Raw genomic sequence first — 64,150 nt, 5'->3', positions numbered from 1 at the left:
GTCTTGGCAAGAAATACTTTTGGAACATTAAAAACGTTAAAATACTACTAAAAAGATTGCAAGACCGCCAGTATTGGTATTGATAAAGGATGGTAGTTGTGCAAACTATAGTCTCCCTATCGAACGTTAGCCATTCTGAGTCTCTAACAACCGTTTTTCAAAATATTTGACCCTGACAGTTTTAAGTTTTTTTTTGTTACGCAAGTGGTCGGATGGGGTAAAAAAGTACCCCAGACCCCCTAACTTCCTTTCTGGATGGACGTAGTAGGTCGACTGACTCGCCAAAGATTCTCCGTGAGGTATTTGAAGATTACACGGAACCACGATGGCGTAGCCCCAGGGGCAATTGAGAAATCTCCAAAAACAAAAGTACGTGGGGTAATTTTTTACCCCATCTGACCAGTTAAAGGTCAAAGAAAACTGACCTGTTTCTCCGGATGCTTGAATTATTCAGGCTTATCTTAGTTTTGACAATATTTTTTTTGCAAAAATTCTTTTTAGCTGAGGGGTGGGGAGCGGGGTCTGAAGGGGGTAGTTGCTCCCCCCCCTTCGATAATCTACTGTATCAAGTATTGACATGTCTTAAGCTTAAGATGAAAAAATAGTGGTTTAATTTTAACTGTGAAGATCCACACCTGTTTCCAATATTTGTTTCTGTCTTATTTTATCTAGATATTTTTCAAGATATAGATCTAGATAGAGTATGTCTAGATATAGATTGACAATTAGTTCTAATGCTTTGGTTTAGTTTTGATTTATCCCGGTATTCTTTAAATACAATGGTCTAGATATCCTCCAACTAATGGTAAGGGTCATTGCTTCCTCTCCTAAATGCAAATTCTTAATTAAGTCATTATCGAATATCTGAGATAGCCTTGGACAGGAGTGCTATGAAATAAATTTATTTTAATTTGGTTACTTAATTTGTGATAACAGCAATCTGTCCGAGAGTTTTATCGTGAACAGAGCAACTAGAACACAAAAACATTATGTTGCAGCATGAAAAGTATTAATACCTCGGTGGGAATTCATGTTCTTATATGTTCCTGTTTCAGGGTCATAAGGTTCTGCCATTTTGCCAAATATTGGTCTAAAGAAATAGATTTTAGTCAACCAAACTGCACTGTTTTGCTCTGCTGTCAAATTTATGCTGTGAGGTTGTTACATGGGAAGAATGTTTGAAATAATCGTTCTGAATGTTTAGATTAATCCAAAAGAGGGTTTTGGAAAAGTTTTTCAAGGAAAAATTAAGAGCCATAATTTATGACCAGTGAAAATAATGTCTGATAATAACACCAACTTGAAACGAACATAAGCCTTTATCAATGAGAGGCCAGAACAACCAAAAATTAAAATAATCAATTCGATAAATCTCGATGATAACAGATAATGCTATGATAAAAAATAAATCCTATAACGAACAGGATGTATGTGGAATGACAAGGAAAGATGGTATACCAACAGACCAGAACCATTCTGAGAATGTTCTGCCATAATTACATTGCAATCACGTGCTTTTTATTTTTTAATCCTTTTAGTATTGTCATAAAAACATCCTCATAAAATAAATCTTCATTAACATCCATTCATTAACATCCAATTTTATCAATTACCTACACTTCAAAGCTCCTTAACTCTTATTTTAATGCTTTCCAATTTCCCAAAATTTCTCTTATTTTCAAATGGTATATCACTCAAATAATTCTTGTGCAAATTCCTCCTTTCTATCAAACCTAAAATATTTACACGAATATTCCTACCTGTGTTTCCAACTTTCCTCTTTCTAAATTTGTTCTAAATTCATGAAAATCGCTTTTTAACTAGGCCAACGAGAAATTATTAGAATAAACGCACTTGTTAAAATAAATTTATCTAGAAAAGGCCGAGAGATCTGGCTGAGTTCCACCAGTAGTTTTTGCAGTCTTGAGAATCAAGAAAGTGTTTTTAGATGCTTTTCTGTCATGTTCCACTAGAAAATCACATGTCTAATTTACAATTACATTAAATCTAATTTAATGTCTAAATGTTGTTTTCGATTTTTTTGCTATTAAGTTATCTTTTTTCATTTTTGAAGTACCCATGTAATGAATATTTTTGTTCTTTATAATTTTAAATGACAGAAGGGTTACTTTTGTGAGGGTTTTAATGTTAATTGATTTTCAATTTTCTTTAGAAGTTGAAGAACCATTCCCAGATTTTAGTGAAGATATTTTTGGAAGGAAATATCCTATTTTATCACCCAAACAGGAAGATGTTCCTTTGGTGGTTTCTCCAGGCGTATCTGAACAGCTTAATCGAAATTTCAAGCCTTCTGAGCTTGAATCAAATATTCGTGAAAGTGAGTTTTCTAGCAATATTTTTTTCTTATTATTCAGTCCAGAGCCCATCTGACTTGCCCCGAAAACGCACCAGAAAATGGTGGAAATTTCTTATTTCCACTCTAAATGTATATTGCGAGGGTACTGTTGGGCATTTTCAAGGCAGAGAAATGTATAATTTGGGCACCATGGGCATCAAAACGAAATTGTATTTTCCCTCATCTTAGATTTATTCATTCCTAAAAAAGGTGATTTTTAATGATTATTATTTTAGTTTTTATTAAAGCATTAAGATCATTTTGATCATGCAAAATCTCTCCTTAATTGCCACACTGAATCTCAGAGTCAAAAATGCAAAAATTCTCCTTTTTACACTGAAAACTTTTCCTGAAAGTTCCAACTTAATGCTCTATCCTATTCTTGGGATATTGAATATATGCCATTCTGAGAGTATAAACTAACTTTCCTTTGATTTAGCTCAGTTTTAGAAGTAGTAGTATTCGTTAAATCCCTGAAAGTTTCACCTTAATACCGTAAACCATTGATGAGAGGACATTGCTGCATTCCTACGTAATACCATTGACTTTACCTTGGATATTACGCGGATGCCCTTTTTACGAAGTGGATGATTCTAAACTCTTTTGATTTAGCTCAATAGTAGTAGCAATATTAGTAGTTGTTTCCTTGAAAGTTTCAATTTAATATCATATGCTGTTTCTAAAATATTGCTGATGCGCCCATTTTATCAATTTGCATGCACATATTGATTCTTTATTCTTTTTTTATTGTTCTAAGCTTTTACTTATATACCCATAGCCTTTTTCAAAACCGAGGATAAAACACGCCTCCTTTCGAAATAATAAATTTAAAAAAACTCCCCGAAAAAGAAATTTTTCAAAGAAAAGTAAAGGCCATTTTAAACTTAACATCAGCAGATACAAATACCTGTTAAAATCCAAACTTAAAACGACCAGAAATTACTATTAAAGAATAAATGAACCGCAAAAAGAACAGAAATTAAATAAAGAATCAATGCAAACAAACAAACAATAGATACTAATATAAACGAATAAATAAATCTTAAAACGACCAAAACGTAAATTGAATATGCAAATCAAGCTTGAAACAAACAAAAATCACTACAAACAAGAGTTTGGGTATTGCCTCCATCTCTCGCTGTAGAAGTCTAAAAACCTACTGTGTCATGGCGCTTTACTGAAAACGAATTGTATTACAAATATTTTCTTTTGTACTTGATATTAAAAATAAACATTAAAATTACAGTAAACTTTGAACTGATGATCTTTCAGCAATTAATATCATTATACATCAAATATTCAGTTTAATTTATTAGTCCTTTCTAAAATTGTCCAAGACCCCTAAAGTTGTCCCCTTCCTTAACTTTAAAAACCTAAAGACTACTGTGTCATTGGCGCTTTACTGAAAATGAATTATATTCCAAATATTTTTCTTTTCCAGTTCTTACAGCATTGAAAACGAAAATAAGATTACAGTGAAATAAAATTTCGAACTGATGGATCTTTAAACAATTTAATATCATTATATATCAAATATTCAATTTGATTTCGTTTAGACTTTCCAAGAGTCTTCAAGACACATAGTTTTCAGTAAAGCGCCATGCCGCAGTAGGTTTCAGACTTTTACAGTGAGAGAAGGAGGCAATACCCAAACTCTTGTTTGTAGTGATTTTTGTTCGTTTCAAGCTTGATTTGCATATTCAATTTAAATATCACTCGTTTTAAGGTTTTTTTATTCATTTACATCAGTATCTATTATATGTTTGTTTGCATTGATTCTTTATTTAATTTTTATTCGTTTTGGGTTTCATTTATACTTCAATAGCAAAATATTTTTTTTCGTTTTAAGTTTGATTTGCATATTCAATTTAGGCATTACTCGCTTTAAGATCTATTTGTTCATTTATATTATTACTCGTTGTATGTTTTTCTTGCTATGATTGTTTATTTAATTTCTCTTCGTTTTGGGTTTCATTTATTCTTTAATAGTAATTTCTGGTCGTTTTGAGTTTGAATTTTAACAGGTATTTGTATCTGCTTGTCTTAAGTCTAAAATGACCTTTACTTTTCTTTAAAAAACTTCATTTTCGGAAAGTTTTTTTTTTAATTAACTTTTGTTCGTTTATTTATTGCAAAAAGTTTAAAGTTTTTCAAAATACCCTATTTCAAAATCAAACTTTATCTTTCAAAATCAAATGTTCATAAAAGTATCAAAGTAAAAAAATGTGTTTGTGTCCACCTCGGGAGTTTTTATGAGCTGATGTTTGAACTCTTTTTAACAAAATGGCTATCATCAAAATTTTTATCGGATGGTTTAGGGGAAAAAAGGACGTGGGGGGCTTATTGCCCTTCGATCTCTTTTGAATCTTTAATTGTGAACTAGAACTTTCCATTTTCAATCAAATGAGCTCTCTCTGAAGTTTATACGAGCATCCCTTCTATAAGAACCATGTATGAACCCAGGGAATAACTTACGCCTAACCATGGGCCCTTGGGGGTTTTGTCGACCCTGGAGTTTTAATTTCTGATGTTTGAAAATATTTTTGACAAAATGGCTGTCTCAAAATTTATATCGGATGGGTTTGGGGAAGAAAAGGGCGTGGACGGGGGAGGGGCTAGTTGCTCTCTGATCTCTTCTGACTCTGAGAAAGCGAACTAGAAATTTTAATTTCAAATCAAATGAGCCCTCTCTGAAGTTTTTACGAGCATCCTTTTCATAAGAACCATATACGGCCCCCGGACATTACTTACAACGCCTGCTCCCTGGGGGGTTTTGTTGACACCGGAGTTTTTGTTATCTGACCTTTGAACTATTTTAAAAAAAATGGCCATCTCAAAATTTGTATCGGATGGGTTTACGGAAAAAAGGACGTGGGGTGGGGCTAGCTGCCCCCCGATCTCTTTTGACTCATAAAAATTGAACTAGAACTTTCAATTTCCATTCAAATGAGTCCTTTATGAAGTTTATACGACCATCCCTTCAATAAGAACCATATATGCCACAAAGGCACAACTTGCAGCGCCTGCTCTTGGGCCCTGGGGGTTGTGTTGACACCGGAGTTTTGTTATCTTACCTTTGAACTATTTTAAAAAAAAATGGCTATATAAACATTTTTATTTGGTGTATTTGGGGGAAAAGATGTGTGGGGGGATAGTTGCCCTCTGATCTCTTTTGACTTTTAAAAACTAAACTAGAACTTTCAATTTCTAATCAAAGGAACCCTCTCTGAGATTTATACGAGCGTTTCTTCCATAACAGCTATATAGACCCGCCGGAAATAACTTACAGGACCTAACCCAGGCCCTGAAGAATTGTTTCGATCGTGGAGTTTTCATAATATGATCTTTCAACCATTTGGAAAAAAAGGTTCTCACAAAGTTCTTATCGGATGGGTTTGAGGAAAATAGAGGTGGGGGGGGGGGGCTAGTTGCCCTATTCGACTCTTAAAAACAGGGTTTTGACTCGCCTATAAATTCCAATAAGTTCCTATATTTTAATGCACTCCTGTAAAATGCCTATATTTTGGCTAAAATCCTATTATTTCTATATTTTCGGCTGAAGAGCACCAAGAATATTGCTCATGATTTGCAATTTTCACTCCTCGTTAAGTAAGCCAAGATGTGCTTTTCTTTGCTTTTGACTCTGCTTGTAGACTGGGCTGTCTTTCGGTGAAGATCAATAATTAATTACAACTGTTGAGCTGTTTGAACTTAACTAATGCTTTGGGTTGGGATTAGTAAGCTGCTTCTGCCTGGGCTATGCTGTTGTGTTGACTTAGTAGCCTATGTTTTGTTTTTTTGTTATGTTGGGCCTGTCCGAAATGAGCGAAGATCAGTATATAGGCTAGCTGTCTCTGCTTAATGAGACTGTGAGTTCTTGTGACTTATGTATTTCCTGGCTGAACGGTATAAAAAGCTGATGCGAATACGGCCCAGTTTCGGACATATCCACATTTTTTCTTTTTATGGCCTTTTAATCGCGGGATGCAATTTTGTAGGTGATGCTTGGTAATTAAATATGGAGCCCACCAAGTTCAATAGTTCATGGCTTGTTAAGACGGACTGCAGCGGTAGAAAGATTGGCGAATGGTGTAAGACTTGAAACGACCAGTACTCGTTCTTTTGCAAACTCTGCTTGAAAAATTTTGGTTGCACAGCTGGGGTTGCTCAGCTAAACCAACATGTGCGATCTGCAGAACACAAAGCCGCAGTTACTGCTCAACTACATCCACTTCAGCTTCAGTTCCATGTCTGCTAACTCTTCAGACCATATTGTCGCAACCTTCCATGTGATGTTCCTCGTTAAGATCCCCGACGGAATGTCCCTGTGTGCGAAGAAACTCACGTATCGGATCACCGGTGCGCTGCATCCTTACTGTAAGCAAATGCTTGTGAAGGACATTCAGTCATATTTTGTACTAGAATATGATGAGACAACCAACAACGCTGGTATGAAAGAGTTACAGATACGTGTTCGACATTGGTCCTCGTACGGAAACGAAATCCAGAGCAGACATTTATGCAAAAGTTTTATGGGCCACGTGACAAGTGATGACCTGTATAGGAAGATTATGTCAGCCATTGAGCAGAATCAGCTGCCACTTGAAAAACTGATCACGCTTGGAAGTGATGGGCCAAACGTCAACAAAAGTGTTTGGAACAAGTTCAATGCAAAAAAAAAAGAAAGTGACTGGAAAGGGAATGTTGAACATTGGTACTTGCAGCATCCATATAATTCATAACGCTTTCTTGAAAGGTCTTCAGGTGTTCGGAGAAGAAAGTTCCGACTTTGTTATTCTTGTGCATTCATTTTTGACGGCTGGCCTGCACGTTGTGAAGACTATCGAAAGTGCCAAAAGAAAGTGGGAGTGCCAGAGAATGCTTTCATGAAGCATGTCCCAAGCCGCTGGCTGACGATCGGACGTGCCCTCGCTAGAATCATACAGCAGTGGCCGGCAATCTTAGAATACTTCCTGAACTTCTTGCCGAGAGAGAAAAAACTGAAGAATCTTCTGTCCACTCCCAAGATTCTGAATATTGTTGTTTATAACAAAGGTGTAATGATGAAGGCACAGCTCGAGTGGGGCCTAGCTTCAGCAGAACTGATCATGAGTTTCACCCAACTATTCACGAACCAAGAACCTTACGTTCATGTTCTGCACTTCAAGATCAATAGACGAGTTTTGATGCTTTGTAGACGGGTCTTTACTCCAGATTTCGTGACCGAGACTGCAAATATCTCACCTGAAATATTGGACCTTGCTGAAAAATTAGCAGAAAAGCCCATAGTTTCCGAAAATGTGGAACGAGCTTTCGGTGAGAAAGCAACACTGAAAGACAAGGCCATTTTCTATGTCATTTTGCAAAAACATTTTATTGCGGGTTCGCCATATTTTGAACAAATATCCTCTGGAAAATGATGGTTTTCTAGAGGCTTTACGCTGTTTGAGTCCGATCAACATGAAAAATTCAAGAAGCATTACAGACATAGCGGTTGTGGCACGCGAGATTGTGATTGGAGTAAGCTCAGACGTCGCCCAGGCTGAGTGGCTGCTTTTGCGAACGGAAACTGGACCCCGTGAGGACATTACTCGGATCAATCATTTTTGGAGCCATTATTTGGGACTGGTGAATGAGCGCGGGGACAGCAAGTACCCGGAACTTACCAAGCTTATCAAAGCGGTGCTGACGCTGTCGCATGGCAGCGCAGATGTTGAGCGTGGGTTCTTGCGTTCTGGTAGGATTCTCGGTGAAGACCAGGCCTTGATGTCTGAACGCGTTCTGGATGCGAGACTCATGATATATGACCTGTTGAGGTTTTATGGAGGAAAACCAGAATGGTTTGTTATTACAAAAGATCTGTTGAATCTTGCACGTCCCGCAAGGTCTCGGTATCAACAATATCTGGATGAAAAGAAAAAAGAAGAGCTATCCGAGAAGGAGAAAGCAGCTTTCGAAGAGGACAGCAAGAGGAAGTTGAAGGAGGTCCACGACAAAAAGAAAGAAATAGAAGACCTGGAAAGCAAAATGAAAAAACTTAGAGCATCAGAGCAAGAAAAGAGAACAGTAGCGGATATTCTACTTCAGGAAGCAACCGACAGAATGAAGAAGGCTGCTGAGTCCAAGAGTTCCATAGACATTGCCCTAGCTGTTTCTTTGCTCGAAGGAGCTGTGAAGTCCAGAACAAGTGAAAGAGAGCAGATGGTGGAATCTGCAAGAATGGAGCAGTCTCTTGCAAAGAGAAAAACTGACCTCATATCGAAATTGATGCCCAAGAAGCAGCAAGAGTGATTCCAAATACTTTACCTGTATCAGTTAATCGTTGACACAGTATGTGTATCTGATTTTTTACTGTTTTTTACTATTTGTACAGTTTGTATTTGAAATAAAAAAAATAAAATAAATAAATAAATAAATGCAAAAACTCGGGAAATGACGAATTTATGTGACCAGGCATCCCACGCCATCTACCACAGATCTGATCCCGAGGACTTCCGAATCCTATATTTGGCCTATATTTGGGCCCGGGAAATCCTATAAAAATAGGACAGAGCCTATAATTTGAAACGAACTGACCTGTCCGAACCCTGAGATTGGTGAGAGGAATAGTGAGATCCAATCAGCGTGAAATTAGAAAATACGTCTTCTTTACGTTAAGAGCGAATTAATTCGTTAATAACGAATTATAGTTAAACAAAAAAACCTTATCTGATGAAGTTAAGAAATTATTAGCTGTGAACATTTATCCCACTTAGGCCTCTAAATGTCTTTGGCTGAAATATCCCGGAGAGAGGAGTCCTTCCCCTAGCTTAGGAAAATGTTCCCCTTAACCTTCCCAAGTCTGTAAGTATAGATAGCATTAGTGTTGAGAATGATTCAAATGCTTGGGTCGTAAGTAAAACGGGAGCGATATCTGTCTAGAGTAGACATCTCCCTTTTTGTTCATGATAATCTTTGCCTGTTTTAAGTTAAAATAGGTGGGCTTATTCGAAAAATATCTTCTTTTTTTACTTACGGTCACATATCATCTCTTTTCCCTACCTCTTGAAGATGCCGCTATAAGGTGGATGTTTATTTAAGACGTAATCATTTGCTAATAATACAGAGGAAGCAAAGAACCGACAGACTACTTTCTGACCATTTGCCATAAATTGAAAAATTGGTCACAACAAATTATTTGTACATGTTAGAGTAATAAATACTTAAAATCAATAAAAAAAAAACCAAACAAAACTAAAATAAGCCACCCTTTTACAACAAAATAAGCACTCTTTCGCTTCTGTTATTAAAGGAGGGCGCTGCCGCGTTTCATTTGTGTTTAGGACTTTTAGGTTTTCGATTGATTACCAAATTGGACATTAAAACAAGAAACTACGAAATGTAGAGGGTTGTCAGTGAACGAACATGTTAAAACAGGAGCAAAGTAGCTTCTCTGTGTCGTACCACTGGGAGTCTGTAATTCAAAGTATAGTGTTTGAAACCTACCAGTAAAGTAAGACCCAGTGTTTGCAAGAAATTCTGTCCATAAGAGGACTCGTAACCCTAAATGACCTTATAAAAAAATCCCTGCTTCACCAAGCAAAAGCTTGTTAGTGAGTCCATTTCATAAATCTATTAAGCAAAGACAAATTTTTATAACAACAAAGTATAATTCTCTCTTCCTAAACACAAACATTAATACTGTTTTTCTTCTTGCCTCCCTTTTCTTTCCCCCATCCAAAACCGACAAAATAAACACCATCCTATCAGTTAAGCTTAAAAACAAATCATAAGCTCGCCTCTATAATCTGAAGATTCATGATTTTCATGAAAGTTGTTAGAATTAGTGATTTCACACTAATTCTAACACTCGTACCGTTCATCACTCGCTCTCGATAACGGCCGGAACACTTTCCGGTTCCCACTTCCCTAGTTTAGTTCCTTATATCATATCCTTGTGAACTTCTATTCAAATAAAAATGAGAAATATTCCGGTATAGTACCAACTTTAGTCGATACGACTATGGGGTATAATTATTGAAGCTCATTAACAAACAAAGAAAATAAAGCTCTATCTATGCACTTGTCTTGTGGCACGGTACTATTAACCGGTAATTCAAAGAACAGGGTGATCTGAACTTTTAGTGGCTCAAGCTTACTGGTAAGGTAAGACTGGGATTCCCGTATTTTCCAACCAATTATGACTTACCTTGTTTCCTTGTAGTACTGAGAGATATCTCAAGTTGCTTTTCCTCTACTTTACTCGGCATTTGATGAAAACCCTTTACTTCTTATTTGATGTTAGATTTAATCTGTCACGTGGATTTATTTATAATTTTACTAGTGTTGATTCGATTGTATATGTGACTTACTTGCGGTTAGGTAAGGCATTTTGGTTAATAAAGCACGATTCACTGAGTGCACAACTAGGAGATTCAAAGTAAGCAGAATCGGGATGTAAATTTTACTGAATATCTTCGAGGAGTTTTAGATGCAGTTAGACATTCAACCTTGATCTGACAATGAAAATCACGCATTACTTATAACAGTAGAGTATTTTACGATATTCTTGATCTAAATACTGGTCTTTATAACGGTCATACCATAGATCGTTTGTTTCAAAGTAATCTTGATTTCAAATGATGAGTAGCTTATGCATAACCATATTAGAAAAGGGTGGATAACTATTTGGGTTTGGCGCCTTTTTGTATGGAGGTTTGTGACATCAGTAGAGGTAAGTTCCAGAAGCTTGGCATCAGCTCTACAAGGAATACAGCGGCTCAGTAAGGACAATTACTGTTTAATGAAATAGAGTGGCCCGGTTTTTTGGCAAATCCTTATACCAAGATTTTATATTTTGTGATAGAAAACGATTTTTTAAGAAAATTGGGGAGTTCTGATGTGCTCAGGCTGTGTTTTTTTTTATCAGAAAATCAAATCTGATTCTGCTCTGATCATTGATATAAGGGCTTAGGTAAGAATATCATCTAATCCGTCTGTTTAACATCCTATTTGGCATAAAACAATTGTATATAAGCATTTGTGACTGAACTAATGTCTTAGCAATGATTAGGCAAAACCAGAGCAGAAAATGTAAGATCAGAGAGGACCTTAGCAGCAAGATAACGGGCTTATTCTTGAAAAAACTTTCCGTATGTAACCCATCGTCTAGACTCATATACATAAACATCCTAATCATCAAATGTTGCTGTGGCAACTGTGAGTTCCTGTGAAAAGATCGGATCGCTTGAGATTGAAATGAAATGAAGCTGCAGAGAAAACAAGCGAGGATGCAGTAGCCTGCTCAGTATATCAGTCATTGTCCGAAAAGCCTGTGTCCCACGTGCTACATTGGTACGGTCTTTTGCTTCGCCTACTCATTCAAACACCTGCCTGACTTATCTTTGACTTTGAACCGACTGCAGACGGCTGGAAACACCCCAGAGGTAGACCACGTACGACATGGGCAGATATCATCAACGTTCGACTCACTGCGTGGTGCATCGACCCCCCCCCCCCGAAGCTCGTATCCTTGCCTAAAAGAGGCCACTCTGGAAATGACTAACGGTGCTGACGTCTGGATCCCTCTGCGCAGGTGACGGGCGGAGCAAGAGCTTTAAGTCAAAGTAAGTCAAGTCATATTTCTAGACATATTTAGGATAAATTCTAGTAGACTTGATTATCAATCGACTATCTTCCATAGCTTACATGTTTCTAGACATGTCCAGAATAGATTCTAATGGACAGGATTATCAAAATTCAAGGGTCTCTTCATGTAGAGAAAGATTTTTAGTAGTTCTATTCGAGCTGATGCACTGCTGACGCTGGCAATTTTTGGTCATATTGATAATATATGCCTTCCTGCTGAGCTGAAAATCTGTACTGCTTTGATAGTACCTTAATGATTTTCTTCATTTCATCACGTCTTGAGACCATTGGTCATAATTTAATTGACTCATTTTTTTATTGTTTGGTATTAGTTATGATAATTTCTATGTTAAAACTTGTAAGATTTGTTTATCCAAGGTATCAGGCACGTGCAAAAGACAAATGCTTTTGGACCTGGCCCGTCTTTTTGGCCCGCCTAACAGATCTCCGCGATATTTTCTTATATTTCTCATGTAATGTGCTTGTTTTTTGTGAGTTTGGCCCTTCTCCCCCTTCCCTCATTGAAAATGATTGCCTTCAGTGCATTTTTTGTATGTATGCATAGTTCATACTTGTTTTCCCACATTTACCATATTATTACCACAATGTATCTTTTCTTTTACTGTATTGACGAATTTTTTGCCTCAAATATTCACTAGAGGGTTTAGTGTTAAAGAAATATTATAATATATCAGGCAAGAATGGCCAACAGTTAAGATAATTATAATGAGATATAAACCCAGAAACGGAATAGGATACAGAATTACTGTCTTCTGATAGTACATGCAATCTTGAGCTTCTTAATGCTGATCGTATATGTCTTCGCGGAATAGGAGGCAGAATTACTGTCTTGTGATAGTACATGCAATCTTGAGCTTCTTAATGCTGATCTTATAAGTCTTATGTGTTTTCAGTAAAGCGTTGAATCCAATAATGCATACCAGCAAAATATTAGAGGATGAAAGTCTAGTTTTTACCTTGGGTAATTTTAAGTTAAACTTTGTTCATTATTTCAGTCAAGAAATAAAGTTTTTTTATATCTTTCTTTTGTGCGTTAGTCAAATGCTTCATTCTTGTCTACTTATTAAGAAAAAATCTTTCTTTGTGCCTTATTTTTCAGGTTTTCTTTCTTCTTTCTGATACTTGTTCTTCAAAATTTTATCACTGATTCCCGTTGATTTATTTATTTGTATTTGCCTTTTTTAAACAACATTCAGCTATCCATTATTGTCTCACGTGCTCATCATGCTGAATCATTTAATCTTTAATTGTTTCATTACACTTATCGAAAATGCTGTTTTGACAAAATAATCTTTTGCAAGAAATATCAATTAGCAAACAGAAACCACAGAAAAAAGTGTTTAGTTCTGGATTATGTTTGGACATATGTTAAGGAGTTTTACCATAAAAAATAATGCAATCATCAAAGGATTATAGAAATTAAGAAATTTTAATGCGTTGTTGTTTTAATTTCTTTTTTTCTTGAATGTAAATTTTGATTTTGTAAACGGATCGTCCCCAATAGTCTGTTAGTGTAGACGTGATTGTAAAACGATGACTTGGAGACAAATCCTTATGAATATAACGTACCACATTTTGGACCTATCATACCACATTTTGGACCTATCGTACCACAAACCTATCGTCCCCAATAGTCTGCTAGTGTAGACGTGACTGTAAAACGATGACTTGGAGACAAATCCTTATGAATATAACGTGCCATATTTTGGACCTATCATACCACATTTTGGACCTATCGTACCACAAACCTATCGTCCCCAATAGTCTGTTAGTGTAGACGTGACTGTAAAACGATGACTTGGAGACAAATACTTATGAATATAACGTTCAATATTTTGGACATATCGTACCACATTTTGGACCTATCGTACCACAAGCCTCTCGTCCCCAATAGTCTGTTAGTGTAGACGTTACTGAAAAACGATGACTTGGAGACACATACTTATGAAGATATCGTGCCATATTTTGGACCTATCGTACCACAAACCTATCGTCCCCAATAGTCTTGTAGTGTAGACGTGATTGTAAAACGATGACTTGTAGACAAATTCTTATGAATATAACATACCATATTTTGGACCTATCGTACCACAAACCTATCGTCCCCAATAGTCTGTTAGTGTAGACATGACTGTAAAACGATGACTTAGAGACACATCCTTATGACTATAACGTGCCATATTTTGGAGCTATCATACCATATTTTGGACCTATCGTACCACAAACCTCTCGTCCCCATTAGTCTGTTAGTGTAGACATGATTGTAAAACGATGACTTGGAGACACATTCTTATGAATATAACTTGCAACATTTTGGACCTATCGTACCACAAACCTCTCGTCCCCAATAGTCTGGTAGTGTAGACATGATTGTAAAACGATGACTTAGAGACAAATTCTTATGAATATAACGTACCATATTTTGGACCTATCGTACCACATTTTGGACCTATCGTACCACAAACCTATCGTCCCCAATAGTCTGTTAGTGTAGACGTGACTAAAACGATGACTTGGAGACAAATCCTTATAAATATAACTTACCACATTTTAGAAATATAAAAATGAGCATATTAGGAATCAATTTTTACTTCTGGCAAGAAAATACATTAGCCTTTCAAAATACTAAACACGTATGAGACTGCAATTACAATATAAGCGTCCTAAAAAAAAAAAATAAAAAAAATAAAAAATGATTCTTCAATTGGCTTCTTATTTTCAATACAGTATGTATTGAAGAATATGTTAACTTGTTGGTTAGTAATCCTAGGCTAATATCTAGGAGTCCAAAAACAAAACAAGGTGCGTAAATCATTCATAAGTGGTATTTCATTTCCACCAATTATGGTATTTAGTGGTTTTGGGAGTAGCTAATTACTAAATTGAGGCTTAAATTGCATTACATTCAACTAAATTTTAATTCACACTTAAATTCTGTTCATAGCAACATTCGTGCCTATATGTGTCAGACAAAGTTTGTATCAAGAAGTATTTCTAGACCAAGCAAGTTATATTGTACGAAACTGCTTAAACGGCCTAAAGGCCTAAGTATCATTTATGCTTTACTGAATACAAAATACAATTTGCAGTTTTGTTTTGAACATTCTGAAACTCGAAAAGGTAAAATACAGCTAAAAAACGATGAAAGTTTTTATTTTTATAACAGTTAGTATCGTAATTAAAGAGGCGTTAGCTTGACTAATCTTGGAATCAAATTACTTAGCATGATGATGCTTATTAGAATAAGAGATGCCGTAAACTAAATTTTAGTAGTGGAATAGTTTGGTTTTAGGAACAGGAGAGGAGAGTAACTAAATCTCTTAGAATAGGAATAAATGAGGGTGGAAAGTTGATATTAGAGAATAAGTTAATCGTTCAAGTTGATAAACTCACTTACCTTGGTAGTATTATTAACAAAGAAAATAGACGCAGTGAAGAAATAAAAAATGGAACAGTTGAGGTGCATGGTGTTTTTCTTCAGTTGAAAAATTTTCGAAGAACAAGACGATAAGTCTACTCGTTTGACTGATCGTATGTCAAACAATAAGCTGCAAGATAACGGTGTTTTGATCCGAATTCGTAGGACTACGATGAAAGAAAGGCTTGGAAAGGTTAATATGGCTAGGTCACATGTTACAAACGAAGGATGACAGATTGCCAGAGATTGTGCTTTTTAGCCATCCATCTGGGACTAAATGAAAAGGAGGTCGTCTCTGAATAGGGTGGGAAGAGGTCATAAGAAAAAACTTGAATGAAATTAGAGCTTCATGGGAGGGGTATAGAGTGAGGCTTTGAACAGATTGGGAAAGAGGAGGAGCGAGCACGTCTGTGCTGGGCTCCGGCGATTTTGTGCTGCAACCTTTTATAGTAATATAGCAACAGCAATAATAGTATAAAGGATTCAGACGTACTAGTACCTCAAACACGGCTTCCAAATCCACAACTGATCTGGGATGATCTGATAGATAGATAGATAGATTTATTTTCCATATATCAGTAAAATAATTACATAACAATCTACAAATCCGCACAAAGGCTCCATGGCCTGTAGGAGGGGGATTATGAAAAGATCAAATAAACATTAAACATTTCAACGCTTAAGATTTAAACAATATAAACATAAAATTAATATTTAAACATATAAACTTAAGCATTTGAACTTTTAACATGTAAAGCATTTGCTTCATAAAACGGAAAAAAAACAAAAAAAACAAACAAGGAGAGTTCAATAAATAAGCTTTATCAAACTACAGTGAATCACAAAATCTATATAAAAATAGAAAATATAAGTTAAATGAAAAAACTATTGGCAGCAGGCAAAAGTAAAGAAAATTAATCACATGAAAACAAATATTTTTTTTACTAGTCTTTTGAAGGTGCCAAACGAGTGGCATCCTCTAGCCGAATCGGGAAGGGTGTTCCATGTCAAAGGACACGTAATAAGAGGATCAAAATCGGATCTTATTGTTGGTGTATGGGGAATTTGGATATTTAGAGAACTACGGAGTTGATAATTTGACCGATCAGATACAAAAGAAGACATAAACCTTAGGGACCTAGGAAAATCACCATGGAGCTGAAGAAAAGCGAAAGACGCACGGGAAAGAATATAAAGTTTTTTAATATCAAGTAAAGGTTTAGTTGCCGAACGATTTACATCCTGGATAAGATTTTTAGCTTTATCGTAAGTATTCGAAAGCGGTTTGAGAAAAGAAGGGAAAGTAGACATCCATATGACTGGACAATAGGCAACATAAGAATGAATTAAGCTATGAAATAAGATTCTTAGAATTAGTCCTGGAAAGATATGTTTTAGTTTTCTTAGAATACCGAGGTTTCTGCATACCTTCATTTTAATCAAATCAATATGGTGTTTAAAAGATAAATTTTCATCTAGGAGGATACCTAGGAAATGGACATGGCCATTCTTTGGTTTACTAATAAAGCCTTTGGATATATGAATTTCTGAAAGTTGAAGGCAAGCTCGGAATATACGAGAAAAAACTAGTTTAGAAACACTTAAGGCACGAGAGTTAGCATCAAACCAAATTGAAACTCTCTCAAAGGGGTCCACTAACTTTGTACGAACCTCATCCTCTGTTCTCCCAGAAGTAATAAGGGTGGTATCATCGGCAAAAATAACAATAGAATCCGAGGTGTGCAAACTATAGTTATGGGTAAGGGAAACTGTTGGATGACATAGACGACAGCAATAAAGAGGATTTTTATTTCTTACTGCAAAAATTAGGTCATTTATATAAATTAAAAACAGTCCCGGCCCTAAAACTGACCCTTGAGGGACCCCCTGGTCAACACTTGATGGTGAGTGAAAAAGTGGATCAACAGAAATCATTCTACCAGACAAGAAAGACTTGAACCAATAAAACGCGCTTCCTCTTACGCCAAAATGATGAAGTTTATGGAGAATAACACTGCCTGTTTAAAAATCACTGGCTCTACGAAGATTGAGATACAAAGCAGCAGAAATCGCAAGGGAGCCTATGGCCGAATGACCAAAATTCAGTAAATCCGCAAACACATGCTTAGTTGAATGACTTGATCGAAAATCAAATTAAAAATCGTATCTTTAGAAGTAAGAAAATTATTAAGACGAAAAAGCATCGCCTTCTCAAATATTGTCCTAAACACAGACAACAAATAAATTGGCCGATCGTTGGCTGGATCATTTCGTGTCCCCCCCCCTTATATAATATGATGACTCGAGCATGCTTGAGACTACTCGGGAAAATACCATGCTGAAAGGAGAGGTTAATAAGTTTTGTTAAGGGATAAATAATGGAAGGAAGTATGAACTTAATTACTTTAGTAGGAATATTATCAGGGCCAGACGACGAACAATTTTTCAATCCCATAACAATTTTAGCAATTTCTTTCTACGTCGCTGGTTCCAAAAACATTGATTTCATACAAGGTGGCCCAAGATAAGACCTGAAGTTGGACCCTGAAGGAGAAGAACCAACAGCCGAAGCGGTCCTTTTACCAATATTCGCAAAATATGAAGTAAATGCATCTTGAACATTCAGTTCACCTTCGATGATTTTGCCATCGAGATCCAAAAAAGAAGGGGCTGATGGAGACTGAAAAGAGGGCCTAAACACAGAATTTATAACCTGCCGAGTTTTTCGTATATCTTTACCACAATCTGAAAAACAATTAAAATAATACGGGGACTTGGCCTTTCGACACACAGAATTATAAATATTCCTATAAATTTTAAATCGCTGAAAGCAAATAGCTTTCATTGAAGGGCTAGCAGACTTAAAGGCCCTCCGGAGATTATTTTTTCTCCTACAACTCCTAAGGAGACCAGGGGTCATCCAAGGATTTAGAGGAAAAGCATTCTTAGACTTACGATTAGAAGGTGAAACAGAGCAAATATCAAGAACAGCGTCTTTAATAGACTCATAAAAAGTATCAAATAAATTACAAAAATCAGAATCACTCTCAAAACCACCCCAAGAAATTTCTGCCAATCTTAACCTAAGAAGCATCAATTCCACTTCACTAAACCTAAAAGGCCTCTTACCAGACCCACAAGTCCTCCCAATAGTCAGTTTATCAAAACAGTATCTAGAGTAAACAGGGAAATGATCGGAAATGTCGCTCACTAAAATATAATTTTGGATCAATGTAGCCATACAGAAAATATTGTCAATCAGAGATGACGTACTCTCTGTTATGCGAGATGGGATACATGAAGAAGGTAAAGTACCTGCGGCAAGCATGGACGACAGAAAATCCAAAGATACAGAAGACTTTATATCCATCAAGTTTATATTAAAATCTCCCATAATAATTAATCCAGTCGACTGTTTTAGGATGGTATCCAGTAGATCATTAAGGGTGTGTAGAAACAGTGGAATAGAGCCGCTAGGAGATCGATAAATAATACCAACAATTAAGTCCTTACCTCCACATTTAATATCTACGAAAAGTGACTCAAAGACACCTTCGATATTTTTGGATAAATCCATTTTAAGAGAATATGGGAGATTATTAGAAATATACAAAGCAAGACCACCCTTCGCCATCTTTGGTCGATTCAGTCGTTCCATTATATAACCTTGCAAATCCAAAAGAATATCATTTTTAGAATCTAAAAAAGTCTCGCATAAACCAACAACGTCAGGTAGCCCATCAGAAAAAATCTGTTTTAGATGGTCAATTGAACAAAGACCCCGAATATTCAACTTGAGCACTGAAAAATATCCATCCCGCTTCACAGCCTCCCTTAGACTAGAAACATATTTACCTATTACTGCTTGGTTCACTGTGGTCAAATCACTGTTGACATGTCCGATAGAATTATTGATAATGTTTAAAACATCTAACGGGTTATTTTCAAGCTCAAAAAGTCGTCCTACAACTGGGGGCGTTTCTAATTTGCCAGTAAAAAAAGACAACAGATTTTAGATATGGCATTAAATCATAAAATATACATGCACAAAAAAAAAACCTATCTAAGCACAATTCGCGAATGATCGAATCTTTCGTATCATTGATTGACCAGGGGGTTTGGCCAAAATTTGCCCGCGGTCAGTCCATACATTAAATTTACCGAAGCAATCTCTTGCCACATTTAAAATTTCACGACGCTTTTTTGTTAGCGATTCTGATAAAAATATTCCACTCTTTGCTAGTTTAGTCTTTGCTTTGAAAACAACTCGAGCTAATCTACAACCAGATCTATAGCAGCTTCAAGGTCTATAACGTAAGATAAGATTTATTACTGAAAAACGGCTATCACAAGCCCAAATGGGCCGAATTCGCACTTTAGCGTCAATGAAACAAAGAAAACCGAAAACAAACAGCAACAAAAAATTATAAGAGGGTCAACGTCAAATAAGTAAAAATTTAAAAAAAATTAAAAATCAAAACTTAAAAGGCTAAGGCCGGATCGGCAAAATGTCAAAACAAAGAAAAACTCATACAGTTAAAAAGAGAGCAAAATAATTTAAACAAAAACTATTTAGTTATGCGACCATAAAATAGAAAGATCGAAACTTGCAAAATGAACACCAAAAGTATAAGGTGGAAAGGGATAAGGGGGGGGGAAGGGGAGCCATTGCTTGAATATGTAAACTATGTACGAGATAAAAGTTTTTCTGTATCTTTCATTGGAAACTTTTGTTGGGGCATGAGGGTGATTTTTGTTTAACCAGAACGTGGGAGACGGGGTAGAAGGGGTGAACATTGACTAGGCAAAAGGGTAGTTGTCCGAGGGTTGTGAAGGGTATTGTTAGCGAAAAGCAAGGAAATGTTTGCTCTCCTTTCCTTAAGGGTAACTAGAACGTAGTTGTAGATCCAGATCTACGACCACGTTGTCGTATATCTCGACTATTCCTACCATGACATTTTGCTTCTGCAACAAAAATTTCTACCACTATTACTTAAGCCCGACTGATCCTACCATTTCCGTTTCCATGTCTAATTTTCGACCAAGACTACTCCCACAGTAACTTCCCACCACGACCACTCCCAGTACAACTATTTGTGCCCAGAAATCTAATGCCACAATTCTACTTTTGATTAATACTAGTTGTTATTTATTAGCTACTAATGTGTTGTTGCTACTAGTGTGTTAGCTATTGCTAGCTGCTAATGTGTTGAAATACTATGATTGTCAAAACACGAGTAAAATCTAAATTTTAAAGCGCAGTTTTTCAGAAAAAGTAAAACTTAACGAATGCATACTTAACATTAATAAGAATTACACGATATAAGACATCAAAATTTAAGCGAAAAAAAAAAAATTAAACGAATCAAGAAACAAAACCTAAAATGTTCGGGATTTCCAACAATCAATTTTTAGGTTTTGACTCCCTCACACCTCCGAAAACGCTAGAGTATCGTAGAGTAGTTGAAGTTAAAAAAAACAACTTCTTTTTAAAAAGAGAAGTTTTTCTAATGGATTTCTGTTTATTTTTAATTGACGGACATTGCTGCTGACGAGGCCCTCCTCAGAGTAGCAGGTCTGTCGACCTGGAGGAGCGAAGTTACTACGCTGTCTACTCCACATATCCTGAGGTAGGAACTCAAGTCAGTTGTTTTTAATTGGCGTTTTCTTTTTATTGGCTGATAAAAGGATTGTTTAAAGTTTTTCCTTAAGTTTTTTATGCTTAAAAATTAGGATTTTGACTTGCTATTTACATTTTAGACCAATTTTTGCAACACATTTTAATAATAGTTTTACTATAGAATTTTGGGTGGGTGGTGTATGGGAATATTATCCAAATAGTAGGTAAATCTGTATCTGCTGTTGGTGTTCTATAAGGCTGAAATCCTTCTGACCTCCATCCTGTTAGAGAATCAAATTTATTTTCAAGTCAGATTAATTAGTTTCTATATTGACCTTTCAAGATTGATTTCCTTGAAATCTAGAAGAGATAAGATAAGATTTATTTCAAAAATGAACTATCAGTAGCCTTTTAAGGCCGAATTCGTATTCTGAATCAAATAATAAATAACAATTCTGAGACAATAACATTAAGAGACAAAAAAGAATACTGACAATAAGAGACAATAAAGCATTCGGAGATAATAATAATAAAAAAAAACATCCAAAGTCAAGTCAAATTAACAGATCAAAATTCTAAGGTCAGGTAAAAGATAAAAGATAAAATTCCAAAGCAAAACATAAGTTCGAACATAAAATTAAAATAAAAAGTTAGGGAACACTTGCTACACTGGCAATACAAGAAATTGGATATGTACGAATTAAAAACTATTTATTATGTCAGTAAAAAAAGGGATAAAAGATTTTTTGTATCGTAAGGTAGTACAAGGAATGGGAGATAAGGTGGGGATAGGCTGGGACACAGTTCGTGGAGGACGATTTCCTTCAGGTGCATGGTATTCAGGGAAAAGGTTCGCGGTACGGGGGTTCAGAAGTGCCGACTTACTAAAACGGAGGCACAAATTATTTCTTCTGTGCTCGAGGGTCTCTAGTTTTGTAATGTTTAACAAATGCAAATATTGTACCTTGGCCTCTTTGAAAATGATTCTTAGCGCTCTCTTTTGGACGTTTTCAATCTTTTGTGCTGCTTCATTTGAGAGGCCAGGGTGTCACACAGGACAAGCATACTCTACTATGGGACGTACAGAAGAAATGTATACTTGTGATAAATGTGATCGGGGGCAACTAAATTTGTTTAAGAGTTTAAGGAGGGAGAGCGAGGAGTTTGCTTGTCGTAGGATATTATTTATTTGGGCATCCCGTTTCAAATTGGAAGAAATTGTAACACCAAGGAGTTTAAGAGATGTGACAGAGGTTTCAGGAGGAATAGGAGCAAGAAAAGGGGAGGGGATTTAAGGAAACTTACTGAAACTATTGCGGATTTAGAAGTGTTAACTGTCATGTCAAGTGAAGAGACCTCACAGATAATATCTTGGAGTATGCTCATAAAAATATTTTTATGACATATCTCTAAAACTGTCAAGTCGTCGACAAATTTCCACCTATTGTCATAAAGGGTTGAAAGGGTGTATGTTATTATCGAAGCTCAACCAGTTTCATTTTGTTTCTTGTTTATATTATTTAGCAGGTTATAAAATTAATGGATATCTTGAAATCCCCCGAGGACTCCTCTCTAAATCTCCAATCGAGTATCTAGGATTTTTTTCAGGGGGGGGGGGGTACAAAAAAAAACTTAAAAAACCCATGAACAATTCTTTTCTATATATTTTTGTTACGTTTCTACGAGTTGGACAAAAGTGCTTGGGGGGGGGGGGAGAGTGAAACCTTGAGACCACTCTCTCCCTTGGATACAGCTCTGGCTATTGGCCACAGATAACCAAAACAGCTTTGAAAGCTGTTTGTTCCACAGCACAATAATAGAGTCAAACTTTAAACGAGCTGAAGTAACATCAAATACAAGTAAGGGTGCAACCCCCTCAAATTCTCCCGAAGGCTAAAATGTCCTTTGCGTTTTAATGAAAATGGGATAAAAAAGAAATTGAAAATAGTGATCAATTTTCCTGAAAAAATTCCTTAAGAAGAAATAGTTTTAATGATTAATTTAGCTTTAATATTTTATAATCCGTCATTATTTTCTTTCTATTAAGTCAATTTCTTTCAAAAGTATATTAAGATCAATTGGCGAAAATAATTTTCCAATTTAAGCAATATATATAGCTTTGACTAAATTGCAAACGATAATCGATATGGGACTTGATATGGGACGATATGGGACTTTGAGGGGGGGGTGCAATCCAATTTCAGATTGCCTGTTTAGCTTAATAATAATCAAAGTTAAAGTCCTATTCTTCGATTTAAAACAACTATATATTCATTAAAATTGTCCATGAAAATAACATGTGGTAGGAGATAAACAATTTCGTATCCAAATGTGAACAAAATCGTAAAAATTCGGATTTAACTTATTTGCTGAAAAATCATTAAACATTGTGTTTTCCTCTATAATAAATTTATCAATAGGCCTATAAGCCACCAATGAAGATTTTAGTTCTATGATTAATATTGGTGTTTGTCTCACTAACAGGCATAATAAAAGGTTATTATGTCGTAAGAACATAAAACTTGCAATGGATTTTATTAGTCTCCGATAATTTAGCGTAATTATTTACTGATGATTCTAACTAGAAATTACTAGTTGACTTTTTGTCATCAAGGGCTCCAGTTCAATGAATTTTGTTGGAGTGTAATAAACCTGACTTGATAATTGATTGCTTCTGAATTTTTTCAGTTTTCGCTTGGACTTTTGAATTGAATTTAATACAGAATGTCTTTAAAAAGACTATTTTTCAAAAATCCTCAAAAGGTTTTAATCCAGGTAGATACATTTTATTTTGTTACTGCAATCATCATTGGCGTAACTTCGTCAAGATCCTAGGGGGGGGGGAATTTGGAGTCGGTTTTCCCAAATCAAGTGAAGATGACACTAAAAAATAAAAAATGAGCCATATAGTACTATAAAGGCGAAGATATACTAAAGAAAACTGACCTGTTTCTCTGGGTGCTTGAATTATCCAGGCTTCTCTTAGTTTTGACAAGATTCTTCCAGAAACTAAATTTCAGTGGGGGGGACTAGGGTCTGGGGGAGGGGGAAAACTTGGATCTGGAAGAGGCAGTTCCTCCCTTCTTCATAGAAAATTACAACCCTGGTAACCATACCTGAATACAGGAATGGAGAGTTATGTTTTCCCTAGATTTGCCCGAAACATTCCTCTGAATGTTTGTAAAATGATGGGTTATACCTGAACATTATGGGTGTTTTAAATCTCCTCCCCACTCCCCAGAAAAGTCTTTTAACACTTCCCTTGGCTATTGAGCTATTGGCTATTGTTTTTTTTAGCAATGTACTATAAACAATATTTCAAATAATGTTTACAATTGTTTGTATTAACATAAACAATTTACGGGGGAAAATTCAACACTCTTTGATAAATCCTTGAATTTACAGGCCAACAAAAAAGCTGAAAACTTGTAAGGAATTTTCCACAACAACTACAAGAATTCTTAAATTTAAATTTGAACATGGGTTGTTGCTTTCGTTGATAAGTTTTCAATGAAACCTTGGGGTTTCTTAGAGGTTGCACCATTCAGATGCAGCTTGAAACACTGCATATTTAACTCAACTAAATTTGCCCGGTATGCCTAATAGAAACTGCGCATACTAGTACCGTGGGGTTTTCTCCACCCAGGTAGCGTAATTTCAAAATAATTCAACTCAATAAATTCAGAGGATATGCATAAAGATTATTACAGAATCTTGAAGGCCAAGGAGGAAATAATTTCATTCGTTAACAGTGTTGTTGCTCCTAGTAAAAGATGGCACTATTTTATTGTAAGTCCGAGCTTCCTACGATTATGATCTCTGCTATATTGCTAGTCGATCTACTCTCATTGCAAGAAATCTGACGAATTCTTTGGGCTAATCTCATGCAATGTGTTTCTGTACCAGCTTGTTTCTATTCTTTTTATACCAGCAGCTTCATTGCAGGCCCGCATATAATATTGCATTATTACCGTTAGACTTAGTAATAGTAGTATTAGCAGCAGCAGCATTAGTAGTAGTCCTACTACTAGAAATAGTAGTAGCAGTATGCACTTAATGCCTTTTTATTAGTTCAACATCCCCCTCAACATGCTCTGAAATTTTCAACAATTCTAATCTGTTTCAATCTACTCTCTTTAGATGGCAGCTGCTAGTGCCGCGTCATTTAGCTTCATGATTATGGGCTGTGTACGAGGATGGTCTTCGCCAGCCATGCCAAAGCTATTAGAATCTGGATCTCTTAACATTACCGAAGACGAAGCATCATGGATTAGTAAGTAAACAGAGCTGTTACTATAAGAAACTAAAACATCTTCCATTTGGGTCTTCTTGCTTGAAACTCTATGGAATTTCAAATGAAGACCCTTTGTGACCTAAGGAAACAGATATTCCTGACGAAAAGATAATAATTTTCTATCAGTTTATAGTAACCAAGCATAAATAAGGAGCGACTAGGGCTAATAGCTCCTCGAAACTAAAAAAAAATATTTTGATAACATTAAATACATCAAAGGGTTTGATTTTTGTATTCTGATTCTAAATATATAAAATTCATTAAGTTTAAAGTTACACATCAAAAGCTACGAGTCTGAGAAAATTTGCCGGATTTTCGAAAAAGAAAAAAATACCCCCAAAAAGGCAAGTGATCTTGGTGAAATCACACCATTGGGCTCAGCATATCAGTGAAATTTAATATAGAGGTTTCAAGCTCATATCTGGAAAAGAGTGGCATTTTGTATCTCTGTTTCTCAAAAGAAAGATGACGTGTTTATTAGTTTGTTATTTCCCCTAGGGGCTAGCTATCATATTAAACCAATTGTCCTTACGAATCGGAAGATGGCTCTTGAACGGAAATTAAATGTTTTAGCGCTCCTTTTAAGTAAACAAAAAGTTTTGATAAAAAAGTAACCGAAAAATTAAAATTTCTCCTAAATGTACAATATCAGTAAATCATGTACAGGGACCCGACAAAGATTGCATCTACTGTATTACTATTTGCAATTACACCACCTGGTCTTTCTTTTTATGCTCTTTCTAAATGTACTAATTGCTTCTTTCACAAGTTCCATTTTGAGCCCTTAAAGGAGACATCTTGCTCATTATTTATTAGTACAATGATTATAGAATAATTTAAAAATATGGTTATTGAATGGTAATAAAAGTATCTAAAAGAAACTACTTTGAAACAACCAAATAATTGATTATCTTTTTCCTAAAAGTAGATTGTTTCCCTCTACCCCCCTTTCCCCCATGGAGAAATAAATTGCTCACTATGTATATAGTGACATTATGTCTTTTTAGTGGGAAATAAAGTTAATTCATTAATATTGCTGCTAAATCATAGCATCTTGTAGCAATGAACTGTAAGCAAGGAACAGCCTGTGCAAATAGTAACAAAAACTGAAAAAAGAGTTTTAATAACAATATACACCATAAAGAATCTAATTTATATGTTGATTCCAAATACATAAAATTCGTCAAGTTTGAAGTTGAGCATCAAAAGCTACGAACCAGAGACAATTTTCTTGATTTTTGAGTAAGAGGGAAAACACTTCCAAGGAAGGTATAAGTTTTAACAAAAAATACACCACTAAATTTTGCATATCAGAGAATTCAGTTATAGAGGTTTCAAGCTCCCATCTACAAAAATATGGAATTTTATATTTTTTTTTCAAGAAAGGAGATCGCGGATTCATTTTTTTTTTTGTCCCAGAAAATCGAACCAATGCTATTTAAAAGATTAAAAAAATAAGAGCATCAAATTAAAAAAAGAGACGTGGAAAAAATCAGCAAAAGATAAGCTAAAAACACATGGTACCAAACAACTTAAGAAGTTGTACCTTACCTTTGAAGTTGTAATTGTCTTTGGGAATCACCAGACTGTTAATTTTTTAATTTTTATGACAGTATTCTCAAGTTTACATAATTAGATTTTTGGTTAAACGTGGCAACACTGATGATAATATGATACTGCCTTAATTCTTCATAATTTTGAAATACCCAAAAGAAAATTCTTAGAAAATTACAGTTTTCAAGTACGAATTGACCTAAGAAACGTCCAGGGGCCAGAAAATGATTTTATTTTTATGTCAACTACTACTACTACTAACAACTCACGGCAGCTCCAAGCCACTTGAGGCCAACACAGCTGCGCATGCTCCTCCTTCATGCTTATCTATTCAGAGATTCCCTATTTAGACCCTCCCAAGAAGTTCCAATTTCATTTAAATCCTTTCTTATAATCTCTTCCCACTCCATTCGGAGACAACTTACTTTTGTTTGGCCCTAGATGGATTACCGAAAAGGATAAGCTTTGGCAATCTGTCGTCTTTCGTCCGCAAGATGTGTCCTAGCCATCACAACCTTTCCCTCTTTATAGTCCTTGAAAGTGGTGTAGAACCAAATTTTACATACAGCTTACTGTTTGAAATAGAATCAGTCAAGCGGGCTCCCAAAACTATCCGTTTAAACCTAGAGAATTGGGAGAGGGTTTATTCGAACGAAAATTGGAAGTTCTAGTTCTCTTTTTAAGTAGCCAAGAAGATTGTGCCTCAGAAAGGTGGTGTGTTTTGCCATTTTGTGGCAGCAAACTACAATTTTAACCCAAAGATGGCAAAGTTGTTATCTATTTAACTATAGATTGAGCTTGCCAGTTTCAGAGACAATAATGCCATATGGCGGCACATTCTTTCCTGAAGAGTCAAATAGTCCATACAAATTAAACAGTTGGGGGGAAGGCTTCATACTTGGAACCAATAAATGACCCTTGATCCTTAGATGAACATAGAGTAAGTTACCTTAGGGATAACAGCGTAAATAAAATAGTAAATAAGAAAAACTCTAAAATACAATAATATGGGAAGGGACCTCTGGGCCTGCAAGATTAAAATAATAAGGGGTCATATAGGGGAAGGCTCCATACTTGGGACAATTTTTTGATTTGCTTCTTACTCCTTGACACTTTGTAGTGCAGAAACAAAAATTTCTCAGCATCATCTGCAGAAATCAAGGAAGATGTTGTCAAGTATTCAAGACGTGAAATTAATTTGTTTTTCAAGAAAATAGGTTTTTTGATAACTACCCATTTTGTCCCAAGTACAACACTGGGCAACATAGATGGGACAAGTGGAAACCATACTTGGGACAGACAATAAAACGTTTATTCAATGCAAATCTCAATTATGTAATAGAGATAACAATGTAGAACAACAAAGCACAGCTGTATAAAACAAGCTTAAACCACAAGTTGTTCACTTGTTCACAACACGTTAAATGGTGACAAATCAAAGTGAAAGACAAAATGTCCAGCTTTTCTTTTGGTCTGTCCAGAAGGCACAGGCTTTGGCAAGATCATCCAGTGGGAATGAATTTCAAGAATGGAGCAATCCTCTTGAAATGTAAATCCAGTGGATACCGATGGGATAATTACTTTCGAAAACTGTTTGCTATCAAAACATTGGACAGTAACATAAATAGACAGTAAAATATATAGTCAAAAAAATTTTGACTTAAATAATACCTCTACCCTCTTCCTCCAGAGCCAGAAATGTAAAACCATAAAAATAAAATATTAATGTCTGCTATAAAGTTTACGTCATTGACTGAGGAAGTTCAAAAGGAAAAATTTCACCCCAGTTCCCAAAACCAAATTCAAAAAGCTATAAGAACAGAAATTTAATTTATTGCATATCCTATGGTACCGAAATTATCAAGCTGCTATCCGAAGCTAAATGTCGTTTCAACCTTAAATTAGTAAACTGCCACCCTAAATTCAGATTCCTCGAGCACAGGGCTTCCGGTATTACTGAAAGGTACTCTTTTCTATGCTCAAAGAACCAGTTCAATCCTCAGAACAGTATGCTGTATAAAACGAGCTTAAACCAGAAGTCGTTCACTTGTTCACAACTCGTTAAATGGTGACAAATCAAAGGGAAAGACAAAATGTACAGCCTGTCTTTCGGTCTGCCCGGAAGGCTCAGGCTTTGGCAAGATCGTCACGATTTCGGTATAGTCAGTGATCCAAGGCTCGCTATCGTTCAAAAAAAGGGAAGGGGTGGGTCACATCAGCCGCAGTTGGTTTGAGGGTGGATTCTAGGGTAATTGGGGGCGCTTATTACGAATATATGGGTGCACAAGTTCGCACGCGTGTACAACATGGTCATTTTAGCCTATAAAGTCAAATTTGGCCTATAACGACGTCATACCGCTCTTAATTTTTTTTTTACATGATAAAATAACTGAAAACTTTATAAACTTGACATATTGTGAATTCTAAGAAAAAGTACTTTCACCTGGTATTTTTAGTTTTTCCCCGCAACCTTTATTTCTTTAGTTAACCCCTATTTAATTTTGAAAAAAAGTTTTTTTAATATACTTTTTCTTAGTTTTGTCGGTTTTTCTGAAATTTTTGCCTACATAAGTATATTTGTTTATGCTTTGTTTGAATTCTGCTCGGCATTACGAGTCAAACTTTGTGCCTCTTTTCCCAAAAATATTAATTCTTGAGCAACTATTTATTTTTCTAAATAGCGTCATAGCTTCCAGAAATTAGCCTACAATGACCAAGTTTTTTTAAGTTTTTTAGCTGTTAAAAAAAAATGTAAACGAATCAAACTGCACATTATTTGAACCGTTCGAATGTCCTTAACATGTTGTTAATAAAAACAAAGTCGAGACTTGAATCTGCAAGAATGTATAAGTGTTCGAACAAGAAAATCCCCTCCCCCCAAAAAATAGAAAATTTCCTGAATAGTGGCGTTTTACTCTAAATATTTCCAATACAACCTATAATTTTTATCTCACCAAACGATAGATTGCTCTTTTCTGAATCAAATCATGTATTTATATTCAGTACAACTAATATTTTTAACCAGGAAAAAAAACAACAACAGATGCCTCGTTCTGCGATCGCATGCGCAAATTTGGTTTCCACAGCAATAAAAAAAAAGCCGAGCATCTTACATATCTGATTTTAGTTGCATAACGTACTTAGCCATAAAAGGCTAATTTCTCCTTTATAGGCTAAAATAGTCAAGTTCTACATTAGTGCGAGCATGTGCACCCCAATATTCGTTTCAAGCACCGTAGATTACCCCGGCATCCGTACTCAAACCAACTGCGGCTGATGTGAGCCACCCCTCTCTTTTTTTGAACGATAGCGAGCCTTGGATCACTGACTATTGCATAAATTACTGAAAACTACGACATAAAAGGAAAGGATTTAGGATATTTATCTGATCTAGTTAAAGGTAAGGATTCCGGCAACAACGATTTTAGGGGTGTCAGGTGTCTTGCGTGAGGTACACCATGTTGGTACAACTAGTTCTGAAGCATACAAACAGATAAGAGATGCGTTGAACAGCACTGCTCCGCTTTTCTCGAAGTACAATGAGTCCATATCTACCATAAGGAATCATAGCCTCTGGATCAACTATTAGATCTTATCCGTACCGGAAACGACTATCTTTATGCTGAAAGAGCTGCGGACTAGGGATCACACATAAACGCCACAAAAGAGATGATCCCGATTTTCTTCGCACCCGGAAACGATAAATACGCCACAGCTTCACTTAACTACCTAGAAGAAATGCTACACCTGCCTGAAAAAGCGCCAGAATTTCACCGAGAGTTTGAAAGTGGCAATTTTGTTGTTGGGAAAACAACCATGCCTTTACGTAGCATTGCATGTGATCGAGCTTTATAGTCGACCATGAATCTGGATATCAAAGGTTATAGAAGAGTTTCTGGTATCGTTGGTGCGACAACAAATGAAAATGCCAGGGATCGATATCTGGCTACTCTCCCCTTTCTCACAGTAGTCACCAGAATGCTGAAAGCAAACCTGAATATGGATGACGAGGCAATGAAGCATTATCAAGATACCACTGCGTTTACGAATCTGATAATAAAAGGTGAGAATCGGGCTATGGACTTGGTAGAGTTGCTCGGAAACCCATTCATGACGACGAGAACAGAGTTATACAAATTTATGACAGAGGATAGAGCTCTAGAAACCGTAGAAAATAATCTGCTGAACTTCCGAGACATTGGCTTCGAAGCCATGTTCTCATATCTCGACGAGACATCCACGAAAGTAAAAGTTGGTATAGTACAAACTTTCGCCTCTTTCGAAGCCATGTGCTCATATCTCGACGAGACATCCACGAAAGTAAAAGCTGGTATTGTACAAACTTTCGCCTCTGTTGCCAAAAAAGGAAAAAAAGAAAGAACCACAAAAAAATATTTTGGGGACACTGAGCTGCTTAAACGAGCTTTGCGTCTTGCAAATTCAGCACAAACTTCGTCCCTCTGTGAGCTGCTGAAGTATGAGCTACAGCCATATCTGGCCTCACTTGCAGTATTATCATCAAGTCGTAGGGATCCTCAGCTACGTACGGGTACAAGGTCAACAGCTTTGAACTGCATTCTGCAACAGTCCGGCTTGCAGTCATGGCCAAAAATGAGTCCACATATGCTTTTTGAAGACTCTCCTCGATCTGACTATATAGTTGATGTAATGAGTGTCATAAGGTGTTATCAACCAGAACAAAATGAGACAGTTGCAGATTTTGGAATAAGATTTTACGATGGGATTCTTAGGAACATACCCGAAGCTTGTCAGTCTATCCATTTGGTTGATGACAGGTATGACGGTCTTAGTGACGATAGAACCCGTGATGACTACTCGTTCAACCTCAAAGAAGCATCTGGTTATCAAAAAAGAAGAGGAGATCCTAGAGGAAATATTTCCAGCCCGTTCACTTCCACCAGAAAAGTTGCAACATTCTGGGTTGGGATTCTCAGTAGTCGCTCAGCCAAAGGTTGACTCTTAAAAGTTCTTTTTGAGGTCTGGGAGTACAAAATTTTGATCCGTCTGATGGTTCATCTCGCTGGAAGTTTCAAGAGTCGACATAGTGCTGTTACCGTTACACCCCATGGAAGCTCTGTTGATGACGATATCTCGTCTTGCCATGAGAAAGAAGACACTAGGGTGTTATACCGTTATACCACACAGCAGTTGCCGCAAGACGAAAGAGCACACTTGTGATAATACAAGCCAACGATAGTGATATCGTCTTACTAGCTGCATACTACTTCCAGTATCTTGCTAGTCTCGGGCTCAAGCAGCTCTGGATTAAGTTTCCGTGATACTGCATACCTATTTACACAGCAGCACAAAAACTAGGAGTAACATTTTACAACGCCTTGCCGCTTGTCCACAGCTTGAGTGGATGTGACACCACAAGCTTTCTGTATGGAATCGGAAAGATCCACTTTTTTCGAGCTGGGAAGTCTTCAGAAACTTTGTTGGGGTCTTTAGGTGATGAAGTACAAGCCCTTGCAGAGAAGCAATCATCTGTGCAAAGTGATGGTTTAGTCAACGTCTGTAAGCAGCTTGTGGTTACAGTGTACGGCAGAACCACCAACTGATATCTCGTTTCTGCTTCATTTGAAAAGGTGCATGTTCCAGTCACTGATTTGGATCCAAAGCCACAAGCCCTTTATTGATTTACCTCGGGCTACCGATATGGGCTGGAGAATTGAAGATCATGTATTGAAGCCAGACCTAGTTTCTGCGATGCCGCATGGGCTAGCGTCGCTTTCTTTTTGCAACTGTGACAAGACGAGATGCGGCTCGCACTGCAAATGCTCCAAAATAGGTTTCTGTGAAAGCGCATCTAAGTGTGGAGCTGACCTTCATAAATGCCTACTTTCCAATGTGAATCAGAACAAGTCCGAAGACGAAGATGAAGAAGAAAAGTTATTTGAGCCACCGTTTCATGTTCAGCTTTAAATATTTGATTTTTTATTTGTTTTGATATTAATCTACTAATGCAGTCGTCTAAACCTTACTTTTAGCTGATCATGACAGTTACCGTCTACTACATCAGTGGCCGCTGACCCAATCTAACCGATTGGATCATTGACCCCTGCTATGCTGGGATATAAAGAAAATAGTATCTTAAATCAGCCTTAGTCACCTCTGCACTACACGTTCATACGGCTTCGCCACCTTGAGGCTTGTATATGAGTCAACGTAAGCCAGATTGTATCTACTACTACAGAAAAAAAATAGTTGCTCAAACATTAAGATTTTTCGGAAAAGAGGCACATGGTTTGACTCGTAATGACGAGCAGAATTCAAATAAGGCATACAAAATATACCAAATTCGCACATGCGATCGCATAATTAGGCATCTGTTTTTTTTCCTGGTTAAAAATATTAGTTGTATAGAATATAAATACATGATTTGATTAAAAAAAAAGAGCGATCTGTCGTTCGGTGAGATAACAATTATAGGTTGTCTTGAAAATATTTCGAGTAAAACCTCACTATTCAGAAAATTTTCTCTTTTTTTTTTTTGGGGGGGGGGATTTTCTTGTTCAAACGCTTATAATAAAAAAATATACTTATGTAAGGAAAAATTTCAGAAAAATAAAAAAAACTAAGAAAAAGTATATTTAGAAACCTTGTTATCAAAATTAAATAAAGGTTAACCAAAAAAATAAAGGTTGTGGGGAAAAACTAAAAAATATCAGGTGAAATTACTTGTTCTTAGGGCTCAGAACATGTCAAGTTTAGAAATTTTTCAGTTTATTTTACCGTGTAAATAAAATCAAGAACGGCATGACGTCGTTATAGGCAGAATTTTAATTTATAGGCTAAAATGGCCATGTTCTACACACGTGTTAACTTGTGCAACCCAATTTTCGTTATCAGCGCCCCCGATTACCCTATAATTCACCCTCAAACCAACTGCAGCGAATGTGAGCCACCCCTTGAAAGATAACGGTCCCTGGATCACTGACTAGTAGAACTATACCAGTATGAAGCATCAGTGGGAATGAATTTCAAGACTGGAGCAATCCTCTGGAAATACCGAACCTCTACTTCTTTTTCCTCTGCCATTTTCGAACAATTTTACCAACACTATGGCACTTTCCTTTTTTGGTGTCCTTTTCAAGTACTAAGACAAAGTCTCCAGTGTTCATAGCACCAAATTAAGGGTTTCTCTCAGCTGAAGGTCCTTCCTTAGCATTTGATTCGATGGGTTCAGTCAAGTCCAAAATATCTTCCGAGCTACTTCTGCTTTCAGTGACAAAGGAGAGAGAGAGAGAGAGAGAGAGAGAGAGAGAGAGAGAGAGAGAGAGAGAGAGAGAGAGAGAGAGAGAGAGAGAGAGAGAGAGAGAGAGAGGGAGAGAGAGAAAGAGGGGGGAGGGAGAGAGAGAGAGAGAAAATACATAATGCAAAATTTTTCAGGAAGAAAATTTTTCAGGAGGGGGAGGGGTCAAATGTCTCCTCTGTGCTTACGCCCATGCATGGGACATGTCCCAAGTACCAATACTTGGGACAGTCCTAAGTACGGAACCTCATATGTCACTGCAATCATGTAATTTTTTTTTCAACAATTATGACAAAGTCACATCAAAAACGCTGATTCTAGTTCATAAAGATACTAATCGACAAACTAGAGCCAGTAAATGATTACTGTAAACCTAACATTTCCCAAGACAGTTCATGGAACTCCACAAAAAAATTTTTATGTCTTACCTGAAATTTTTGATCCTTCCATAAAAGAACAAAATGGCTACTGTAAAATTCAAACTTCTGCAGATGCCACCTGACAGAGAGACATTTCCCTGCAATTACTTGGGGATTTTTGCTAGATGGTTTCACTGTATGTTAAGCCTGTCCCATGTATGGAGGTGTTGACAAAAAGAATTGAGACAAAAGTTCTTTAGTGTAAATAGTGGGGTATAGAGGAGGGGGAAGTCCTCATCATATACGGAATAATTTCTTCATTTTTTAAGTGTTAATGTTGCTCCTTACTTTCAGTAGAAAAAACCTGTTTTCTTATTTAATTTCTGATCGTTTTTCAAATAATCTCAAGAAATCTACCCCATTCCAATGAAAATCCCCCATGAAAAATTCCGCAGGAAAATTATCCCCGGATAGGTTCATCCACGCTGCGAATTCTCCCCCCTGAAAATGTCTTGATTACGGTTCTTCCGGAAAAATACTCATTAGCATACTTTCATTTGAAGAAAGACTTGTTTTTATTTAATTTCTGATCCTTTTTAAGGCCATTTGGGAACTTCCTTCATCTGAAAAAGATTTACAGAAATAAAACAAATTTCGGATTCGGATTCTGGAAACATCCCACCGTGTAAAAATTCCCCTGGGAAGTTCACCCACCGGAAAGCTCCCTCCCAATGGGAAATTTCCCCCGTAGAAAATCCATCCCCAGAAAATCTTCCCTCCCCTGAACAATGTCGATGTACTTCCCTATAACAGATACTATATGTAAACAATGGGCAAACTTCATAACTTGTGGTTCTTCCTCCAGTAGTTCTAGCGCGTCATGTCATCTCTAAAGACATAATTATTGTACCTTTCAATTACGTATACCGAACAAAATGGTTATCTCTTAATTTATATTAAATAAAAAAAACAAGTTTTTTTAACTGAAAGTAAGGAACGACGTTAAAACTTAAAACGAACAGAAATTATTCCGTATATGAAAGGGACTGTCCCCTCCTCAACGCCTCGCTCTTTACGCTAAAGTTTTTCATTGTTTAAACAAAATAGAGTCGTGAGAAAGTCAAACTTCAGCGTAAAGAGCGAGGCGTTGAGGAGAGGACAGCCCCTTTTATATACGGAATAATTTCTGTTTGTTTTAAGTTTTAACGTCGTTCCTTACTTTCACTTAAAAAAACTTGTTTTTTTTAAATTAATTTTTGAACATTTTTAAATTAATGCAGGTTTTGATTTTGGCTCACCGTACATGAATAATTAAAAAAAAAATTGAATATTAATTTTACTTTTATTTGGTTAAATGGCTTTCTTGAAACCTGTTTAATTTTATTTACGAGCGTTTTTATTAGTAATAAATATACGTAACTTACGAATTAACTTACGTAACGAACCTCTATATTCAAATATTTTCAATACGTATATTAGAGGGTTCTCCCCCTAGTCAATACCTTGCTCTTTAAGCTAAAGTTTGAATTTTGTTCCAATTCTTTAAAAATGGCCCTTAATCATAAATGCCGTTAATTAGAATAAATAGCTCTTATGAAAGTACTAGATAATCTTTGGCTTAAAGATCGAGGTATTGACTAGGGGGTGAACCCAATAATATATGTAATGTTTTCTGTCGTTTTAAGTTTTGTATGTTGCTCCTTACTTTCAGTTAAAAAACTTGTTTTTTTTATATATAATTTCTGATCTTTTTTTAAATAATGGTGGGAAATCCGGCGCCCCCTTCATAGCAATGTCCCTTCTCCCATGAAAACTTCCTTCGTGGTAAGATCCACCCGCATAACCCCTGACCCACTCCCCCCCCCACTACCAGAAAAAATCCCCTCTGAAAACGTCTGTATACTTCCCAATAGCCTAATATGTTAACATTGGGTAAAGTTCATAACTTTCCGCCCTCCCTCCGGGGACTTCGGTGGATTAAGTCATCCTAAAAGACATAGTTATCATATTTTTGACATTGCTGAACAAAATGGCTATCTCAAAATTTTGATCGGGTGACTTTGGGAAAAAATGAGTGTGGAAGGGGGCCTAGTTGCCCTCCATTTTTTTGGTCACTTAAAAAGGGCACTAGAACTTTTAATTTCCGTTCGAATGAGCCCTCCCACGATATTCTAGGACCACTGGGTCGATACGATCACCCCTGGGAAAAAAAACAAAGAAAAAACAAAAAAACAAATAAACACGCATCCGTGATCTTTCTTCTGGCAAAAAATGCAAAATTCCACATTTTTGTGGATAGGAGCTTGAAACCGCCGCAGTAGGGTTCTCTGATACGCTGAATATGATGGTGTGATTTTCATTAAGGTTCTATAGCTTTTAGGGGGTCTTTCCCCCTTTTTTCCAAAATCAGCCAACTTTTCTCAGGCGCGTAACTTTTGATAGGTAGGACTAAACTTGATGAAACTTATATATTTGAAATCAGCATTAAAATCTGATTCCTTTGATGTATCTATTGGTATCAAAATTCCGTTTTCTACAGTTTCGGTTACCATTGAGCTGGGTCGCACCTTACTTACAGTTGTTACCACGAACTGTTTGATCAGACGACTTTTGAGAAAAAATGGGGTTTGGGAGGGGGCTGGTACGTAAAATGGGGTTGCCAACGAGAAAGCAAAACAAATAAAACTAATTTTGGATACGAATTCTGGAAAATTCCCCCCGTGTAAAATTTTCCCTGAAAGTTCACCCCCCGGAAACTCACAATGGGAAATTCTCCTTTTAGAAAATTCATCCCCAAAAAATCTTCACTCCCCTGTAAAATGTCGGTTTGCTTCCCAATAACAAATACTATATGTAAACAATGGGCAAATTTCATTACTTATGGCCCTTCCTCCAGTGGTTTTGGCAGACATGTCATATCCAAAGACAAAGTTATTATGCCTTTCAACTATATCGAACAAAATAGTTATCTCAACATTTTGATCAGACGACTTTTGAGAAAAAAGGGCGTGGGAGGAGGGATAGCTGCCCTCTAATATTTTGTTCACTTAAAAAGGACACTAGAACTTTAAATTTTCGTTCGAATGAGCCCTCTCTCGATATTCTATGACCATTGGTTCGATCACCCCTGAAAAAACAGAAACAAAAAAACACGCATCCATGATCTTTCTTCTGACAAGAGCTTGAAACCTCAGCAGTATGATTTTCTGATACGCTAAATCCGATGGTGCGATTTTTATTAAGATTCTTTGACTATTAAGGGGATGTTTTTCCCCTTTTTCGAAAATCAGCCAAATTTTCTTCGGCTAGTAGCCTTTGATGGGTAACAATAAACTTAATAAATCTTCTATATTTGGAATCAGCTACGGTTTGTTACCACGAACTGTTTGATACCTCAGTGCCAACTTGGTTTCGCTTATTTCCACTCAGTCTCGAACGATTTTAGCTATTCGATGTTATCCTTATGATTAATTCGAGTTATTATTCTTTTAATATTATTATTTTAGTATCATTTTTTTATTATTTCAAAAACAAATGTTTCAAAAACAAATATGGGTGAGAAACCTTTTTCTTTCAGGCAGTGTACCTCCCTTAGCGTCTATTTTTGGAAGTTTGGCAGCTGGCCCCCTATTAGGAATCCTTGGACGCAAATGGACTTTAGCCCTTATCTCTGTTCCATATTCCGCTGGATTTTTACTGGTTGGTTTCGCGACTCATCCTACCATGATGTTAGTGGGAAGAATTTTAAGTGGACTTACCATTGGTGTTACGACTCCCTCTGCACAGATTTATGTAAGTACAGACCATACCCTACACTTAGCCTCAGCATTCTTGCAAATTAAACTTATATGGTCGCGGCATAATATAATTTGTAATGGAAGACCCAAGGGCCATATACAAAAGTCGTGATTACATCCGTCTAACTACAAACGCACTAAAATTGAAACCAAACAGTATGTACTTCTAATTTTTGCGTTTGTGCCTCACTTCCATTGCCTTCAACACAAAATTTCCCACCAATTTCCCACCAAATTTCCCACCAAACAGGCGCCAGTCGGGGAGGGGGGCAGTGGGGAGACACTTTCCCCTAGATTTATTTTGCTCCACCCCCTAGGTTTTGAAAAATACAATTTTGTTATGTTTTTTTTACGAATCGGACAAACATTTCAGGGGAGGGGGAAACCCCACACAACCCCAAACTACACACACACACATATATATATATATATATATATATATATATATATATATATATATATATATATATATATATATATATATATATATATATATATATATATATATATATATATATATATATATATATATATATATATATATATCGTTATGGAGTCATTGACGACTGCACCTCACCTGCATCGCCTTCAACACAATAATTTCCCACCATAACAATCGTTGTGGAGTCATTAATGTAAGAATGCCAAGAAGTAGCTCATTAAAATTTCCATCCAGCCAATTGACCCTATTCCGAGATAGCTTGTGAAACCTCGGGGCAAATAGCCCAATCCATCCCCCTCCACATCGTAGAGATTTTTCCTCGTTTCCGTACTTGTCCTAAATTTCCAAAAGTTGCTTCTATACAGTTTTCTAAATAAGTCAGTATAAGCCTTAATATAGAGAGCAGACGATTTCCAACGACCTCAACACAAAATCCACAAATATATTTTAGGTTGAAAAACTTTTAACAGAATCGTTAACTTTTTTTTTCTTTTGGCTTTTTTTGGCTCATTTCTTTGCTGAAACATTCACGGCGGCTGAAGGATCTGCAAAAAAAAACTTGACCAAAAATCACTAAGATTTTCATGCACGATTTGAGTATTAAACTTTCCTACAGAATGTTGGAGTTTTAATTGGTGAATCTTAGTAAAACTGGGTAAAGATATTTAAAGATAGTAAAGACGGTTAAAGATAGTTGAAACTATCTTTAACCTGAATATAATTGAAGCTAAATATTGTTAGATTTTCATGAGCTTACATTATTAAACATTGGAATTGACATCTCTTGTGACTAAATTTGCTACTTAGACGATCAATTTGTCCAAGAACACGCATTTCTTTCCAAATTTTGTCCTGTAAATTCTACTTGAAAAGAGAATCTTTGCATTCCAAAAATATGCCTGAGGAGAATTTGAAATATAAGCTGGCAACAGAGGGTCAGTAAATCTGAAATCCACAGTAGAACGGGTCAGCCTCTCATTACTGTTGTTCTAAGGAAGAAGAAGTGGGCATATACTCCGTATGAAAGAAGGACGCCTTCGTCGGACCGTCTAAAATTGGAAATTAGATGGCAGAAGAAGACGAATTCGTTCAAAGAACACCTTGTGTTGAAATTTTGAGAACGGCTGCCACCTTCTTTGTACATGAATGGGAAGACGAGTGGAGAGGCTTCGTTGATGCCCTTGAACTACCGATGGCTCTGGAGGAACTAAGGTTTAAGGTAAGGTATATTCTAATGATTTTTATTTATTCCCCTTTTTTCCACTATGAAATTTCTTTTTTGGTATTTTTCTCCTGCTACTGCTACTAGCAACTCATCATAACACTAAACAGCCACGCACGCTCCTCCACGACAGTCTGTTCGAACTTTTTCTATGCCCTTTTTTCGCCTCCACACGCCCTGATTTTTTTTTTTTTGCCCTATGAAGATTTCCAATAAGTACTATTTCTGAAAACCCGTGATCCATGAAATTTGAGCCATCTTCGTCATCCATAAGACCATTCAATCTTTATTTCACCAAAACCCTTGATATTGGATTCAAACCAGATTTTTGCACGGGTACGTTTTTGGGATTTTGTTATACAAACTAGCATCTAAGACTTCCCTTAGACAATTAATATTTGCCAGATATATACACTATAGTTCAGAGTCTTTGTGACAGCCCCTTACCTTGCCCTGAATGTACACATTTCCTTGTGTTCCCCTATATTTTTCATATACTTTTCTTACTCTTGTGGAGGCTTTAACAAGTTTTAAATGTGACCTCCCTCCCTCCAAAAATACAGGACGAAAGTCTTGGTTGTCGATATTTCGCTCAAAATGTTACCGTTACGGGGAAAGCCTCGTTGAAGATGGATGCATAATGGTGTTTTCTTCCATAGTGTGCCAATAAAAAAAAAGTTATAGCAAATCTACATACAAAAAAGTAATTCTAGTTGGGGTTCCTGGATGATTTATAATTATGGTGAAGACTTCATTGGTACTGAGAATACATTATTGACGGGAATTTCTACCTCACTAGGACTTGGACCCATTTAGTCGGGACAATAGGAATAATAGAAAAAAACACCAAAACGATAAATTCTTTAAACTGATGAATCCCACTATCTAAAAAAAAGTCGAGCAGTAAATTTAATTCTATAAATCCTTTATTTAATTTTTCAACTTCTACGTACTTCAACGTATAATTTGATTTGATTTAAATTTAAATTCAAATTTGATTTTAAATTAAATTTAAAATTAATTTTTAGTTATTAATTAATAAATTAATTTTATTAATTAATATTGTAAAATTTATTAATTTTATTAATAAAATTTATTAATTAATTTTAATTAATTAATTTTTAAAAATTAGATTTTAAATTTATTGATAATTTAAATTTGATTTTATTTTATAAATCATTCTATTTTATTTTATTTTTCAACTTCTACTTATGTCAACGTATGACTCTTTAAATCCGTATTTTTATGTCACTTTCTCCTCCATGTTTTTTCTTTTTTTTTTCTTTGCCAGTATTATTTTTATCGGGCGTGCTTATTTTAATTTATTTTTCCAGCCGTGTAGTCAAAGGAGTGGCGCTATTAGTGAATTGCTAAATAAAATTTTGGATCAGAGAATGTTTATCTCTAAGATTCCGTGGTTTTTTAGGAAGTTTTACTGCAATTTATCTGAATCTTGAGATTTTAATTATATATATTATTGGGGAATTTGTAGACTGGAATGACTTTGCTTGGATCCTTTATGTTTTATTAGTATATCTTTATTAGTTTTTATACTTTTGTGCCGGATACTCCTTCTTTCTTCTATCCAGAGGGAAAGTAGAGGATCTTATTACTGCTTCTTCTGGTTCTTCACCACTATTATTTTCATTGAATGTGCTTACTCAGTCTTACTACTCATTGAATGTTTGTCTGTCCAGTCTTGTTACTTTGAGAATAGCATGATCAATAAATTATTCAATACAATTTCAGATTGGAGAATGTTCATCTCCAAGGGTCCGTGGAGCTTTGGGAAGTTTTACTGCAATTTTTCTTGCTCTTGGAATCTTAATTACATACGTCATTGGAAAATTTGTAGACTGGGATGAGCTTGCCTGGATCCTATCCATCTTACCAGCTTCTTTACTCGTTTCCATGCTTTTTGTGCCAGAAACTCCTTCATTTCTTCTATCCAAAGGGAAAGAGGAGGAAGCTAGGAAGTCACTACAATTTTACAGAGGAAGGTGCGTCTTTAGTTTTGTAAACTGCCGCTACAGTTATTAAGACCAGAATTTAATTTTCTCTTTACTGAAAACAATCCTAATTTTGAGATAAGCTTTTATTTCTCATAGTATTAAAAAAAATCACCTTCACAACCAAAATGGCTGAAAAAAAATGACTGTGTTTTGACAGTTAATGAATATACTGGTATTCATTCCTGAAAGTCTCAATAATTTGGGATTTATTGAAGTCAGAAAAGAGAAAACGTTTGAAGTGTCTTTCGTTTTCAATAAAGTGCAAATGACGTTCTGGTCTTTCGAAGGCACGGAGGTCGTTAGCCTCACTCCTCTTTGTGGTAGTTTCCGCTCGTTTTGAGTTTGAATTGGTTATTTGTTGTATTCTTGGGTTTAATTTATTTATTGATGATGATTTGTGGTGGTTTCACGATGGTAATAGTGTTTGAATTTGTTCCTACTCATTTTTGGGTTAATTTAGCTCTTTACTTTTCTTTCAAAAACCTCTTTTGTGGAATTTTTTAATTGATTTCTCTTTGTTTTTAATTGTATAGTCTTTTTCATTGGTTAAGAAAACAGCGTGTCTTTTTGTTTAGTCTAACTTCTCCAAAAAGATACCTTGCAAACCTAAAACCCTGAGTTTTTCCTGGGGTATTGCACAGACAATCTTTAAGCAGCCTCGATACATATAGTTTGTTTTTATTTAGTTTTATATCCCCCTCTTCTTTCCCTAAAAGTTTCAACATAATATCCTATTCTATTCCTGAGATATTGCATTTCTGCGACAACCTGGATGCACCTAAATTCTTTTGATTTTGTTCAACAGTAGTAGTGGTTCAATAGCAGTAGTAGTAGTAGTAGTATTAGTATTAGTAGTAGTAGTAGTAGTAGTAGTAATATTAATAGTAGTAGTAGTAGTAGGAGTAGTAGTAGTAATAGTAGTAGTAGTAGTAGTAGTAGTAGTTGTAGTAATAGTAGCAGCTAGCGGTAGTGGTAGTAGTACTAGTAGTAGTAGTACTAGTAGTAGTAGTAGCAGTCATAAGTTGTTGCAGTCACTGTTTTAAGTATTAAATAAAAAAACAAGTTTTTTAAACTGAAAGTAAGGAGCGACATTAAAACTTAAAACGAACATAAATTATTCCGTATATGAAAGGGGCTGTCCCCTCCTCAACGCTTCGCTCTTTACGCTAAAGTTTTTTATTGTTTTAAAAAATAGAGTTGTGAGACAGAGTCAAACTTTAGCGTAAAGAGCGAGGCGTTGAGAGGGGACAGCCCCTTTCATATACGGAATAATTTCTGTTCGTTTTAAGTTTTAACGTTGTTCCTTACTTTCAGTTAAAAAAACTTGTTTTTTTATTTAATTTCTGATCGTTTTTTAGTTAATGCAGCTTTTATTTGCATAAAAATTTTACTTTTCTTTTGCTAAATGGATGTCTTTACAAATTAACTTACGTAACTAACTTCTATATTCGTATATTTTTCTTCTGGCAAAAAATACAAAGTTGCAGATTTTTGCAGATATGAGCTTGAAACCTATGTAATAGGGTTTTCTGATACGCTGAATCTAACGGTGTGATTTTCATTAAAATTCTTTCACTTGTAGGGGATGTTTCCCCCCTCTTTAAAAAATCGAGTAAATTTTCTCAGAATCGTAGCCTTTGATGAGTAATATTAAACTTAATAAAATTTATATATTTAGAATCAGCATTATAAACACATTCTTTTGATACATTTATTGACATCAAAATTCCGTTTTTAAAAGTTTCGATTACTAGTGAGCCGTATCGCTTGTTTTTTTATTGTTTTTTTTTATTACGTATATGTTATTACGTAAATGAGGGGGTTCTCCCCTTAGTCAATACCACGCTCTTTTCGTTAAAAGTTAGAAAAAATTTTGATTCACAAACCCCTGAATCACAAAGGACGTTTAATTAGAATAGATAGCTCTTTTGAAAGCACTAAAAAAAACTGTAGCGTAAAGAGCGAGGTATTGACTTGGGGGAGAACCTCCTCACATAAGTTATAATTTCTGTTCGTTTTAAGTTCTAATATTCCTTCTTACATTTCAGTTCAAAAAACTTGTTTTTTTTTTATTTAATTTCTGATCGTTTTTTAAATAATGCTTGGAAATCCAGGCCCCCTTCATAGAAATGTCCCTTACCCCAAAGACACATCCTCCCAGGAAATATTCTCCAGAGTAACCCCCTCCTCTAGCCCCCCCCTCCAGAAAAAATTCTTCCTGAAAATGGTTGTATACTTCCCAATAACCAATAAATAATGCTGGCAAGTCCGGCGCCCCCTTCATGGCAATTTCCCTTCCCCCAAGAAAACTTCCTTAATGAACAGATCCTCCAACATAACCCCCGACCCATCCTTCCCTCCGACTATCAGAAAAAAAACCTCCTGAAAACTTCTGTATACTTTCCAATAACCAATACTATATGTTAACATTGGGTAAAGTTCATAACTTTTAGCCCTTCATCTGGATACTTTGGGGGATTAAATCATCCTAAAAGACATATTTATTATATTTTTGACCATGCTGAACAAAATGGCTATCTCAAAATTTTGATCGGGTGACTTTGGAAAAAAAATAAGCGTGGGAGGGGGCCTAGTTGCCCTCCATTTTTTTGGTCACTTAAAAAGGGAAATAGAACTTTTAATTTCCGTTCCGATGAGCCCTTCCACAACATTCTAGGACCACTGGGTCGATACGATCATCCCTGGAAGAAAAAAAAAACAAAAAAAAAAACAAATAAACACGCATCCGTGATCTTTCTTCTGGCAAAACAATGCAAAATTCCACATTTTTGTATATAGGAGCTTGAAACCTCTGCAGGAGAGTTCTCTGATACGCTGAATGTGATGGTGTGATTTTCATTAAGGTTCTATAACTTTTAGGGGGTCTTTCCCCCATTTTTCGATAATCAGCCAAATTTTCTCAGGCGCTTAACATTTGATGGGTAGCACTAAACTTGATGAAAGTTATATATTTCAAATTAGCATTGAAATTTGATTCTTTTGATATATCTATTGGTATCAAAAACCTGTTTTCTAGAGTTTCGGTTACCATTGAGCCGGGTCGCTCCTTACTTACAGTTCGTTACCACGAACTGTTTGATTCACTGTCGCAATTAGTTACAATCACAGTCGTAGTTAGCTGCAGACACAAGTAGTTTTTGCATTCAGAGTCGCATGCAGTCGCAATAGCACCTCTAGGTAGTCATGGTCGCAGTTAGAAGCTGTTGGAGTCTCAGACACAAGTTTCCATAGTTGCAAGCAGTCACAAACGCGAGTAGTCATAGTCGTAAATAGTCACAGTGTCAGAAGTAGTAGTCGCAGAATTAGTAGTTTTAGTATTAGCAGTTGTATAAGTAGTAGTAGTAGCTGTAATAGCCCTGAAATGTTCAATTGAATAGCCTCAGATGTTCCTGGAATGCTGCTGATACGCTCTGTTGACAACCTTGATGCTTATAATGCTTTGATATTGGTCAACGTTCACCCCAGCATCCCTTGGAAGTTTCATTTTAATGCCCTTAGCCATTCCAGATATATTGCAGATACGCCCTTTCAACATCTGTATTCAATAAAATATCCCTCTCTACATGCCGTGAAAGGTTCAATCTAATACACTCAGCCATTTCAAAGATATTGAAAATGCGCCCTTATGACAAACTTAGACGGACATAGTGTCTTTTGATTTAGTTCAACTTTTCCAATAATATGCTCTGAAAATTCCAATGTAACACTCTTGGCTGTTACTGGAATAATGCAAATACACCCTTTAGACAATCTAGATACGCATATAATCTTTTGGTTTAGTTTTATACCCCCTCGAATTTTCCTGAAAATAAAACTTAATATCCAATTCTGTCCTAACGCATTGCATCTATGCTGCTTTAACTACCATGATGTTCAGCCTGTCAGATATAGCAGCATCAGTAGCACTGAAAGTTTGAATCTAATACCCTCAGCCGTTCCTGAGATATTGCTGATGCGTTTTATGGACTATGAGCATGCGTGTAGTGCCTTGATTTGATTTAGTTTCATGCCAACATGAACATAAAACCTAGTGAAAGCTGTGCCTTTGGCTTAGTTCAACATCCTCCTTAAGATATCCTGAAGGTTTCATCTTAATATTCTAAGGCGTTCCTGGGATACTGCTGATGTGTTTTATGGACTATGAGCATGCGTGTAGTGCCATTTGATTTAGTTTCATGCCAACATAAACATAAAACCTAGTGAAAGCTGTGCCTTTGGCTTAGTTCAATATCCTCCTTAAGATATCCTGAAGGTTTCATCTTAATATTCTAAGGCGTTCCTGGGATACTACTGATGTGTTTTATGGACTATGAGCATGCGTGTAGTGCCATTTGATTTAGTTTCATGCCAACATAAACATAAAACCTAGTGAAAGCTGTGCCTTTGGCTTAGTTCAACATCCTCCTTAAGATATCCTGAAGGTTTCATTATAATATTCTAAGGCGTTCCTGGGATACTACTGATGTGTTTTATGGACTATGAGCATGCGTGTAGTGCCATTTGATTTAGTTTCATGCCAACATAAACATAAAACCTAGTGAAAGCTGTGCCTTTGGCTTAGTTCAACATCCTCCTTAAGATATCCTGAAGGTTTCATCTTAATATTCTAAGGCGTTCCTGGGATACTGCTGATGTGTTTTATGGACTATGTGCATGCGTGTAGTGCCTTGATTTGATTTAGTTTCATGCCAACATGAACATAAAACCTAGTGAAAGCTGTGCCTTTGGCTTAGTTCAACATCCTCCTTAAGATATCCTGAAGGTTTCATCTTAATATTCTAAGGCGTTCCTGGGATACTGCTGATGTGTTTTATAGACTATGAGCATGCGTGTAGTGCCTTGATTTGATTTAGTTTCATGCCAACATGAACATAAAACCTAGTGAAAGCTGTGCCTTTGGCTTAGTTCAACATCCTCCTTAAGATATCCTGAAGGTTTCATCTTAATATTCTAAGGCGTTCCTGGGATACTGCTGATGTGTTTTATAGACTATGAGCATGCGTGTAGTGCCTTGATTTGATTTAGTTTCATGCCAACATGAACATAAAACCTAGTGAAAGCTGTGCCTTTGGCTTAGTTCAACATCCTCCTTAAGATATCCTGAAGGTTTCATCTTAATATTCTAAGGCGTTCCTGGGATACTGCTGATGTGTTTTATAGACTATGAGCATGCGTGTAGTGCCTTGATTTGATTTAGTTTCATGCCAACATGAACATAAAACCTAGTGAAAGCTGTGCCTTTGGCTTAGTTCAACATCCTCCTTAAGATATCCTGAAGGTTTCATCTTAATATTCTAAGGCGTTCCTGTGATACTGCTGATGTGTTTTATAGACTATGAGCATGCGTGTAGTTCCTTGATTTGATTTAGTTTCATGCCAACATGAACATAAAACCTAGTGAAAGCTGTGCCTTTGGCTTAGTTCAACATCCTCCTTAAGATATCCTGAAGGTTTCATCATAATATTCTAAGGCGTTCCTGGGATACTGCTGATGTGTTTTATGGACTATGAGCATGCGTGTAGTGCCTTGATTTGATTTAGTTTCATGCCAACATGAACATAAAACCTAGTGAAAGCTGTGCCTTTGGCTTAGTTCAACATCCTCCTTAAGATATCCTGAAGGTTTCATCTTAATATTCTAAGGCGTTCCTGGGATACTGCTGATGTGTTTTATAGACTATGAGCATGCGTGTAGTGCCTTGATTTGATTTAGTTTCATGCCAACATGAACATAAAACCTAGTGAAAGCTGTGCCTTTGGCTTAGTTCAACATCCTCCTTAAGATATCCTGAAGGTTTCATCTTAATATTCTAAGGCGTTCCTGGGATACTGCTGATGTGTTTTATGGACTATGACCTAGTGAAACCTAGTGAAACATAAAACCTAGTGAAAGCTGTGCCTTTGGCTTAGTTCAACATCCTCCTTAAGATATCCTGAAGGTTTCATCTTAACATCTAAGGCGTTCCCGGGATACTGCTGAACCACTCTTTTGACAGTCTGTATGCACATAGTGTGTTTTGATTTATTTCAACAGTATCCTAAACATTCACCGAAAGTTTGACCTTAATAGCCTTAGCCTTAGAAGTAGTGGTAGTCGTAGTAGCATTAGTAGCAGAAGTAGCAGCGGTAGTAGTAGAAATATTAAGCACTTAGTGCATTTAAGTTAGGTCGTAGTTAGCTGCAGACGCAAGTAGTTTTTGCATTCAGAATCGCCTGCAGTCGCAATAGCACCTCTTGGTAGTCATGGTCGCAGTTAGAAGCTGTTGGAGTCTCAGACACAAGTCATAGGTTAGGTCAGCGTAAATCTCAACATGTCCTGAAAGTTTCAGATTATTATTCCTAGCCGTTCTTAAGAAATTTGTGCATACGCTCTTTTGGCATCCGGCGTGCACATTGTGTGTTTGATTTAGTTCAACATTCCCCTAAATATTCAATTAATGTTTACCCTTAATGTTTTTAGCCTCAGTTGTAGCAGTAGTCGTAGCATTAGTAGTAGTAGGAATAGTGTTGGCATCAATATAGTGCGTTTTGGCTTGTTCCACATCCCCCTCAACATGCCCTCAAAGTTTCAATTCTCTGACCTGTTCCCAAGATGTTGCTTATATACCGTTTTTACATCCTGCATACACGTAGTGTGTTTTGATTTAATTTGACACCACCCTCAGCATTGCCTAAAATTTCTCCTTAATACCCTCAGCCGTAGTTGCAGCATTAATTTTAGCAGTTGAAGTACTAGTAGTAATATGTACATAGTACCTCGGATTGGGATGGTGTTAGCCCTCTTTGCATTTACGGAAACCATGGGTATGCTATAAGAACGAGCAGAAATTATTCTTTATATGAGTGGAGTCTCAAACCCCTGCTCTTTACGCCAAAAGTCTTATTGTGCGTTTGAGTAGTGTTTGAGTAGTCCCTATTAAAGCAACGGAACAAATTGTTTAACTTTTGCCTAAAGAGCAGGGATTAAGGAGGAGACAGCCCCCCTCATTTACAGAACATTTTCTGCTTGTTTTAATATCGCTTTTTACTTTCATTTGAGAAATTTTTTTTTTTTCATTTAATCCGGCCAAGAGCTACAGTTATAGTATCGAATGTTTGTGCTCAATCAAATCTTCTAATTCATATTGTACCTATTTTAGAGCACCAAGGACTCACTATTATTTGGTTTCTTATTTGCTTTAATTCTCCCAAGTCTAGATTATTTCTCTTGTTGTGGAATGAGTCCAGTTCTTTCTTAACTTTTTATTCTCTTTGTATTTACGCCATACGTTCTGTTTGCATTTATGTTCTTCCTGTAAATTGTTCTTTGTTGACAAAAAAAAGAGAGAAAAAAAGGAGGACACGTCAATGCTACTTGTGCAAAAAATGTTAGGTTTCTAGTTTTTCAAAATAGGTGGGAGGAGGGGCTTTAACTTTTCTATCTATGGTTGTAGACAATGATGATTCTAACGGTACAGTTTTTATTTCAATTAATTAAGAAAACTTTTCCCACAAAGTAAGTTTTTCAAAGAAAAGTAAAGAACTCCATTAAACAAAAAATGAGCAAAAATAAAATCAAATATTTTACCAAGCGATAAACTACCACAAATCAGCATCGATAAATAAATGAAACCCAAAACGAACAGAAATTACAATAAATAACTGAGTCAAACTCAAAACGAGCAGAAATTAACATAGGTTTGGCTCAAAACCCCTATGCCTTCCCAAGGCCAGAACAAAATTTGCGCTTTACTGAAAAAAATATAAATGTTTTTACTTTTAAAACTTTGATAAATCAAATAATATTAACATTTTGATTACTAAATATCATTATATGTATATTAAACTGACAATGCACATTCATTTGTATTTTTTCAGTAAAGTGCAAACTTTGTAAAGTGCTAAACACTTTCAATAAAAACCTTATATGCCCCCAGGGCATAACTTACAACCCTTGCCCTGAGGGGTGGGGGGTGTGTCATTCTCAGAGCTAATTTCCAGAACTTTGTACTACGTTGAACAAAATGGCTATCTGAAAATTTTGATGGGATATGTTTGGAGGAATTTTGGGCGTGAGAGGGGGGTTAGTTACCCTCAAATCACTTTCGACTATTAAAAAGGGCACTAGCCCACTTAATTTTCAATTGAATGAGCCCCTTTTCAAGGTTCACGACAACTCTATCTATAAAAACCTTAGATGCCCCCAGAGCATAACTTACAACCTTTGCCCTGGAGGCTGTGGGGGGCTTGTCATCCTTAAATTACATAATTTCCAGAACTTTCAGCTACGTTGAACAAAATGGCTATCTCTAAACTTTGATAAAATGTTTTTGGGGAAATCGTGGGCATGAGAGGGGGGTTAATTACTCTCCACTCACTTTTGACTAGTAAAAATGGCAATTTCAATTTCCAATCAAATGAGCCCTTTTTGAAAGTTCTGTTACAACTTTTTATACAAACTTAATATCCCGCCAGGGCATAACTTACAACCCTTTCACTGAGGGCTCTGAGGGGTTTATCATCCTAAAACACACAATGTCCAGAAATTTCGACTACGTTGAACAAATTAGATATCATAAAATTTTGATTGGATGTGTTTGGGAAAATGGTGGGCATGAGAGGGGCGTTAGTCGCTATCCAATCACTTTCAACTATTAAAAAAGGCACTAGCCCTTTGAATTTCAAATCGAATGAGCCCTTTTTCAAGTTTCTACGACAAAGATTTCAATAGAAACCTTATATGCCCCCAGGGCATAACTTATAACCCTTGCTCTGAAGACTATGGGGGGAGTGTCCTGCCCAAAGGTATAATTTCCTGGACTTTGAACTGCGTGGAACAAAATGGCTATCTCAAAATTTTTATTGGATGTGTTTGGGGAAATGGTGGGCGTGGAAGGGGTGGTAGTTGCCTTCCAATCACTTTCGATTATTAAAAGGGTAGTATCCTTTTGAATTTTCAATCAAATGAGCCCATTTTGAAGTTTCTACGATAACGCTTTCTATAAGAACCATATACACCCCAAGGGCATAACTTAAAACCCTAGCCCTGAGGGCTGTGGGGGGTTGTTGTCCTCAAAGACCTAATTTACAGAACTTAAAACTACGTTGAGTAAAATGGATATCTAAAAATTTTGATTGGATGTGTTTAGGGAAAAGGAATTTCCAATCGAATGAACCTTTTTTAAAGGTTCTACGACAACGCCTTCTATAAAGACCTTATATGCCCCCAGGGCATAACTTACAACACTTACCCTGAGGGCTTTGGGAGAGTGTCCTCCCCAGAAACATAATTTATATCTGGAAATCAACTATGCTGAACAAAATGGCTATCTCAAAATTTTGATTGGATGTGTTTCAAGAAATGGTGGGCGTGGAAGGGGTGTTAGTCGCCTTGCAGTCACTTTCGACTATTAAAAAAGGCATAAGCCACTCCAATTCCCAATTGAATGAGCCCTTTTCGAAGTTTCTACGACAACTTCTTCGATACGAAGTGCCCTGCTCTAAAGAAAAAAATTAATAAATAATACATTGGGCCAACATCGTTCTTATATGCCCCCAGGGCATAACTTAAAACCCTTGCCCTGAGGATTGTGGGGGAGTGTCCTCCTCAAAAAAATATTTTATATATGTAAATCAACTACGCTGAAAAAAATGGCTATCTCAAAATCTTGATTGGATGTGTTTGGGGGAATAATGGGCGTGGGGGGGGGCTAGTTGCTCTCCAATCACTTTCTATTATTAAAAGGGCAGTAGCCACTCCAATTTCCAATCGAATGAGCCGTTTTCAAAGTTTCTACGACAACTCCTTCGATACGAAATGCCCTGGTATGAAAAAAAAATAATACATTGTGCCAACTTCGGTCTTTACTTAGGCAGCGCAACTGCCTATGATTCGACACCATTTTTGAGGGTTTTCAGTCTATCTTTAGAATTTCCTATAACTTTGATTTCGCAATAAACCTTTACCATTACGATTCTCACTTGACAATTTTTTTTTTTTCAAAAAGTGTTTTTAAATTTCTGATTATGGTCGTGGTTCGTTGTTGCAGCTATCGATATAGCAATGATGATGTGCCAACTTCCGACTTTTTAGAACTTGTAAGAAGCTTTTCCAAAGTTCGATGGTCCTTAAAACGAAATGTAAGATATTTTGCCGCTTTCATAGCCATTTTTAGCCCTGTAGGCTAAATGCCCTGTGCCTCAAGAAGGCTCAAGCCCTGTGCAAATAAAATTGAAATCTGAAACCATACTAGTAAACAAATTGACAAGGTTGCGCTTTACTGCTTGTCTGTCAAGATTTACTGCTCTAAAATCCCTAGATAAAAATGATCACAAAGGTTTGATCCGATGTGATAAATCATTCCAGGCATCAATGGATGAGAACCTAATTACTAAATCTTTATCTTAATAATTTTTAGAAGACGCTATCTTTACAAATATCAAACATATATGCGTATAGGCTACGTGCAATAGGACAAACAGGACATTCTCCCTTTGTTTTGCAGAACCAAGTTACAAAATTTATAATATATAGCAAGGCTTGACAAATTTCTGGCAAACAAGCTTTCTAAATGCCCCCTTCCATTCTAAGGGTTTTTGCATACTTGACCCCTGGGGATATTTAACTGAACTTTTACGAATATTTGGGAATTATTTTTCAAGTTTTACTTTTTTTGTAAGAAGAAAATATTTTTTGTAAGAAGAAAACCCTACTAAAAACTCGAGCTGTCGCGGATTTTGGGTGTGTTTTCAGTATACAGCCGTGCAGAATGTTAAAAAAGATTTTTTTTTATCTTTTTTTAAGCTTTTCAACCTTAGAGATATCAGGATATCAACAGAAAAGCAATATTATTTCAAAGTGAGCTAAAATTGTGAACAAGGTAAAAAACAAGGTCAGGCTCTGTCTCTTGAAACACATCTCTTACTTAAGTACGATAGCATATCTTTGCTATTTTTCATATTGCCCATTGTCGTTTGTGTATGAGTTAAAGAAATTAAATAAATGCCTTTTTCGTATATTTTTCTAGAAATACAAATATTGAACCAGAATATGAAAGGCTCCGTGTCAATGTGATGAAGGCGTCCAATTCGGGGAATCAGGGAATTAAAATTACGGACTTGAAAAAAGGATCTGTATTCAAGCCATTATTATTATCGATGGGTTTGATGTTCTTCCAACAGTTCAGTGGTGTCAACGCAGTTATTTACTATACAGTGAGTATTTTGTATCATCAATGAAAGAGGGTGTCTTGAAGATGAGCGCTCAACGGCGCGAAAAAAATTCAAATGAATTTACTGAAAAATAAATGTGCATTGTCAGTTTAATATTCATATGCTGATATTTATTCCTTTAAATCTTAATTAATTTTTGATTTCTTAAACTTATAAAAGTGAAAACATTTAAAGAATTTTTTTTCAGTAAAGTACGAAGTATATTCTGGCTTTTAGAAAGCACGGGATTTAGAACCCTACTCATATTAATTTCTGCTCGTTTTGAGTTTGACTCTGTTAATTATTTTAATTTCTGTTAATTTTCTACAACAACGCTTTCTGTAAAAACCTTATATGCCCCCAGGGCACAATTTACAACCCTTACCCTGATGGCTCTGGGGGGGGGGGGGTTGTCATCGTTAAAGACCTAATTTCCAAAACTTTCAACTGCGTTGAACAAAACGCATATCTCGAAATTTTGATTGGATGTGTTTGGGGAAATGGTGGGCGTGAGAGGGGGTTAGATGCCCTCCAATTACTTTCGACTATTAAAAGGGCACTAGCCCTTTCAATTTCCAATCAAAAGAGGCTGTTTTTGAAGTTTCTACGACAACGCTTCCTATAAAAACCTCATATGCCCCAAGGGTATAACTTACAACCCTTGTCCTGACGGGGGCGGGGGGTTTGTCATATGGCTGTCTGAGAATTATGATTGGATGTATTTGAGAAAATGGTGGGCGTGAGAGGGGGGTTAGCTGCCCTCCAATTACTTCCGACTATTAAAAAGGGCACTAGCCCTTTCAATTTCCAAACAAATGAGCCCTTTTTGAAGTTTCTACGACAACGCTTTCTATAAAAACCTTATATGTCCATAGGGTATAACTTACAACCCTTGCCCTGAGTGCTCTGAGGTGGTTATCATCCTCAAAGACCTAATTTCCAAAACTTTCAACTGCGTTGAACAAAAGGGATATCTTAAAATTTTTATTGCATGTGTCTGAGGAAATGGTGGGCGTAAGAGGAGGGTTAGCTGCCCTCCATTCACTGACACTTATTAAAAAAGGTACTAGTCCTTGCAATTTCCAATTGGATGAACGCTTTTTGAAGTTTCTACAACCATGCTTTCCATAAAAACCTTATATGCCCCCAGGGCATAACTTACAACCCTCGCCCTGAGGGCTGTGGAGGTTTGCCATCCTCAATGACCTAATTTCCAGAACTTTCAAATACGTTGAATAAAATGGCTATCTCAAAATTTTGATTGGATGTGGTAGGTGAAATGGTAGGCACGGAAGGGGTGTTAGTTGCCTTCCAATCCCTTTCGACTATTAAAAAGGGCACAAGCCATTCCAATTTCCAATTGAATGAGACGTTCGCTATTGCGCTGCCTATGATTAAGCTGTTTTTCACAAAAGGGCCAATAAAGAGCAAATATTTTTTCAAATAAAAATAGGCTAAACAGAATTTTCCAGGCGGAATTGTTCGCAGGACCATTTTTTAGATATTTTTCAGGGGGGGGGGGCTGCAGGGAGGAATTTTGAACGGGGAAATTTTCTGTGGGAAGGAAAGTTTCTGGGTGACCTTCTGGGGGTCTGCAGGAAGAGTTTCTGGGGGGCTGCAGGGAGAATTTTGAACGGGGAAATTTTCTGTGGGAAGGAAAGTTCCAAGGGAAATTTGCCAGCATTTCTATATGAAATTACATTTATTTGTCTTAGTTTCTCTTTGGCGACTCAATTTTACATGTGGAGATGTTCCGGTGAAGTATTGAAGTTGAGTTTAAGGTGAAGTATTAATTCAACTATAGATTTCGTTGATACAATCAAAGCCTTTCGGTTCAGAGTAGTCAGAAAGACAGGCCACTGATAATAACAGAAGACTATCAATCCGTCATGTCAGATATAGTGAAAGAAGACCACCCAATTCAAAGTAACATAAAAGTAATGGAACAAAAATAAAGTCAAGAAAAGTCAGTAGAGCCTAAACAAGTCCAAAATGCTGTGTTTTCTGGCGCAAAATCCTTTTCAGGACTACCTAATATACAAAACAGGAATGGAGAATGAATTTTCGATGCTTCTAGAACGAGGTTACTAAAATATCTTATGATCATCATTACTACAGAGTGACTCGAACTTCAATATTCCTTTGCAGGAGCAGAGTCCATAGCTACTCTACTGCAGTAACCGCTAATCAATGAGTAGTTTTAGGGTTTATGATATCACATGTATGGGACCCACGCATTCCTAGCAGTAGGTGTCATAAACTATGGAAAAATCTCATAGTTTACTTATTATTTTCAGAAAATTGCGAAATGATCACAGAAGTGTTCTTGACTTACCTTGATTTGGATGGCAATAGGCTAATAGACTGTTATAAACTAATTTCGGTGGAGAATTTCTTAAAAGGTGTAGAAAACAAATAAGTGAACTAAATTAAACTACGTGGAAAATCGGAGCTAATGTCTTAGTTACGTCTTTTGGAAATGGAGAAGCAATGTGATCTTTGTGGAGAGAAGGAAGTTTCTAAAAATGTTGTCATCAGGACATTCCCAGAAAAAATTGTTAATTTTAAAGAAACTTGACCGGTATCTTTAGTGTAAATTCTTAGAATGAAATAGCTAATGGAATAATTAGGCTTTTTGGGCATCAGAGCACAATCTCACCTTTTTGGGGAGGTGAAGGAGATATAGATTGCTAAAAACTTTTCATTATTGGAATAAGAAGATTTATCAGAGTACTCGAAAACTTTAGCGTGTAGTACACGGGGGCTGCCTTCACACCCCGGGCGGCTGAGCTTGCAGAGTAACGCCACTGACCACCTCTATCAAGGACTTTGGAATCTGTAGTACATCGGGATTTGAACCTATATCCCGTAGGACATAAGATTACAAGCTCAGTGGCATCCACTCGGCTAAGGGTGGCAAGGATGCAGGAATAAATTTTTGTAGTCTTCCTTCTAGCTTCTCCAAGTTAATGTTTTTGTATATTAAGCTTGTGCATTTAACCCTAGTCCTGAGACGTTAAATCAATACTTCTTGCCAAGCACTCAATTACACCTTGTCGACCTAATCAGCTCCCAGTAAACTGTTCATTCAGCCATTCATGAACAATTAAATAGAAAAAAAGTTTTTTTAACTGAAAGTAAGGAATGACGTTAAAACTTAAAACGAACAGAAATTATTCCGTATATGAAAGGAGCTGTCCCTTCCTCAACACCTCGCTCTTTACGCTAAAGCTTTTCATTGTTTAAAAAAATAAGAGTTGTAAGAAAGTCAAACTTTAGCGTAAAGAGCGAGGCGTTGAGGAGGGGACAGCCCCTTTCATATACGAATAATTTCTGTTCGTTTTAAGTTTTAACGTCGTTCCTTACTTTCAGTTAAAAAAAACTTGTTTTTTTATTTAATTTTTGAACGTTTTTGAATTAATGCAGGTTTTGATTTTGGCTCACCGTACACGAATAATCAAAATAAAATTTGCATATTAATTTTACTTTTATTTGGTTAAATGGCTTTCTCGAAATTTGTTTAATTTTATTTACGAACGTTTTTATTAGTAATAAATATACGTAACTTACGAATTAACTTACGTAACGAACTTCTATATTCATAGATTATTAATACGTATATTAGGGGGCTCGCCCCCTAGTCAATACCTCGCTCTTTAAGCTAAAGTTTGAATTTTGTTCCAATTCTTTAAAAATGACCCCTTATTCACAAATGCCGTTATTTAGAATAAATAGCTCTTATGAAAGTACTAAAAAATCTTTGGCTTAAAGAGTGAGGTATTGACTAGGGGATGAACCCAATCATATACGTAATATTTTCTGTTCGTTTTAAGTTTTGATGTTGCTCCTTACTTTCACTTGAAAAACTTGTTTTTTTTATTTAATTTCTGATCTCTTTCTTTAATAATGATGGGATATCCGGTGCCCCCCTCATAGCAATGTCCCTTCCCCCATGATAGCTTCCTTCATGGAAAGATCTTCCCATACAACCCCCGACCCCCCCCACCTACCAGAAAAAATCCCCCCTGAAAACGTCTGTGTACTTCTCAATAACCAATACTATATGTTAACATTGGGTAAAGTTCATAACTTTCAGCCCTCCCCCAGGGCCCTCGGGGGATTAAGTCATCCTAAAAGACATAGTTATGATATTTTCGACCATTCTGAACAAAATGGCTATCTCAAAATTTTGAGATAGTTGCCCTCCATTTTTTTGGTCGCTTAAAAATGACACTAGAACTTTTGATTTCCATTCCAATGAGCCCTACCAAGTTTTTCTAGGACCACTGGGTCGATACGATCACCCGTGGAAAAAAAAATAAACACGCATCCGTGATCTTTCTTCTGGCAAAAAATGCAAAATTCCACATTTTTGTATATAGGTATTTGAAACCTGTACAGTAGGGTTTTCTGATACGCTGAATATGATGGTGTGATTTTCATTAAGGCTCAATAACTTTTAGGGGGTCTTTCCCCCTTTTTTTTCTAAAATCAGCCAAATTTTCTCAGGCGCGTAACTTCATATGTTACATCACGGTAAGACTAAACTTGATGAAACTTATATATTTGAAATCAGCATTAAAATCTGATTCTTTTGATGTATCTTGATTCTATCTGATTCTATTGATTGGTGTAAAAATTCCGTTTTTTAGAGTTTTGGTTACCATTGAGCCGGGTCGCTCCTTACTTACAGTTCGTTACCACGAACTGTTTGATAATATTCAAATGGGGAGGAGCTCGCTGTCACGTAGAAGTTAAGCATAAGAGCCTCAGCTATTTACAACTGTCCAGATTTTGTCTTTGAGTATAGAGCACAATTCGACGTTCCTTGTATCATGAAAATGAAAGGCACCACAATCCTATCTAAAGTCATTCTGCGCCCTATTTTTATATTAGGTTGATCCCGAAATTTTCTGACATAATATCGTCTATGGATTTTCATTTGTCCATATTCACCTAATGATGTCATGGTTGCAGCGTCCGCCAACAGCCTAGTAAAGACCGAACTCCAGCCCATAGTAACCGAAAATAAAATAAATATATTTTGAAATAGACAGTCAAGTGAGGAAAATACGCCGTTTGAAGGTGATCCAGGAATAATAAGTACTATTTCGATTAATCTTATTGGTAAAAACGCTCGGAAATTCCGTGGAATCGCCACAGCCGAAATCCCCATCTAAGAGAATTACAGTCCTCCATCCTGAGCAACAAGGAAAACTTTTTTGCATAAGTAGCCCTGATGTGTTCCTTTTTTACCTTTGTTTTTTAGTCGCTGCTAGTGGGGCACTGAAACTTCATAGCAAGATGTTTAAGGGCTTATTTGAAAGCTAATTTTTTACATCTACGAGCTTTTTGTAAGTAAAAAAAACATGATATTAAAAAATAAAGTGAAAGTTTTGACAAAAGCTGCATCTAGCACACGCAAAGTGATATAACGCAGGTGGTGTGCGTGTAATTAAACCCTCGTGTAACTCAACCCCGTGCAACGGAACCCATGTAACTAAACCCTCGAGTATCTTATCTCAGGTGCAGCTGAACCACCTTTTCATTGGACCCCCATGCAGCTCAAGCTACGTGCAACTCAACCCCATTTAACTGAACCCTCGTTCAACTGAATATTCCTTCAACTAAACCCCCTTTTAAGTGACCCCCGCTTAACCCAACCTCTGTTTAACTCAGCCCTTATGTAACTCAGCCCACATTTAAATCAAGCACTGTTTGGCTCAACTCAACCCAAGGCCTAAGAATAAGTTTGAACTGTCGCTGATAATAGGCTGAAAATTTGCTTCTCGCTGCGTTCGCAGTTTCTAATTTATATTATTCATTTGGGTAACCCTAGAACTTTTCGAAATTGGAAGGACCTCTCGGGAAAGGGCCTATAGACAAAAGCATTGGCCGATAAAGCGTTTTTTGGCCTTATTGTAACTATGAGCTTTTCAATTAGCGTTTGGGTCAAAGGGGCAAGTGAAAAATTTGATTTTATACCTGGCTCCCTGGGCTCAATCAGTTTGATTCTTTTAGCAACGTAAAAACATTGTGTTTGAGTCATTCATTATCAGATCAACCAGGACATGACACCCGCCTTTATGGGGTGGGGGAAATAAAATAATAATTCCGAGTACCTTGGATGGTTACCCATTTCAGCGTGCCTACGATGTTCCAGTGACCCACTTGTGCTAGAGAAAAAAAGAACGAAAAGGAAAACGCGTCTAGGTATCAAACACTTTTTGTAATTCCCTAGAATTTGTTTCGTAATTAATTTTAGCATTGAAAATGAAAATACATAGCATCTATCAAACAGTTCGTGGTAACGAACTGTAAGTAAGGAGCGACCCGGCTTAATAGTAACGAAAACTCAAGAAAACGGAATTTTGATACTAATAAATACGTCAAAATGATTGGATTCTTATACTGATTTCAAATATGTAAGTTTCATTAAATTTAGTGTTACCCATCAAAGGTTACGAGCCTGAGAAAATTTGCCTGAATAAAAGAAAAGGGGGGGGGGGGGAAACAACCCCTAAAAGTCATAAAATCTTAATGAAAATATCACCATCAGGTTCAGCGTATCAGAGAACCCTACTGTAGAGGTTTTAAGATCCTTTCTGCAAAAAAATGGAATTTGATTTTATTTTCCCATAAGAAAGATAAAGAATGTGTGTTTATTTTGCGGGGCTTTTAAGCATAAGAATCGTACACTTCTGGCAAAAAGCACGAAAATTGGTGGAAATATAGTTTAAAGCACGGAGAATCTAATGGTGACGGGAAGCACGTCGAGCGGGTGCTCCAAAGCACCTTTATGAGTGCCCGAAGTGCTAAAAAATGCGCAAGTTTACCAGCAGCTGTACAGAAGCATCAATACCTCTGAATACACATTTTAAGATATCCAGTGGCGGCTGTATAAAAAGCAAAGGATCGCTCTAAAGAGCACAATAGAGCGCTAAAAAAGGCACGTAAAGCACAAAATAGGAACACATATCCCATTTAGTACCAAAACAGGCAAAATCATAGTTTAGAGTACTAGAAGTCTGAAGACTACAAGCAACAGCTCGAGTCTGCGCGTCAAATCGCAAATTTGTGCCCTCGAAAGCGCACAAAGAGGGCGAAACTGTTGGAAAGTTTGAAAAAAAAAACTCCGCAAGAAGTGGTAATGTAGTACTAAGTATGGGGAACCCAAAAATCAAAGGTAGAAAGTCGAGTGATCGCTTTTAACACCTTTGCAATCGCTGAAAAGTGCGCTAAAAGCGCAAAACTCATCTGTTTGGAACACGGTTTGAAATACCGAGAGTTGAGTGGTGTTTCAAAGAAAGTGAACCTGTAAGCCAGAATCCGGTCCTGGCATGTCGTAATGCCCGCTTCAAGTGCGATAATAGAAAAATTTACAATTTGTGCTAAGTCGTTTTCAGTGAGCTCTTGAAGAAGAGAAGACAGGCGGTTGAAGACCGGTGTTATGGCACTATGCGCTTCTCATGCACAGTGCCATAATATGCACTTCCCATGGCACAATAGTGCCATGCAATTCTTCTGGCACATTTCTTTGCTGTACCACAGGAATGGGGAGACAGTGTCGCTGCACCAAGTGCAGTTGCTATGTCGTGAACAGGAAGGTAGCGGAAACTCTTCCCTAGGCCGTAGGCTACGTACAGCTGATCAACCCGAATAAGAAAGTGCTTTGCGATGAGCAGAACAACTATATATGAATCAACCGTTCCGACAGTGATGAATTTCATATTGCAGCGCGCTTGATGAAGGCAGTGTAGGACTATCCTGCTATCTCCCTCCTCGTGGTTGTTGGGATGAATTTCAGCCCAGTCAGATGGAATTGTACTTCTTGCACTATCACCAGAAGTCACGACAGCCAAATGGTTGGTAACAGTGTCGCAATTGTTTTTTTTTGCCATGAACTCGAATAGGCTTTGCTTGTTGTCTGAACACTGAAGGAAACTAGTACATTATTTTTGGAATTAGTGTTCTTTCTTAAACCTTTGTCCGATACATATCCTTGCCGCGTTTTTCTCGTGTAGAAGTTTTCAAACTATTGGACTAATAAACGCCAAAGATAACGTCAACTCGCTGTGTTTCACTTGTGAACTGCTTACGAAGGTATTGGTAGATTTCTTCTGTAACATATTCGCCAACGTCCTGTTTTTTAGCTTTATAAGGTAGACTGGGACATCAGCATCAAAAGCCTTGGAATCGGGGTGGGGTTCCTCGGTCAAAACTTCAAAAGAATAAGCTGTGAACAGAGTTACAATATCAGACTTCGTGCCGAATCTCAGATTACCCTGATCAGAGATTGAAGGCAGGTTCTCGTGTTTGAAAAACTCTTCTAAGTCAGCACATCTAGTGTTGCAGCCAATATAGAGTTTGGCAAATAGGGCCAAATCTGACTTGGACATCTGAAGGATTGATTTCGACTTCGGTATCGATGATGGAATGGGAATTGAAAATAATGGCATCTCGTTTTGCCGTATCGGTGAATCAGTAGGCTTTGTACGTTTTAAAAAACTTTCTTCCACAAAAGTATCATACTGGGATTAACCAACAATTTCCAGACTGCTGTAATTACTGATGGCAAGACAATGGGGTACTCTCCCGGAGTCGATGGAAACGAGGCTGTCATACATACGTCCAAAAGGATTACCCTATTCTATTAGAGTATTTACAAGGTTTTTAGTGTTTGTCTGGAACCTTTTCTGAAATGCCGAGCCCATTTCGTGATCTTCTGCAGTCCGCTGTTCTTTCAGATTTCGGAATTTCATTTCGTTCGGAAAACCAAAATTTTGATGCTTTCTTAGCGAGGCTGGTAAACTTGTGCTTTTTTAGTGCTTCGGGTACTTTATAAGACGCTATAGAGCAATCGCTCGACTTCATACCGATCACCGTTAGGTTCCCCGTATTTCATACTATATTTCCACTTGTTCCAGAATTTCTCAAAACGTCCCATCAGTTTTGCACGTTTTTGCGCGCTTTTAGCGCGAAAATACGCACTTGGACAGACAAACTTGAGCTGCTTCTTGCAATAGTTGAACTTCTAGTACTCTAAACTATGTTTTTGCCAGTTTTTGTATTCCATGGAATAGGCGCTTCCATTCTGCGCTTTACGCGCTTTTTTAGCGCTCTAATGCGCGCTTCAGAACAATCCTTTGCTTTTTATTTTGCTACCAATGGAATCTCAATTTCTTAAAACGTATTGTCAGAAGTTTTGATGCGTCTGTAGAGAGACTGGTAAACTTGCACTTTTTTTTTAGCGCTTCGGGTGCTCGTAAAGGCGCTTTCCCATGCTTTAATCTATATCTTCACCAATTTTGGTGCTTTTTGCAAGAAGTGCTCGATTCTAGTGATATTTTCTGTTTAACAGCCCCACTAATTTGTTTGTTTGTTTTTTTTCCCCAGGGGTGATCGTATGGACCCAGTGGGCCTAGAGCGTTGGAAAAGGGCTCACTCTAACGGAAATGAAAAGTTTTAGTGCCTTTTTTAAGTGACTAAAAATTTGGAGGGCAACCAGGCCCCCTCCCACGCTACTTTTTTCCAAAAATCGTCCGATAAAAATTTTGGGATAGCCATTTTGTTCAGCATAGTTGAAATACCCAATAACTATGTTTTTTCAGATAACATGACCCCCACAGTCCCTGGGCAGAGGCCTTTAAGTTATAAAATTTGCCTATTATTTACGTATAGTATTTGTTATTGAAGTATGTGTACATTTTTCGGGTCGGAGGAGGAGGACAAATTTTCTGCCGGGTGGCTTTTGCACGAGGGGAATTTTTTATGTAGAGGGAAGTTTCCAGGGGTTGAATTTTTCGGAGGAAATTTTATACGGGGGGATTTGCCGGAATTCCTATACGAAATTTCTATATGTGTCATGCTTATTCTTTACCGACTGAATTTTACGCGTGGAGTTGTTAAGGGTAATTGTCCGGGGTAAATTTTCGACAGGATTGAATTGTCCAGAGAATAATTTCGTGGTTAGGGGGATTTTCCCGCGGAGGTGGAGCCGGATATCCAGACATTATTTAAAAACGATCAGAAACTAATAGAAAAAAGTTTTTTCAATTAGAAGTAAAGAGCAACATTAAAACTTAAAGCGGACAGAAATTATTACGTATATGAGGGGGTTGCCCCTCCTCAACACCTCGCTCTTTACGCTAAGGCTTAAATTTTGTCCCAAAACGACTCCTGAACGCAATGGTCGTTTAATTAGAACAAAAAGTAGTTTTTTTTAAAGTGCCGAAAAGCGTGAAGAACCAGGTGTTGAAGAGGGGCAACCCTCCTCATATACGTAATAGCTTCTGTTCGTTTTAAATTTTAATGTTGATCCTTACTGTCAGTTGAATAAAGTTTTTTTTTTATTTATCATTGACGAATCAGCTTTGTATTTGAAGAAAAATTCCAATACACTTGGTAGTTTTTACAAAACTTTTGTTTTGTTTTCCGCTTCCTAAGGTGACCGGGAAGGGGATTATTCATGAGGGGGATTTCGCACACCAGCTGAAGGGTTTTGATCATGGAGACTTCAGTGGCAAATCTCTTATGATTCTCAGCCTTTAAACTCCAGAAATGATACTAGAATCGCGTTTTGGTGCCATAAGGTATTTTATGATGCTGTTGTCATGACGAAACTATAAAAGCGGGCAAATGTAAATATTAGCTTCCAAATGACCTTTAACAGCTCTCTACGATGTCCTAGTGCCCTATTACCACTGGAGAAGTAAATTTAAAAAGTGAGACTTATCGGCGTTTCCATTGAGATAGCCATTTTGTTCAAACTGTTCCGAAGGAGTAGTATCTCTCGTCTGGATTCTACGACTTTATGTTCCTTCCGGTTTTTCTGGTAGGTAATTCTATTCTACAGGGGCATTACACCCTTTCAAAGAGATTTACGCAATTTCTAGTTCAAGGTATATACATGTTTTTTTTTACCATCTATTGAATTCTACG

General features: G+C 36.7%; 1 protein-coding gene across 1 annotated transcript; it reads left to right on the top strand.

Annotated features, from left to right (window-relative positions):
* Window positions 1-23,665: 23,665 nt before the first annotated feature.
* Window positions 23,666-53,236, top strand: LOC148944124 (facilitated trehalose transporter Tret1-like). The gene is made up of 5 exons (XM_089099833.1): window positions 23,666-23,817; window positions 25,183-25,315; window positions 38,103-38,317; window positions 41,736-41,986; window positions 53,026-53,236. The coding sequence occupies exons 1-5, from the start codon at window positions 23,767-23,769 to the stop codon at window positions 53,234-53,236; spliced, it is 861 nt and encodes a 286-aa protein (XP_088955959.1). The 5' UTR covers window positions 23,666-23,766.
* Window positions 53,237-64,150: the final 10,914 nt, after the last annotated feature.

The sequence above is a fragment of the Artemia sp. Qi Xiang Cuo genome, chromosome 14 (genome assembly GCF_049724085.1).
Source record: "Artemia sp. Qi Xiang Cuo chromosome 14, ASM4972408v1, whole genome shotgun sequence".
Lineage (NCBI taxonomy): Eukaryota > Metazoa > Arthropoda > Branchiopoda > Anostraca > Artemiidae > Artemia > Artemia sp. Qi Xiang Cuo.
Note: the sequence above shows the minus strand (reverse complement) of the source record. Positions and strands in the feature narration are given on the sequence as shown.

Bases quoted from the DNA above. Each gene is read 5' to 3' on its own strand.
- LOC148944124 (XM_089099833.1), top strand. From the start codon at position 23,767: ATGTCTTTAAAAAGACTATTTTTCAAAAATCCTCAAAAGGTTTTAATC. The intron at 25,316-38,102 runs GTAAGTAAACAG...TTTTTCTTTCAG, and splicing joins AGACGAAGCATCATGGATTA to GCAGTGTACCTCCCTTAGCG. The intron at 38,318-41,735 runs GTAAGTACAGAC...ATACAATTTCAG, and splicing joins CTCCCTCTGCACAGATTTAT to ATTGGAGAATGTTCATCTCC.